This window comes from Canis aureus, unplaced genomic scaffold, assembly GCF_053574225.1.
Source record: "Canis aureus isolate CA01 unplaced genomic scaffold, VMU_Caureus_v.1.0 ptg000244l_RagTag, whole genome shotgun sequence".
Taxonomy (NCBI): domain Eukaryota; kingdom Metazoa; phylum Chordata; class Mammalia; order Carnivora; family Canidae; genus Canis; species Canis aureus.
In genome coordinates, this window is record NW_027554505.1 from 132928 (window position 1) to 183762 (window position 50835).

The 50835-nt window shown below is 40.3% G+C and overlaps 1 long non-coding RNA gene and 1 pseudogene across 2 annotated transcripts; one reads left to right on the plus strand and one right to left on the minus strand.

Moving 5' to 3' along the window:
* Positions 1-20983: 20983 nt before the first annotated feature.
* Positions 20984-26078, minus strand: LOC144309902 (DNA (cytosine-5)-methyltransferase 3A pseudogene; annotated as a pseudogene).
* Positions 26079-29641: 3563 nt separating this feature from the next.
* LOC144309903 (uncharacterized) lies at positions 29642-43464 on the plus strand. 2 transcript variants are annotated; one of them, XR_013375769.1, is made up of 4 exons: positions 29642-29783; positions 38046-38159; positions 38722-38834; positions 43137-43464. It is a non-coding gene; the product is annotated as an uncharacterized LOC144309903 (long non-coding RNA). The 2 variants fall into 2 exon arrangements; XR_013375770.1 differs by lacking the exon at positions 38046-38159 and having other exon boundaries at positions 29765-29783.
* Positions 43465-50835: the final 7371 nt, after the last annotated feature.

Here is a 50835-nt window from a genome sequence, read left to right on the forward strand (position 1 = left end):
ACATCAGCACCTTTTCTGAGAAGAATATCTACACATGCCTCTTCTTGGCATTGTACAGCCTGTCAGCATTATAACGAGAAACAGAATGTAAATTCTGGGAACTGAAAGGAAACATGCCACAAGTTTCACCAATGAGTTATGTTTAATTGCAACAAATGTTCATTCCAAGGACTTCAATCCAATCCACCTCAGGCAGACATAGGTGTGACCACCCACCTTCACGAGAGCTGTCCTGTTTTCTCCATCACGGAGGTTTAGCTGGCATTGAGAAAGTACCAGGATCTTCACCATATCTACACTCCCAATGGCACACGCCAAGTGGAGAGCCGTCCTGTGAGCATGAAAGGACTTGTCAGGAAATTACAGTGTACCTTTCCAAAACATTCAAATTAATTCACAGAATTGTAAATGTTAAATACTGTATTATTCTCATGACTCCAAAACAAAGATTTAGTTTTCTTTGGAAGAAAGTACAATATTTATTAGTGATTCTTCACCGCTCTATTAAAAGAGCAGCCTATCTGTTTAGGAAGAGCATGACCTCAGGAGGCAGCTCAACCTGGGTTTGATTCCCACTTTAACTCTGTCGCTTCACAGTGACCATTTAGCCTTATCGCAATTTCCTCATCCACAAAATGGGCATAAAAATAGTTGTCTCAGGTCGCCTGTCTGGCTCACTCTGAAGAGCATGTCACTCGATCTCGGGAGCCAGGGGTTCGAGACCCCTGTTGGTTATAGAGGTTACAAAACAATAGTAATAATAAATAAAATAAAAGGTACTTATCTCACAAGACCTCTTGTCGTGATCCTTAAATGAGGATCCATGCAAAGTTTTAGAATACTAGTTCCTAGCACAAATATTATTATAGCTATTACTACAACTTACAAAGACCCACTACAATTAGGGAAAACAATCCAATTATGCCCACTTTGCAGCTACGTTTAAGGATGAGCAAGAATACTCTATTTCAATGATTCCAAGATGCTCATTTTGTCACCTTTTAATATCTCTGACATCGGAATCCAATTTCTAATTCAAAATGTCTTAAAACTATAACTGGCATGATTTCTAAAAATTTCTTCTTGGTACATAAATAGTGGGGCATCATACAATCTACGGTGTGTCTTAAGTGAAATAATAGTGACATATACAACAGGTCTGTTGCACTTCTAGTCCTATGCTTGGAATTACATTGTTCAAGAGCTAAAATAATTTTCAGTAGTTGAAAGCATTATGAGAAGAGAGGACTAAAAGAACAAAAGAATGTTTTTAAAGCAACCCTTACTTTAAGTTTCAAGGGATTTTAAGTCAAAAGAAACTCAGGATTCAAATAAACGGGGAGAGTTCTTTTATTTTTGGGGGGGTGGTGGGAAGCTCATTTTACTAAGCATTTTAATTAATAGAAAATGTTTAGATTCATAGAAATCAAGTATTTTCAATTACCAATATTAGTATTTAGTATTATTGCAATGTCAAAAGGGCAGGTAAAGGTAATCTTTTACAATTTCTGATTCAGAAATGTTTTCCTTTGACAGGAAGTTCCAAGGAAAAGCTTCACGTGAGATTAAGTCCTAATACTTCCATTTAAAATTTCTCACCTAGGGGCACCCGGGTGGCTCAGTTGACTGAGTGTCCAACTTTTGGTTTTAGCTCCGGATGATCTCACGGTCATGAAGACAGACGCCCACATTAGGCTCCATGCTCAGGGTGGATTTTGCTTGAGATCCACGCTTTCCTTCTATTCCTCCCCTCCCATGACCTTCTCTTTTTCTTTTTACAATAAATACATCTTTTATCATTTACAAAATAAAATAAAATCTCTCATCTTAGGAGTGCCTGGCTTGCTCAGTCTGTAGAGCATGTGTCCTTAAATGTCCAGCCCCATGATGGGTAGAGAGATTACTTAAAAATGAAAGCCTTAAAACCTAAATACATAAAATTTCTCATCTTGCTCATACTGGGCAACATGGAGTCTTCTTTTTTAAGATTTTATTTATTCATGAGAGACACAGACAGAAAGCACAGACATAGGGAGAAGCAGGTGCCTCACGGGGAGACCAATGTGGGACTCGATCCCAGAACTCTGGGATCACTCTCTGAGCCAAAGACAGATGCTCAACCACTGAGTCACCCAGGAGTCCCTGAAGTCTTGTTAAAATTGAAAAGATCCTGAGTAGACTATGTCTGCTACATAACTTGTGTTCAGGTTTGTCTGAGAAATAAATGGACTGAAAGAATACATAAATTTATTTGGAGAATATAAATAATAGTGAAAGGGAATAGAAGGGAAGGGGAAAAAATGGGTAGGAAATATCAGAAAGGGAGACAGAACATGAAGACTCCTACCGCTGGGAAACAAACTAGGGGTGGTGGAAGGGGAGGAGGGTGGGGGTGAATGGGTGACGGGCACTGAGGGGGGCACTTGACGGGATGAGCACTGGGTGTTATTCTGTATGTTGGCAAATTGAACACCAATAAAAAATAAATTTATTATTAAAAAATTCATTTGGAGAGCTCTGTAGTTTTTAAAGATTTATCTATTTCTTGGAAAAAGAGAGAATGCAGGAGTGCGGTGAAGGGCAGAGGGGCAGAGAGATAGGGAGACAATCTCAAGCAGCCTCCCCATTGAACATGGAGCCCAACAGGGTGCTCAACCCCACAATCCTAACATCATGACCAGAGCCAAAATCAAGAGTCTGATGCTCAACAAACAGCCACCAAGGCACCAAGAAAGTTCAATATTTTTAAAGAAAACTTTTGTGAAGTAAACTAATATTTTTGAAATAGCAATAAAATGTGTATTTGCTATTTTTTAATTTTTTTTCAGAAGAGGGATACAACAAAAATTCTATAAGGTTTTGCAATACCATTTGTATTTTTTATTTTTTATTTTTATAAGGATTTAACCAAAATAAAATCATTAACCGTTCACTTATTAGATGTTATAAAGCTGCACATAATAAAAACATATGTATAGGTCATCCCCCGTGGCGCAGCGGTTGAGCACCGCCTGCAGCCTGGGGTGTGATCCTGGAGACCCAGGATCGAGTCCCACGTCGGGTTCCCTGTAATGGAGCCTGCTTCTCCCTCTGCCTGTGTCTCTGCCTCTCTCTCTGTGTGTGTCTCTCGTGAATAAATAAATAAAATCCTTAAAAAAATAAATAAAAATAAATAAAACCGTATGTATATATTTAATGTATGCGTAATACAACCTACAATACAGATAAAAATATTCCCCTTAGTTCTGAAGAGGCTAAAGGTTGTTAGAAAATACCAATCCTCTCCCATCAATTTTTTTTGAATAGGAAGAGGGGCGCTTAGGTGACTCAGTTAGGCATCTGCCTTTGGCTCAAGTGTAGGGGTCCTGGGATCGAGCCCTACATCATCAGGCTCCCTGCTCCATGGGTTTCTGCTTGTTGTCCCCCTGCCCCTCCCTGCTGCTTGTTTGCCTGGTCTCTCTCTCAAATGAATCGATAAAATCTCTTTAAAGTAAATAAGTAGAAACTATTTTTTGTCTACACAAGATTCATATTCTTGTTCTCCTGGATTAGTTCATTGATAATAAACCTTTCTTAGAATTTTTATGTATCTTTCCTATAGAAATCACAGATTTTAAGAAAATGAAAAATCCACTTAGAATCCAAATGTTTGAAGATAACTAATTTTATATTTGCACATCTTTTTGGCTAACTCAAAACCATTGTCTGCTTATATGTATGTATCATCAAAACAATTTTTCACTCATTTAATGATCCAAAGTACAGCTTTGCATGTTAATGTGTATCAATTATCTCTGCCACATTCAGTGGTCACATAGTAGTCCAGCCTCTGGATACACTGCCATTTACAAATACAGGCCATTAAGTGACTCCTTAATACACTGCTATTGTAAATAGTGCTGAGAATAGCATATTGTATATTATTTATTTCTAATTATTTCCTAAAGATATTTTACATCAATAAGCTTCATGGCTCAAGGAAATACTTATTTTTCAATGTGGTACATAACCACCAAACTATCTGAAAAGTCCAAAACAACTTAAATTTTAAGTAGTATAAGTAACATCATTCCTTATCTTCACAAAGCTTGAGATGGAAAATGGGATTTTATGCCTCTTTTTAAAATATTTTATTTATTTGAAATTAAGAACACCAGCAGAGGGGAGGGGGAAAGAGAAAAGCAGACTCTCCACTGAGCAGGGAGCCTCACCAGGGGCTAAGCTCCAGGACCCAGAGATCATGACCCTGAGAGGAGGTCAGAAGAGGCCAACTGACTCAGCCATCCAGGGGCCCCTATCTCATTCCTGTAATAACTTCCCTGTAAAACGAAGATGTTCTTTTTCTCCAAAACATATGTTGTAAATATTTTGCAAGTACATTCTCTTTTATTTTGCTAATATTACTTTCTGATTCAGAGGCGTTTTTTTTTGTGTCTGTGGCTGAATCAAACTCCAGAATTTTTGCTTTTAATGTCATGAGCCCCTCTACTGCTCGCCCCGACTCCTCCCGCCCGCCTCAAAAGCCCTGTTACCTGTTCTTCCTGTCCCTTTTATTTAAGTCATGTAAACCAAAAACCAGCAACTGCTGTATCTCCTGCATTTTTTCTGTATCGCCCTCAATCACAGCTCTGTGGATTCCCCGGAGATCTTGATATCTGATGTGGTATCCGGGACCGGGGCTGTGGAAGCTGTCAACAGTCATAGTCATAGGCGGCGACCTGACCCTCAGAGGCCTGAGGTTGAAGCCGAAGCGCAGCAGGCCCCACCCATTCCGCGCTGTAGATCTCTTTTTCATAATGAAGCCGACAGGCTTCAGTGACACAGGTTTCACCGCCTCTAGTGCGATACACTCCCGCGCCAGCAATAAGGCAAGTGGGCCTCGCCTCAATGTCTCAGGGACTAAGCCCAACGACTTAGAATCTTCCTACGCAGAACCAGTGTAACCTAGCAACGCTGCTAAATGCGAATGCGCCTGCGCACCTCAGAAGCTGGCATCCCTGCGCATGCGCACAGAGGGCAGTGGCCAAGGGTGCCCAAAGCATATATGCGAGGAGGCCCAAGCCTCTCAAATCTCTGAGATCCCCTGTGAGCTGGCTGGCTTCCCTTTAGAAGTTGGTGGGATGACTGAGAATTTGGGGACATTTGCAAAATCCTCTGGGGTGTGGAAATGTAGTCTTCTGGGCCTGTGAGTGGCTCAGTGGTTGAGCATCTGCCTTTGGCTTCGGTCATGATCCGGGGTTCCTGGGATCAAGTCTTGCATCGCACACCCCACAGGGAGCCTGCTTCTCCCTCTGCCTATGTCTTGCCTCTCTCTCTCTCTCTCTCTCTCTCTCTCTCTCTGTGACTATCATAAATAATAAAAATTTTTAAAATTTAAAATAAAAAAAATAACATCACTCATTGAGCCCTGCACCACGCAGGGGGCTGATCAGCTCCCCCAAGTGCCCACACCTGAAAGTCAGCACAAAGGCCCCTCCACCAGAAGAATTGATATCAATCAATTAATAACCAAATTAATAACCAAATTTAAGACATACTTAGATAATAATACACTTATACTTGGTGACTTCAATCTAGCGCTTTCTACATTTGATAGGTCTTCTAAACACAACACCTCCAAAGAAACGAGAGCTTTAAATGATACACTGGACCAGATGGATTTCACAGATATCTACAGAACTTTACATCCAAACTCAACTGAAAACACATTCTTCTCAAGTGCACATGGAACTTTCTCCAGAATAGACCACATACTGGGTCACAAAACAGGTCTGAACCGATACCAAAAGATTGGGATCGTCCCCTGCGTATTCTCAGACCATAATGCCTTAAAATTAGAACTAAATCACAACAAGAAATTTGGAAGGACGTCAAACACGTGCAGGTTAAGAACCCTCTTGCTAAAAGATGAAAGGGGAAACCAGGAAATTAAGGAAGAATTAAAAAGATTCATGGAAACTAATGAGAATGAACATACAACAGTTCAAAATCTTTGGGATGCAGCAAAACCAGTCCTGAGGGGGAAATACATCGCAATACAAGCAGCCATTCAAAAACTGGAAAGAACTCAAATACAAAAGCTAACCTTACACCTAAAGGAGCTAGAGAAAAAACAGAAAATAGATCCTACACCCAGGAGAAGAAGAGAGTTACTAAAGATTCGGGCAGAACTCAATGAAATCGAGACCAGAAGAACTGTGGAACAGATCAACAAAACCAGGAGTTGGTCCTTTGAAAGAATTAATAAGATAAACCATTAGCCAGCCTTATTAAAAAGAAGAGAAAGAAGACTAAAATTAAAATCATGAATGAGAAAGGAGAGATCACTACCAACAGCAAGGAAATACAAAGGATTGTAAAAACATATTATGAAAAAAAAAACATATTATGAATAGCTATACGCCAAATGGACACATTTCTAGAAAGCCACAAACTACCAAAACTAGAACAGTAAGAGATAGAAAACCTGAACAGGCCAATAACAAGGAAGGAAATTGAAGCGGTCATCAAAACCCTCCCAAGACACAAAAATCCAGGGACATGTGGCTTTCCCTGGGGAATTCTATCAAAAGTTTAAAAGAAGAAATCAGGGGATCCCTGGGTGGCGCAGCGGTTTGGCGCCTGCCTTTGGCCCAGGGCGCGGTCCTGGAGACCCGGGATCGAATCCCACGTCGGGCTCCCGGTGCATGGAGCCTGCTTCTCCCTCTGCCTGTGTCTCTGCCTCTCTCTCTCTCTCTCACTGTGTGCCTATCATAAATAAATAAAAGTTTAAAAAAATTTTTTTTAAAGAAGAAATCATACTTATTCTACTAAAGCTGTTTGGAAAGATAGAAAGAGAAGGAGTACTTCCAAATTCATTCTATGAGGCATCACCTTAATTCCAAAACCAGACAAAGACCCCACCAAAAAGGAGAATTATAGACCAATATCCCTGATGAACATGGATGCAAAAATTCTCAACAAGATACTAGCCAATAGGATACAACAATACATTAAGAAAATTATTCACCATGACCAAGTAGGATTTATTCCCTGGACACAAGGCTGGTTCAACACTCGTAAAACAATCAATGTGATTCATCATATCAGCAAGAGAAAAACCAAAACCATATGATCCTCTCAATAGATGCAGAGAAAGCATTTGATAAAATACAGCATCCATTCCTGATCAAAACTCTTCAGAGTGAAGGGATAGCGGGAACCTATCCAGAAAAGACCATATACTGGGTCACAAATCAGGTCTGAACCGATACGGAAAGATTGGGATCGTCCCTGGCATATTCTCAGACCATAATGCCTTAAAATTAGAACTAAATCACAACAAGAAGTTTGGAATGCACTTTGCAATATAATTCAAATTAGAAACCAAAGATGCATATCAATTTCGTTAACTAGTGACACTCAAATTTTTGTCTTCTGTAGAATTTGTAACATACCAATTTAAATGAAATTTATAACTAAAATTTATTCTTTTCCCTCATTTTTTAAAATAAATTTATTTTTTATTGGTGTTCAATTTGCCAACATACAGAATAACACCCAGTGCCCATCCCGTCAAGTGCCCCCTCAGTGCCCATCACCCATTCACCCCCCCCACCTCCCCTTCCACCACCCATAGTTCGTTTCCCAGAGTTTGGATTCTTTATGTTCTGTCTCCCTTTCTGATATTTCCCACACATTTCTTCTCCCTTCCCTTCTATCCCCTTTCACTATTATTTATATTCCGCAAATGAATAAGAACATATAATGTCTGTCCTTCTCCGATTGACTTATTTCACTCAGCATAATACCCTTCAGTTCCACCCACGTTGAAGCAAATGGTGGGTATGTGTCATTTCTTTTTTTTAAAATAAATTTATTTTTTATTGGTGTTCAATTTCCGAACATACAGAATAACACCCAGTGCTCATCCCGTCAAGTGCCCCCCTCAGTACCTATCACCAATTCACCCCCCCGCCCACCTCCCCTTCCACCACCCCTAGTTCGTTTCCCAGAGTTAGCAGTCTTTATGTTCTGTCTCCCTTTCTGATACGTCCCACACATTTCTTCTCCCTTCCTTTATATTCCCTTTCACTATTATTTATATTCCCCAAATGAATGAGAACATATAATGTTTGTTCTTCTCCGACTGACTTACTTCACTCCGCATAATACCCTCCAGTTCCATCCACTTGAAGCAAACGGTGGGTATTTGTCATTTCTAATGGCTGAGTAATATTCCATTGTATACATAGACCACATCTTCTTTATCCATTCATCTTTCGATGGACACTGAGGCTCCTTCCAGAGCTTGGCTATTGTGGACATTGCTGCTAGAAACATTGGGGTGCAGGTGTCCCGGCATTTCATCGCATCTGTATCCTTGGGGTAAATCCCCAACAGTGCAATTGCTGGGTCGTAGGGCAGGTCTATTTTTAACTCTTTGAGGAACCTCCACACAGTTTTCCAGTGTGGCTGCACCAGTTCACATTCCCACCAACAGTGTAAGAGGGTTCCCTTTTCTCCACATCCTCTCCAACATTTGTGGTTTCCTGCCTTGTTAATTTTCCCCATTCTCATTGTGGTTTTGATTTGTATTTCCCTGATGACAATTGATGCAGAGTATTTTCTCATGTGCGTGTTGGCCATGTCTATGTCTTCCTCTGTGAGATTTCTGTTCATGTCTTTTGCCCATTTCATGATTGGATTGTTTGTTTCTTTGCTGTTGAGTTGAATAAGTTCTTTATAGATCTTGGAAACTAGCCCTTTATCTGATATGTCATTTGCAAATATCTTCTCCCATTCTGTAGGTTGTCTTTGAGTTTTGTTGACTGTATCCTTTGCTGTGCAAAAGCTTCTTATCTTGATGAAGTCCCAATAGTTCATTTTTGCTTTTGTTTCTTTTGCCTTCGTGGATGTATCTTGCAAGAAGTTACTGTGGCTGAGTTCAAAAAGGGTGTTACCTGTGTTCTCCTCTAGGATTTTGATGGACTCTTGTCTCACATTTAGATCTTTCATCCATTTTGAGTTTATCTTTGTGTCTGGTGCAAGAGAGTGGTCTAGTTTCATTCTTCTGCATGTGGATGTCCAATTTTCCAGCACCATTTACTGAAGAGACTGTCTTTCTTCCAATGGATAGTCTTTCCTCCTTTGTCGAATATTACTTGACCATAAAGTTGAGGGTCCACTTCTGGATTCTCTACTCTGTTCCATTGATCTATGTGTCTGTTTTTGTGCCAGTACCACCCTGTCTTGATGACCACAGCTTTGTAGTACAACCTGAAATCTGGCATTGTGATGCCCCCAGCTATGGTTTTCTTTTTTAAAATTCCCCTGGGTATTAGAGGTCTTTTCTGATTCCACACAAATCTTAAAATAATTTACTCTAACTCTCTGAAGAAAGTCCATGGTATTTTCATAGGGATTGCATTAAACATGTAAATTGCCCTGGGTAACATTGACATCTTCACAATATTAATTCTGCCAATCCATGAGCATGGAATATTTCTCCATCTCTTTGTGTCTTCCTCAATTTCATTAAGAAGTGTTCTATAGTTTTTAGCCCACAGCAAATATAATTCTCAATGGGGAAGCACTGGGAGGCTTTCCCCTAAGATCAGAAACAAGACAGGGATGTCCACTCTCACCACTGCTATTCAACATAATACTGGAAGTCCTAGCCTCAGCAATCAGACAACAAAAAGACATTAAAGGCATTAAAATTGGTAAAATTTATTCTTAAGGCTGACCGTGAAGACCATTTAATTTATTAGCATTTGGCTGAACTAAACACAGAAAGGACAAGGAGAAAAAAAGAGTTGTGGCTGCAATACTACAAAAGAAAAGAAATCCTGCAATCTGCAAAGGAAACAAGTTACAATTAAAATGCTAATTGCAAAAAAAGTGAAATGCTAATTGCATATGTAATACACTGTTTGATACATGATAGGTCACTTCTTTTGGCTAAAAAGGATATAAATCAGACGATATGGCGGGGGTGTGTGTGAGTTACATGTTATACTTTGATACTGAAAACCCTTGCTTGTTAAGTCAAAATAAGCTCATGAAATTCATTAAGAAAACAAAGGAATCTGAAAGTAACATAGAGATACTGGCCCTCTGTCTTATTAGTGCTGAGAGAGAACACGAAATGGACAAGGTCTGACCCAAGATGGCACACTATCCTGCTATTATATTACTCCAGAATAATCACATCAAAAAGTGAGATCTGGGGATCCCTGGGTGGCTCAAGGATTTGGCGCCTGCCTTTGGCCCAGGGCGTGATCTTGGGAGTCCTGGGTGATATCAAGTCCCACATCTGGCTCCCTGCGTGGAGCCTGCTTCTCCCTCTGCCTGTGTTTCTGCCTCTCTCTGTATCTCTCTCTCTCATTCATAAATAAATAAATAAATAAATAAATAAATAAATAAATAAATAAAATCTTTAAAAAAACCATTAAAAACCAGTGAGATCTTTTAGTTCATGCCAGCCTTTCTCAGGCCTCACCCCAGCAGTTAGAAGGGGAGTACGTGTCTATCAAGAAAGACCTAATAAAAGATACATAGTTTTTTACAAGAACATAAACCTTAACTTTTTACAGTGCAACTCCCAGACCAAGAGCAGCCACTTAAAAAGAACTACATGGAAAGTTAATTACATCTGCTTTACCCTCTACATCACTAAGCTATACTGTCAGAAAAACAGATTTAAAATATAACATGGTGAAGGCACTCATCAGAATTAAATAGGGGAACAATGGTCATAAACAACTCGCAAATGTTAGTGGCACGTGACACTGGAGATTGATTACCTCACTCCTACTCTGTGGACACATGTCCTCTGGGAACTCTGCTCCCCATTTCCACACTCCTGGGCCCCCGTGCGAGAGCTTCTACCATTTGGAACAGCACCTGTGACCAACGGGGAGTGCACGGGTGGAGAAATGTAGCAGACAGTGCGCTGGCCCTCAAAGACTTCTGCCTTGCAGTGACACACTTTACTTCTTTTCACATTTCATTGACTAAAAAGTCACATGACCATAAGTAACATAACCTTATATGTGTCTGTGAACAGCAAATATCAGACAGTATACAGCAGGATGGATAGATGCTTACAACAATATACAAAATTCTTTTTCATTCCAAGTGAATCGTCTGAAAGAAATTTTAGGTCATACACACAAAAGCCTATGATTTCACTTCTGGCATGCAAGGTAGGTACCACTATTATCATCATTCACATATAAGGAACAGAGGTGCCACGAGGTCAGACAATGAGGTATTATCATCACACTGTTGGCATGATATTCTTGGCACAGCCAGAATCCAAGTCCAAGCAATGTAGCTCCACAGCCCCGGCCCTGAACTACCACCACAGATGTGTGTGCACCAGAATGGAGAGCCCGGGGATCTGCACACACGGAATACTCCTTACTACACCCAATTGACCATATAGCTAAGGCACTCCAAGAGAGGTGACTAGACAAACATAATGACAATGAAATGACCTCAAGGATGAAAGACAAAGGAACAAAAGAAAAAAGAAAAGAGGCAGCGAAAGGTCCACACTTGACCTGGATGAATAATGAAAGGTGTCCTGGAGGTTGCAGGATCCCTCCCTCTAGAAATTACCTTTAGTGCCTTGAGCCTCACACCAGACTCTCACTCATTCAATGAGTGGTAGCTGAGTGCCTAAGGGACCAAACTAAACTTCAAGGAGTACTACTCAGTCCCTCCTCCACCGAAATCAAATGGAGCTGGTGACAAAAGTTCACTTGTAATTCTATGCTAGATTCTGGGACACATATTCCTGTGATACTGTGAATATGGTGGTGATGTCTCCAAGTCAGCCCATAAAAGCAGGTTTCAATCCATCCTATGAGGGGTGTCTGGGGGGCTCAGGCAGTTAAGCATCTGCCTTCAGCTCAGGTCATGATCTCAGAGCCTCAGGGAGGAGCCCCACATCAGGTGCTCAGCGGGCAGTCGGTCACCTTCTTTCTCTCCCTCTGCCACTTCTTACCTGCTCATTCATTCTCTCTCTCTCTCTCTCTCTCTCTCTCGTAAATGAATAAACTGTTTTAAGAAAAAAAATCTACCCTGTGAGATTCTACCTCAACCTTGACTTTTCTTCCAACAGAACTTGTGTTTCTATAGCCCTTTTCACACAACTCAGAGAAGCGTGGACCTAGCCTCTGTACAATCGCCACATCCCGTTCCATCTCGGCCCTGAGGAACAGGCCACTCCCTTTTACCATCTGGGTCCACAATGAATTGTGGTCAATGTACTCTGAGAACCAATGCAGAATGTCAGGCCCACGCTCATGACCAAACACCTTCCCGGCAACAGGACATGAACTACCACCTACCCTGGCAATAAAACAAGGGTTCTGAAAACCACACAGTCCAGAGACTGAGGAGATAACGAGAGATGAAGCGGGGTACTGCTAACGCCAACACAAGGCTCGGCAAGCCAGTCACCTCCGGTCACGTACAATCACCTGTAGGATGATTTGGCAAAGCTGAATACAGTGGGAGACACATGTTCATGCCCCAACAAATCCACTGTTAGGTAGAATAGCTCAGGAGCTTGTAACTTCCCTACTAGAATTCCTGGTCTCTGGAGATGGAGAAAAACAGGAATCACCTCCACAAGGGAAGTGAGAACTGCCTTCCTGCCTCCACTCATTCCAGGCAATCAACTACCTGCTCTTATGTGATGCTCAGGAGGAAACATCCCACGTGCATTTTTGTAGAGCAAATAAACTCCTGTTATTAAATTAGGAATCGATCCAAAAGTAAGGTGACTGTTCTGCAACGAAGCATGGTTGAATAAACACTTAAATCTCACACTAACTTTCAGAAGGCAGCTGATGTGTTACGCTGAACACAGACTACCTCGGTAGGAGACAGCCCCATCAAGCAACCATTTCGGGACATCTGTAAGAAGAGAAACTGAGCATTTCCAATGACAACCTGGCTCCTAATCACTCAGCCCCAGTCCCACACAGATCTCTAAGAAGGGCTACATATGGTCTCTGTCTTGAGAGTGTGAATTACAAAGGCAACTGTTTACTCAGGGTCTCAGGAATTCCTATCTTTGGCAGACTTTACCTGTTTCTGTGCCAGAAAAAAATGTCAACTATAACGTAAGAAATAAGGTTGTCTGCTTCCTCCAACACAGCTGGCTGAACAATTACCTTGGACTGCCCAAGGAGCATTACCAGCTTCTGATGCCCAGGTCTCCACTCTGTCAGACCAGGTGGCCATGGATCATTTGCAACATCTGGCTATCTTTTCCCTTTCCTCCCACCAAGGCAAATAGGACTGCAGAGGCAAGTAACATAACCACCCCAACCGGGTTACTCTGAACCTAACACCACCTCTCCCCTTTCGAACAGTACAATTTGTTTCTAACAAGCCCTGTACCCCCCCAAGTATCTTATAAAATATTCTTTTGAATCTCACTTACTACTATGTAAATCTCACCTTCCCTCCCCCACTACTTTGCTTCTCGTTGCTTCTAGACTCAAATAAAAGAGGAAACCAAAGGCCTGCACAGAAAATAAGTTTATAAAACCACTGCTCAAAACATGATCTCTCTGTCTTTCTCTCTCTCTCTTTCTCTCTTTAATAGCTTGGCTGTATCAATTATCTTGGAAATAACTTTTTTCCAAGCAACACTCATGGTGCTAATTAGTAAGAAAATTGGAATTACTGAAGGATGAAGATCACACATAAACTTCAAATTGGTCTTTCATTTTCTAATGTTTCCTACTTGGAAATATAAATATAAATAAATTCTTGTTAATAGGTTACCTTCTGAGCATCTGTTCAAGACTTACTTGTAGACTCAGACAAAGAAGACTTCCACTTTTAAAATTCTACCTAAATCGCAAGTATTAAAATCTTCACAAATTCACATGAATATCGAGATTTAAAATAAACTAATTATCCATCATATCTTCCTCCCTCTGGTCAACTACCCTGTCCACAACTTTGTGTGTTTCATTAAAAACAACATTCCAGGCTATCTTTTCCAAAGGAGAAACTGAATATTTCCAATTACAAATATAATTTGGCAGGGAGTTGGTATTCAAAATACACAACGAATTCTTTACAAACCAGCAATAAAAATAAGAACCAAATGATAAAACTAGGTAAAGCGAGACTTTTGGTTTCAGCTCAGATCATTAGGGAGAATGAAAGTCACAGAGCAAACTGCCTCTCGGAAATCAGAAAAAAACAGAGGAATAGAGAGATTCATGGCCAAGATCAGCTTAGCAAAGCAGAAGCTGGTGGAGCCAGAAGCTTGTAGGAAAACAAAAATGGTAACTCTGATGAATTGATGGTGACTGGATGCGGAAGTCTGAGAGTCAAAAACCTCCTGAGCCCCAGTCCTAGGGGAGGAGGCCCCTGCACGTTCCTTGCACCAAATTCTCATAGTGAAGACTGGAGAAAAATCCCCTTGGGTTTGCAATAGAAGAATAGAGAAACAATCATTTTGAAATACGTTAAGTCAAGAGCTTTTTCCGTAACCGAGGCCTGCCCTCTGAGAAAAGCAGCTTTAAATAGAGCCCTATTGGACCTGGGGAAAGAGCTGTAAGGTGAACTCCAGCCCCTGCTAGCCTTCCTGACCCAACTAAGGAAGGAGGGGAAAAAAGGAGGCTAAGAAATGCTTATAGGAGTCAGCAGAGCCCAGGACTCAGGCCCACTAAATAACGGACACTTAACCATCAAGATCACAAGAACAACTCCCCACCAACGGGGTGCCAGTGAAACCACAGTGGTCATAGCTGAGAGATGCACATCAAAGACCTCAAGAGAGTTCCTTAAAGAGCCAGAGGAGGAGGCAGGGAACGGGAGAGACACGAAGGTTTCCGAAGCCTCTGACACTGACAGCTATAGCAAACATTCAACACAACCTAACCTCTAGCTGGCTTAACATAAAAGCTCACACTAAAAGCTGGATTATATCAGTTCCTATTACCCAATAACTATGTCCAATTTTCAACAAAAATAATTACAAGACATGATAAGAGAGAAACACAGTTTGAAGAGATAAAGCAATCATAAGAATCAGACTCAGATATGACACAGATTTATGGAAGCAGGAGAAATACGGAGATTAAAATAAGTATGATGAATATGCTAATGCCTTAGCGGATTAATATGCTAATGTGAGATGGAAACTCAGAGAGAATTAAAGTGAAATGCGAGAAACCAAGAACAGTGTAACAGCAATGAAGGCTGCCTTTGGACGTGGCCAAGGGAAAAATCAGTAAGGTCGAAAATATGTTCATGGAAATTCCCAAAAGTGAAATGCAAAAAGAAACAAAATATCCAATAACTGTGGAACAATGCAAAAAGGATAGCAAACACATGATGGAAAACACCAGAAGGAGAACAAAGAGAGGAAGGAGAAGAAATATTCAAAGTAATAATAGCTGAAAATTCTCCAATATTAATGATAAAACACCAGACCACATACCCAGGAAGCTCAGAGAACACCAAACAGAATAAATGCCAAAAAGATCTACATCTTGCACTAATACTCAAACAGCAAAAACCAAAGATAAAGATACTGAAAAGAGCCAGAGGGGAGAAAAAAGCACCTTATCTACAGAGGACGAGGATAAGAAATACATCAGACACCTCATCAGAGATCATGCAAGCAAGAACAGAGAGGGTGCAGGTAAAAAAAGGTTAAAAAGAAAAACCCACCACCTAAGAATTCTGTAGCTGGTGAAATTGTACTTCAAAAGTGAAAAGAGGACCCCTGGGTGGCTCAGCAGTTGAGCGCCTGCCTTCAGCCCAGGGCGTGATCCTGGGAACCCGGGATCGAGTCCCATGTCCGGCTCCCTACATGGAGCCTGCTTCGCCATCTGCCCGTGTCTCTGCCTCTCTCTCTATCTCTCTCTGTCTCTCATGAATAAATAAATAAAATCTTAAAAAAATAAAAATAAAAAACAAAAAAGTGAAAAGAAATAAAAACAAAACACTCAAATAAACCCAAGGAATTTACTGCTCAGCAGACTTGTCTTGCAAAAAGTATTAAAACCAGCGTGCTGAGTTCTTAAGGAATATGACAAAGTGAAGTCAATTAAAGCAATGTTATAAAGGATGGGGAAAAAAGGAATTGAATATATTCTCCTATAAGGCAACTGCACTACCTGTGAAAAGGTGTAATGTTATTTCAGAGTGGACCTGGATTAGTTAGAAATGAATATAACAAACTGTAGGGCAAGCACAAAAAATTCTTTTAAAGAAGTATATGGGGATCCCTGGGTGGCGTAGCGGTTTGGCGCCTGCCTTTGGCCCAGGGCGCGATCCTGGAGACCCGGGATCGAATCCCACGTCGGGCTCCCGGTGCATGGAGCCTGCTTCTCCCTCTGCCTATGTCTCTGCCTCTCTCTCTCTGTGTGACTATCATAAATAAATAAAAATTAAAAAAAATATTTAAAAAAAAAAAAAAAGAAGTATATGGACAGGGTTGTCTGGGGGCTCGGTTGGTTCAAGCGTCTACCTTCAGCTCACGTCATGACCCCAAAGTCCTGCAATAGAGCCCTGCATTGGGCTCAGTGGGGAGTCTGATTATCCTTCTCTCCTGCAACTTCCTCCCCCTGCTCCTTCTCTCTCTCTCTCTCAAAACTAAAATCTTTAAAAAGAAAAAGTATATGAATATGCTAAGAAAGAATGGAATCCCATAAAATGTTAAACTAAAAGCAGAGACGGAAGAGAAAGAGAGGGTGATAAAAATATAAAAAAGAACAACTGTAATGAGTGAAAATCAGTTGCAAACATGGTGAATATTAACCCAACTACAGCAACAATTACCTAAAATGTGGATGGTCTAAATATGCCAATTAAAACAAGAGACTGGAGGTGCCTGGATGGCTCAGTGATTGAACATCTGTCTTCCGCTCAGGTCGTTAATACTGGGGTCCTGGGATCCAGTCCCACATAAGGCCCCCTGCTCAGTGGGGAGCCTGGTTCCCCTCTGCCTAGGTCTCTGCCTCTCCTTCTATGTCTTTGGTGACTAAATAAATTAAATCAAGCAAGCAAGCAATCAAACCAGAGACTGCAAGAGCAGATAAAAAGATCCAACTATATGCCGTCTACAAGATACCTACTTTAAATAGAAGTACAGGGATCCCTGTGTGGCGCTGCGGTTTAGCGCCTGCCTTTGGCCCAGGGCGCGATCCTGGAGACCCGGGATCGAATCCCACGTCGGGCTCCCGGTGCATGGAGCCTGCTTCTCCCTCTGCCTGTGTCTCTGCCTCTCTCTCTCTCTCTCTCTGTGACTATCATAAATAAATAAAAAATTTTAAATAGAAGTACACAGGTAGAAGAGAAGTAAAGGAAGGGGGAAAGAAACCAGGCCTACACCACCCAAAAGAAAGCTGAAGAACTCATATCAATTTCAGACAAGGCAGATGGCAGAATGAGGAAAATTCTCAGGGATAAAAGAAGGTATTACACAGTGAAAAAGGGATCAATTCTCTGAGAACACAGAACACTCCTTACTGTGTATGTATGTGCCTAACAAGAGAGGGTCAAAATACATGAGGCAGAACTGATAACATCCAAGGAGTCATGGATAAACACACTAGCACCTTTAGAAACTTCTATAGCCTTCTACACAATAATTGACAGACCCACTAGGCAGAACATCAGTGCGGATACAGTTGAACACAACAGCACCAACTAGTCTAACACTTCATCTAACACAGCACTACACAGTCTTCACAAACTCACGCAGAACCAGACAGACCACATCCTGGCCATAAAACACACTGTAACTATCTAAAAGAATGGAAATCACACACCATTAGCTTAGACCACATGGAGTTAAGTAAGAGAAATACAGCAGAAGAATCTCCATACATTTGGAAATTAAATGAGTTAAAGTTGAAGCACTGAAATTTTTAACTATTCTGAACTAAATGGAAATACAACTTATGCAAATTTGTGGAAGGCTGCAAAGGAGTGGTTAGAGGAAGATTTCAGCATTGAAGGCATATGTTAGAGAGAGAGAGAGAGAGAAGAGAACACTAAAATCAGTAACTTAAGCTTCTACCTTAGGAAACAAGAACAAGAAGAGCCAGGAGAAGAAAAGGAAGAATAAAATAGAAATCTGTGGAATTGAAACAGGCAAACATGGCTAGGTGGCTCAATCGGATAAGCATCTGAATCTTGGATTTGGCTCAGGTCATAATCTCAGGGTCATAAGACTGAGCCCTGAGTCAGGCTCTATACTCAGCAGGTGAGTCTGCTTGAGATTCTCTCTCTCTCTCTTCCTCTCCTTCTCCTCTGCTCATTCTCTCTCTCTTTCTCAGAGGAAAGGAAAGGAAAAAGGAAAAAGGAAAGGAAAGGAAAGGAAGGAAGACGCCCAGTTGGCTCAGCGGTTGGGTGCATGATCCTGGATTCCTGGGATCCAGTCCCACATCCAGCTCCCTGCATGGAGCCTGCTTCTCTCTCTGCCTATGTCTCTGCCTCTCACTCTCTCTGTGTCTCTCATGAATAAATACATAAAATCAAGAGGGAAGGAAGGAAAGGAAGGAAAGGGAAGGAAGGGAAGGAAGGGAGGGAGGGGAGAGAGAGAGGAAAACAATTGGGGAAAAAAACAACAAAGTCAAAAGCTGGTTCTTTAAGATGATTCATAAAATTGGTAAACCTACAGCCAGGCTAGCCAAGAAAAAATGAGAAAAGAGACAAATTACTAATACCAGAAATGAAAGAAGAGTCGTCGCTATGGATCCCACGGAGATTAAAAATTAAAGGTAACGATAATCCTATGCCCTCAAATTTGAGGATTTACATGACACGCACCAATTCCGTAAAAGACACAAGTAACAAAAACTCCTACACAAAGAGAAATAGGTGATCTCAATAGGCCTATACCTAAAGAGAAATTAAATCAATAATTAGTAACCTTCCTCAACAGCAAGCACTGAGCCCTGACGGCTTCACTGGCAAAAATAAGAAGATGACATTATACCAATTCTCAAACTCTTTCAGAGAAAATAAAAGAGAGGCTGTACTTCCAACTCATTCTATAAGGCCAGCCTTATCCTACTATCAAAACCAGATAAAGACAGCAGAAGAAGGAAAACTATAGTAGTCTATACTTTTCTATAGAGATATAGACTACTATATAGTCTATAGACATATAGACTACTATATCTCTTATGAACAGAGATGAAAAACTCTTCAAAAAAATTTGAAAAATTTCAAATCAAATTCAACAACATATAATATGGATGCTATACCAAAACCAATGTTTTTTTTTTTCCAGGAATGCACAGGCTGTATAATATGCAGAAGTATTAGTGTAAGCCATCACTCCAACAAGATAAAAAATATCTATTTGATCATATCAACAGATGCCAAACAATTATTAAGAAAAATCCAACACGTATTCATGATAAAAGTTACCACCAAACTGGGAATAGAGGGGACTTCCTCAACTTGATAAACATGTATAAAATACCTAGAGCAAACCTACTTAATGGTGAAAAACTAGATTTCCCTCTAAGATCAGTAACAAGGCAAGGATATTCCCCTCTTACCACTAGTAAAGATTCAGTACTTAAGAAGAAGTCCTAGCTAATCCTCTAGGAAGGGAAAAGAAAAGAAAAGATTTACATATGGGGAAGGAAAAGGTAAAACTGCCTTTGTTCAGAGACAACATGACTATGTATGTAGAAAATCCTAAAGAAACACGAAAAAAACTCTGGGAACTAGTAAGTGATTATAGCAATGATTCAGGATGCAAACTTCATGTACAAATATCAATTACTTTCCTATATACCTGTGTTCTATGAAAGAGAGAAGAAAAAGGCTGACAAGTCCACCTTGATGAGAAATGGCTTCTTAAGGGGACTTATGGACAGAAGTGTGTCTTGGGAGGCTGAAAAATTAGTAGATCTCCACAACCCCACCTCCAGTGAGACCTGTTTTGGGGCCCAAGAAGCTGGCGGGTAACTGCTGGAAGCCCACCCAGGAGGAAATGCTTGAAAATCATAATCCTATCTCTAGAGCAGATGAAGGACATTCATGGGTGTACTTAAGGGTGTGACCAGACAAAAAGAAAGAATATGAGAGGGACCTGTGCTCCAGAAGGCTTCAGGCCACAGAGAGCCATCAGCATGGTGGGTCTGCCCAAGATAGCATTGTTCACACTGCCAATGAACAATGGGAATTTGAAATTAAAAACAAAATACCATTTACATTAGTGCCCAATCTAACAAAAAGTGTACAGAATCTCAATTCGTATAAAACTCAGCTGATGAGGAGCCCGGGTGGCTCAGCGGTTTAGCGCCGCCTTCAGCCCAGGATCTGATCCTCGAGACCCAGGATCAAGTCCCACGTCGGGCTCCCTGCTTCTCTCTCTGCCTGTGTCTCTGCCACTCTCTCTCTCTCTCTCTCTGTGCTCTCTGTGTCTCTCATGAATAAATAAATATTTTTAAAAACTCAGTTGAAAGAAATCAAAGATGATCTCCATAAGTAAATTCCATGTTTACGGACAAGAATATATAATATGATCAAGATGTCAATTCTTCCCAACTTGGTTTATATATACAACACAACCCCAACCCAAATCCTAGCAAGTTATCACATATATATGACAAACTCATTCTCAATTTTACATGAATAGGCAAAAAAAAAAAAAAACAGAACAGCTGACACAATATTGAGAAATACAAAGTCAAAGGACTGACACCAACCAATTTCAAGATTTCCTATAAAGCTTCAGTAATAAAGACACAGCAGTATTGGTCAAAGAACAGAAAAACAGGGATCCCTGGGTGGTGCAGCAGTTTAGCGCCTGCCTTTGGCCCAGGGCGCGATCCTGGAGACCCGGGATCAAATCCCACGTCGGGCTCCCGGTGCATGGAGCCTGCTTCTCCCTCTGCCTGTGTCTCTGCCTCTCTCTCTCTGCGTGTGTGTGACTATCATAAATAAATAAAAATTTACAAAAAAAAAAAAGAACAGAAAAACAGATCTGTAGAACATAACAGAGCTCAGAATAAAACCCACACGAATACAATCAACTGGTCTTTGGCAGAGGAGCAAAGACGATTCAGTGAAGAAAGGCCAGTCTTTTCAAATACTGATGCTAGACAACTGGATATTCACATGCAGAAAATCTTTGAATCTAGGCATAGAACTTATCCCTGTTCACAAAAATGAACTCAAATTAGATCACAGAACTAAATATAAAGACAAATCTGCACAATTCCTGGGTGACTTTGAGCATGGCAAGGAGTTTTTCCATGCAACTCCAAAAGCCCAACGTATGAAAGAGAAATTGCAAGGTTGGACATTATTAAAATTAAGAACTTCTGTTCTGTGAAAGAAACCGTTCAGAGAATGAAGAAACAAGCCACAGACTGGAAAAAAAATATTTGCAGAACACGTATCTAATAAACGACACGTATCCACAAAAGACAACTGTTAAAACTCAATGATAAGGGAAAAACACAACTCCCTTAAAAATAGGCAAAAAATGGAAAAGACACTTCTGTAAATCTAAGACTGTTCTAAAAAGAAGTCTACTATTTCAAAGGTATCTAATGAGAAAACTGTCCAAAGAATCCAAAAAGACGTTTCTGCAAAGATGATACAAAAATAGCCAATAAACACACAAAAAGATAATGAACTTCATCAGTCATCAAGGAAACGTAAACCACAGCAACAAGGAGGTATCATGTCCCACCTTCTTCTAGAAAGGTGAGAACAAAAAAGTCAAACAAAAGCAAGTGTTAGCTAAAACAAGTGTTGGTGGGGCACTTCAGCGGCTCAGTTGGTTACACAGCCGACTCTTGATTTTGACTCAAGTCATGATACCAGGGTCGTGTGAGATTGAGCCCCAAATCAGGGTCTGTGTTCACAAGGAGTCAGCTTGAGATTTCCTCTCTGCCCCTCTCCCTCACCACTGCCCACCTCCCTGCTCGCTCTCTTGCTCTCTCTCTCAAATAAATAAAATCTTTTTTTAAAAAATAGGGTTAAAAAAAAATAATAATAAAAAATAAAAAAAAATAAATAAAAAAAATAAAAAATAGGGTTGACAAGCATACAGAAATCAGAAGCCTCACACACTGCTGGTGAGAATACAAAACAGTGGAGCCACCTTGGGAAACTGCTGGTTCTTCTAAGTGTTAAACACAGACTTAGCACTTAACCCAGCAATTCCGCTCCTACATACATGGCCCCCAGAAATGAAAATATGTCCACATAAATACCTGTATGTGAAGGTTCCTTTTTTTTTTTTTTTCATTTTGTATTTTTTTTTTTCTCCAGGTGGGGTTTTTAACGGTCACTTTCCCACACTCTGGATAATTTCTGATCCCACCACAAGGAGCCCTTGAATTGGCTAATGTGAGAAACTGGGAATGAAGACCCCTTTTAACTGCCATCTTGCCGAGGGAGTCTCCTTTTTTTTGGAAAAAAAAATCGAAAGGTTATTGCGTGAGCCTGGATGAATCCCACTCTCAACCCTCCACGGTCCGACCCACCCCATCTCACCTCATACCCGTTTTTGGCAGGGAGAAGCAGGAGTACGTGGTCCCGAATTCTCCTCCTTCACCTTGTTAAACACTAGAGGGAAAGCCCGCCATGAATGGCAACGATTCACCTTCAAGCTGCCTCCCTTCATCCAACGTTAAAACCCTTTGCACATAAGGCAACGTGGAAGCTGATGTTTTTACTCACCTCGCTGTTTTAAAGCACCATTATGAAGTCAGGTTGTACAGTAATTAACAGTACCTTTTATATATATCTCATATCTGTCATTTATATATATATACACACACACACACACAAACTGGAAGAGGTAACAGCAGCTTATAGAAATGGATCTTCTTCAAGGTTTCCTGTGTGGTAAGCACCTGAAATACTGCATAAAAGGGTCTTGTGTGATGTGTCTCCCTGCTGCTCATTGGGCTCTGTTCTGCATGACCAGGAATGGTGCTGGCAAGAGAGCTCAGCGGCTGGAAGGAAAGTCTGCTGCTGAGCGTCACTATTTTCCACCCCCTGCTTGTGCTCCTATCTGATCAGGCTAGAGAAGACAACAAAACATACATAGTTAGAAAAAACTCCAATATATAGATTTCTGTAGAATTTCCTTTTTTTTCCCTCCTGTCCTTCCTCTGCAAGGTATTGTTGCTATGTCCTGTTACTGGTTTTTGCTGCAATAAACCCTCTTTGTTTCAATCACAGCAAGAAACAAAAATCCAAACAGAAACCCCTCTGAAAAGAGTAGAAAACAAAAGGTTTTACCTACAAAAAGGGGAGGGGGAGACAGGAGGGACCTTGGTTTTGTTTTTAAAAAGGACTGAAGATTAACATTGAAAAATCAGGAGATGATGTGCAACCCTTTGTGCAAGGCAAAGCCCTCTGGTACTTCCGCCTCTGGTTTTGTTTTAAATTTCCTTTTTCTCTTCTGCGTGCGGATACTTCTCTCCATCTTCATGTTGTCAGTGTTTTGCTGTGTTTTGTGTTTTCTTGTTTAACTTTGTGTCACTACCTCAGTCTGCCCTCATGTCCCTTACACACAAACAAAACATTCCTTCAGCAGAGCGAAGAGGTGGCGGATGACCGGCACGCTCCACGACCGGCCCAGCAGTCTCTGCGTCGCCAAGTGGCTCATGTTGGAGACATCAGTATAGTGGACAGGGAAGCCAAACACCCTTTCCATTTTAGTGCACCGTAAGATGTCCTCTTTCTCATTCATGAAGACGGGGACATGCTGGTCTTTGCCCTGCTTTATGGAGTTCGACCTAGTAGTAATGGTCCTCACTTTGCTGAACTTGGCTATCCAGCCGTGCTCCAGACACTCCTGCAGCTCCAGCTTATCATTCACAGTGGATGCCAATGGCCTCCTGTTCATACCAGGAAGGTTCCCCCAGAAGTAGTGGGCCCTGTGTGCAGCTGACACTTCTTTGGCATTAATCATCATAGGGTTGGACTCGAGAATTCGCGAGATGTCCCTCTTGTCACTAATGCCCATGGCCACCACATTCTCAAAGAGCCGGAAGAAGGGGCGGTCATCTCCCTCCTTGGGCCGCGCATCATGCAGCAGGTGGTAGAACTCAAAGAAGAGCCGGCCAGTGCCCTCGTAGAGTCCTTTATGGGCAGGATTGATGATGGAGAGACCATTGCAAGGACTGCCCCCAATCACCAGATCCAATGGGCCCCACTCCTGGATATGCTTCTGCGTGACGCTGCAGACGTCCCCAACATACATGATCTTCCCCACCGTGATGGAGTCCTTGCACACCTCGGAGGCGATGTAGCAGTCCACCTGAATCCCCAAATCCTTCAGCACCAGAAGCCCTGTAGCAATTCCATCAAATAGAGACAGCACCCGGATGGGCTTCCTCTTCTCAGCTGGGACAGGCAGGTAAACCTTCATAGGGTCAAATTCCTGGTCGTGGCTGTTGGTGAAGAACATCTGGAGCCATGAGGGCCAGTCGTCCCGCTGCCGCAGTAGCCCGTAAGTGCCCTTGTGCCCACACATGTAGCAGTTCCGGGGGTCCTCCTTGATGGCTGCCAGGTGGCCCCCAGCCCCAATAAGAGATCCACACCCTCCACACAAAAACACCTGCAGCAGTTATTGTTCCCACACATGAGCACCTTGCCCCCCACCCCCCACAGCAAATGGTGTGGTAGGACTGGTAGCTGTCATCATCATGGTGATACGTATGCACACTCCAGGAAGCAGTTCTTACAGTTTTGGCACATTTCTCCAACAAAGAGAGGGTGTTCCAGGGTAACGTTGAGGCTCCCACAAGAGATGCAAATGTCCTCGATGTTCTGGCACTTCTGCCGCACTTTGTACACCAGCTGCTCTCTTGTGCGTTCATCAATGATCTTAGGCTTCTCAGTCGTACTCTTTCGGGGCTTTTTGGCTGGGGGGGGTGGTGCATAGGCAGCTGCCTCAGGTTCGACCCACATGTCTGTGTAAACTTCTTTGTAGGGGTTCTTCTCTTCTTTGGGTGGCTTCAGGCCCTTGGGGCCAGAAGGCTGGAACCCTCCGAGAGACCACTCGATCATCTGTTTGTTCTGCACCTCCACGGACTTGGCAGTGTCGCTCTCATCGCTGTCGTGGCACGCTGGGAACAACTTCCCCGCATGGCTACAGGCCACCTGCAGGACTTCATAGATGGCTTTGCGGTACATGGGCTGCTTGTTGTATGTGGCCTGGTGGAAAGCACTGCAGAAGGAGCTCAGCGGCATCAACTTCTCAACACACACCATCAAGAACTTGCCATCTCCAAACCACATGACCCAGCGGGTGCCTTCAGCTCCTCAGCTCCGGCCTGTCATCCACCAAGACACAATGCGGCCTGGCCACCAGGAGAAGCCCCGACGTTTCCCCCACACCAGCTCCCCAGTGCCAAAGCCCCGGCCGTCCTCGTAGGCCAGCTCATCATTGGCTGCTTTGGTGGTGTTCTTGTCCCCAGCATCTGCCCCCACGGGCTCAGGTGTGGTGGCCACAGTGGGGGATGCAGGGTTGGTGGGCTGCTGCATTGCAGGAGGACTGGCCTCCTCCACCTTCTGAGACTAGCCAGACCCCTGGTTTTCTTCCACAGCATTCATTACTGCGATCACCTTGGCTTTTCTTCTCAGCCCATAAGGCCACGTGCAGCCCCTCTATGTAAAGATTCTTAGCAGCATTATTCATCATAGGCAATAGGTAGAAATGACCCAAATGTCCAAAGCTGGATAAAGAGGTTAACAAAGCTGGTATATCCATAAATACTACTGGGCCATAGAAAGGTATGAAGTATTGCTACATATTATCATGTGGATTAAGCTAAGTGACAGGAGCCGATGGCAAACAAATCTACCCACCATATGATTCCATTTACATGAATTGTCCAAAACAGGTAAATAGAAACAGAAAGTAGATTAGTGGTTGCATAGGGCTGGAGTGAGGAAGGGTCAGAGGATGAAGGATTAGCGGTAGACAGCTACATGAGACAGGGGTTTGTTGGGAGGAGATGAAATTATTCTAGAATCGTGGAGGTGGCTGCATCACTTTGTGCGTACACTTCACATCCTTGCACATATACTTGAGATGGGTAAACTGTCTGATATATGTCTCAATAAAGTGGTTACAAAGAGTTACTATCTAAATGTTGATGACACCCCAATCAGAGTTGCGAGATTTCACAAAAGGAAATATAAAAAGACAGCACAGTTCATACGTCCACTAAAAAAATAAATAAATAAATTACTGTTTCTCTTAAGTTCAAATTAAACTGGATGCCTTGTATTTTATCTGGCAACCCGACTCCCAAGTCTATTACCTACAACCTAGAACTTACTAATTATCCTCAAGATCCACGTATCCAACTACACAGTAGGAAGTTCTACTTGGTTAACTGCCAAATAGCAAATGAACATAAAACTAAAATCACCTTTCTTATGAGAAGATATTCAATTATGTCAGAAGTGGTAGGTCAGGGCTTGTGCAGGTCTCTGGAGCCCTCTCTCAACCCCCGATGGCCTGGCATCAACAATCTGGTGGTTGGATTAGTGGATGTGGTGTCTAGGAGCTGAGGTTTAACCAACACGGGGGAGGAGTTTCAATATGTTGAGAAACATCACCCTGATGGTGAGGGCAGGCTGAGCATCCAACTCCCTTTCTCAAAACAAAAATCACTTTCCTTCCCTCACCCATGGGTTCATTGCCATTGTCTTGACCTGGAAATCTCCAGGCCCATCCCATCTCTGTAGCAACTAAATTTTACTTCTGAAAAAAAAAAACCAGTCTGATATCATCATTCTGCTGCTTTAACCCTTTCAATATACTGGCTCCTACCATGGTCAAATAAAGTCAAAGCCAATTAAGAAGAGGTCTCTACCTGGGCCCCTGGGTGGCTCAGTTGGTTACACCCCGACTCCTGGTTTGGGCTCAGGTCCTGATCTCAGGGTCGGGACCCCGGATCCTTCACAGGGCTCCACACTCTGTGGGGAGTCTGCTAAAATTTCTCTCTCCATCTCCCTCTGCACATTCTAGCACTTGTGCGCATTCTCGCATACGTGCACATGTGGCTCGCTTTCTCTCTCTTGCTTGTTGACATACTTGAAAGTGAACAGAATGGGTCAAAAGACACACGTGAAGTTTGCGTGTGATAGAGGCTGGGAGTGGGGGGCAGCTAGTAAGAAACATAGAATGGACTAGAGGGGCACAGTAAACATTAAAAGCACATTTTACAGCAATTACAGGAAGATCCTTGTAATAGTACACATGCTACTGTGCCACTTAAATGCTAGCAACATCAATTTGTTTACTCATTGCTTTTCTAAAACCAGGATATCAGTGACTATGCTTCCTCGCCACTTACTAGTCACATTTACTTTGAAAAACCACCAAGCTTAAAACTCAAGAGCTAGTGTAACTAAGACTTTGAAAAAAAATTAGTGTCCTTTTCTTAGTAGAAATAACAACCACCTATCACTACTTTTTGGTCTTTCACGTGCTATAATTTAATACTAAATGCCTGCTTGTATTTGCCTAACCTATGTAACTATCAAAGAAAGAAGATCTTCACTATTGTATTTGAAACTCACAAACCACCTTGTTAACATTATAACATTATAATTTCCATTTTATAGGAAGGAAACAGTGGCCACATTACAACTAAATAGAGACACACATGCATGCATTGTTTTGGGCATGTCTGTTTAATGGTTAAGGGGTGCTGATGAACACAACGATACACAAAGGTACCGTGGCAATTCCATAAAAACTAAATCAAGCACTCTAGTCTTTACATGTATTGTTAGGAAAAATGCCACATCTCAACTTTTTCATTTCTTGAGAGTTGCTACTGCTTGAGGCAGGCAAATTTCAGCCAATTTGATGGAAAAAAATGGACTAAGATTTCTTCTAGCCTGTGAAGCAAAAGCACATTGCAAGTGGCTGATTTTCAAATACTATACATCAGTAACATCCTTCTCTCGTGACAGACAACCATAGCAAATTCACCTGAGTTTGGTTTTGGTGCAGATAGAGCTAAGGCACCACAGGTATCAATTTCCTACAGACTCAGGTAAGACTCACATCTTTTTTTTCAGCATCCGGAGGACAGACCCGGCACTTGCTGCCTCGGGCGACGTGGACGGAGGCTCTCGAGCTGTCCAGGGACCGTCTGTCCGCCGCTCGCGCTGCCCTAAACACGAGCCGCTTCCGCCTGGGCCCCTGGGCCCTCGCCGCTGCCCCGCGGGAGCCGGACGCCGCCCCCTCCTCAGGCCCCGCAGCTCCTCCAGCCAGCCCGTCTGCCCGGAACAGTCCGCGCGGCACCCACGCTCCGGGAGTGCCGGGTCCGGGAAGCACCGCCGGCGAGGCACCAGGCCGCAGCGCGCAGCCCACGACCGGTCACTCCTGCAGCTCGGGGTCCCTGCCTGCGCCCCGCCCGCGGCCCGTACCTTCCTCAGCGCAGACATCCTCGGGCGCTCGGAGTTCAGCAGGCGCAGGGCGACAGGGCACACAGCCCGTCCATCCGCAGGGCTGGCCGTCAGTCCGGGGGACCGCGCTCGAGCGCAGTGCACGCTGGGAGCCCCCCGCCGGCGCCTGCGCACTGGTCGACCGGGAGGCCCCGCACGCTGGGGGCCGGCCTGAGTGCGGAGGCACCTGGGGAGGGGCCACACCCGCACCGGGGAGCCCAGGCAGCACCGCGCCCTGCCGTCCGGGGGTCCTTCCGCCCCACCGCTCCCCCGCCGCCGCCGCCGCCGCCACGCGCCCCACCGCGCTCCAGCCCGGCACACGCTCGGAGCCCGCCGCCGGCGCCTGCGCACTGGGCGCCCAGGAGGCCTGGCGCGCTGGGGGCCGGCCGGCGCGCGGAGGCACCTGGGGAAGGGCCAGGCGAGCGCGGGGAGCCCAGGCAGCGCCGAGCATGGCGTCCGGGGTTCCTTCCGCCCCACCGCTCCCCCGCCCCTGCCGGCGCGCAGGCCCCGCCCCGGATGCCACCTGTGGCGCGGGTCCCCTGGCGCTGGAGGCGGCGGTAGCCTGCAGCACGTGCAGCTCGCCCGCAGCCCCACGGTCCCAGCGCCGCCTGTGCGGCTGGTGCCAGGGCGACACGAAGGTAGCGCGCGTCCCCCCAGGGGCGGTGCCCCGCATCCGGAGGACAGACCCGGCATTAGCTGCCTCGTGCGACGTGGACGGAGGCTCTCGAGCTGTCCAGGGACCGTCTGTCCGCCGCTGGCGCTGCCCTAAACACGAGCCGCTTCCGCCTGGGCCCCTGGGCCCTCGCCGCTGCCCCGCGGGAGCCGGACGCCGCCCCCTCCTCAGGCCCCGCAGCTCCTCCAGCCCGCCCGTCTCCGGCACAGCCCGCGCGGCACCCACGTCCCGGGAGTGCAGGGTCCGGGAAGCACCGCCGGCGAGGCACCCAGGCGCCGCGAGGGACGAGGCCGCCGCGCAGCCCGCGACCGGTCGCCCCGGCAGCTCGGCCCCCGCGGCTCGCACCTTCCTCAGCGCTGACATCCTCGGGCGCTCGCGGTTCAGCAGGCGCAGGGCGACATGCTTTGTGGCCCGTCTGTCCGCAGGGTCGGCTGGCCGTCAGTCCGGGGGACCGCGCTCGAGCCCAGTGCACGCTGGGAGCCCCTCGCTGGCGCCTGCGCACTGGGGCCTCACGGGGTAAACAACCCCCACTGAGCCCTGCACCAGGCAGGGGGTTGAGCAGCTCCCCCAAGTGCTAACAACTGAAAATCAGCACAATAGACTCTCCCCCAGAAGACCAGCGAGAAGGACAGGGGAAAAACAAGTTATTGACCAAGCAGCACTGGAAAGTTCCAGGGTAAGACAAGGGACTTGCAGGATACAGAATCAGACGATATTCCCCCTTGTTTTGTTGTTGTTGTTGTTGTTGTTGTTATTTTTTATTTCTGTTTGCTTCCCCCACCCCTTTTTTCCTTTCTTTTTTTTCTTTTTCTTCTCTTTTTCTTCCTTTTTTCTTCCTTTTTTCTTTCTTCTTTTTTCTTTTCTTTCCGTCTTTCTCTCCTCTCTTTTTCTCCTTTTCCCAATACAACATGTTTTTGGGCACTCTGCACTGAGCAAAATGACTAGAAGGAAAACCTCACCTCAAAAGAACGAATCAGAAACATCCTCTCTCCCATAGAGTTACAAAATCTGGATTACAATTCAATGTCAGAAAGCCAATTCAGAAGCATTATTATAAAGCTACTGGTGGCTCTAGAAAAAAGCAAAAAGGACTCAAGAGACTTCATGACTGCAGAATTTAGAGCTAATCAGGCAGAAATTAAAAATCAATTGAATGAGACACAATCCAAACTAGAAGTTCTAATGATGAGGGTTAACAAGGTAGAAGAACGAGTGAGTGACATAGAAGACAAGTTGATGGCAAAGAGGGAAATGAGGAAAAAAGAGACAAACAAGTAAAGGACCATGAGGATAGATTAAGGGAAATAAATGACAGCCTGAGGAAGAAAAACCTACGTTTCATTGGGGTTCCAGAGGGCGCCAAATGTGACAGAGGCCCAGAATATGTATTTGAACAAATCATATCTGAAAACTTTGCTAATCAGGGAAGGGAAACAGGCATTCATATCCAGGAAATAGAGAGATTCCACCCCCTGAAATGAATAAAAACTGTTCAACACCTCGACATTTAATGGTGAAGCTTGCAAATTCCAAAGATAAAGAGAAGATCCTTAAAGCAGCAAGAGACAAGAAATCCCTGACTTTTATGGGGAGGAGTATTAGAGTAACTGCAGACCTCTCCACAGAGACCTGGCAAGCCAGAAAGGGCTGGCAGGATATAGTCAGGGTCCTAAATGAGAAACACATGCAACCGAGAATACTTTATCCAGCAAGGATCTCAATCAGAATGGAAGGAGAAAGAAAGAGCTTACAAGACAGGCAGGAACTGAAAGAATATGTGACCTCCAAACCAGCTCTGCAAGAAATTTTAAGGGGGACTCTCAAAATTCCCCTTTAAGAAGAAGTCCACTGGAACAATCCACAAAAACAGGGACTGAATAAGTATCATGATGACACTAAACTCATATCTTTCAATAGTAACTCTGAACGTGAACGGGCTTAATGACCCCATCAAAAGGCGCAGGGTTTCAGACTGGATAAAAAAGCAGGACCCGTCTATTTGCTGTCTACAAGAGACTCATTTTAGACAGAAGGACACCTACAGCCTGAAAATAAAAGGTTGGAGAACCATTTACCATTCGAATGGTCCTCAAAAGAAAGCAGGGGTAGCCATCCTTATATCCGATAAACTAAAACGTACCCCGAAGACCGCAGTGAGAGATGAAGAGGGACACTATATCATAATTAAAGGATCTATCCAACAAGAGGACTTAACAATCCTCAATATATATGCCGCGAATGTGGAGGCTGCCAAATATATCAATCAATTAATAACCAAAGTGAAGACGTACTTAGATAATAATACACTTATACTTTGTGACTTCAATCTAGCGCTTTCTACACTTGATAGTTTCCTAAACACAACATCTCCAAAGAAACGAGAGCTTTAAATGATACACTGGACCAGATGGATTTCACAGATATCTACAGAACTTTACATCCAAACTCAACTGAAAATACATTCTTCTCAAGTGCACATGGAACTTTCTCCAGAATAGACCACATACTGGGTCACAAATTGGATCTGAGCCGATACCCAAAGATTGGGATCGTCCCCTGCATATTCTCAGACCATGATGCCTTGAAATTAGAACTAAATCACAACAAGAAGTTTGGAAAGACTTCAAACACGTGGAGGTTAAGGACCATCCTGCTAAAAGATGAAAGGGTCAACCAGGAAATTAAGGAGAAATTAAAAAGATTCATGGAAACTAATGAGAATGAATATACTACCATTTAAAACCTTTGGGATACACCAAAAGCAGTCCTGAGGGGGAAATACATCACAATACTAGCAGCCATCCAAAAGCTGGAAAGAACTCAAATACAAAAGCTAACCTTACACCTAAAGGACCTAGAGAAAAAAAAAAAAAAAAACAGCAAATAGATCCTACACCCAGCAGAAGAGAGTTAATAAAGATTCGAGCAGAACTCAATGAAATCGAGACCAGAAGAACTGTGGAACAGATCAAACAAAACCAGGAGTTGGTTCTTTGAAAGAATTAATAACATTAATTAATTAGAGGTATTGAATAATATAAATGGTGAAGTAACCTCGTACTTGGAATTTAAAAAATTCTATCAGATGGTAGCGTGGAAAATACAGAAAGGAAAGAACAACTAGAAGGCTATAAAAGTGTAGGTTGAATCCAACAGATTTTGCCTTGGATATTTGGGTGATCATCCTACCTTAATCAGATTTGAAAGGTCTTTGAGACTGATTATTTCTTACCCCTTCTTGAAACATTGTGGGTAGTACATTTCCAAAGAAATTCAAAACATAAATGATAGATAGCATTTTCATGAAGATAAATTTAGAATAATTTTAAATACTGTAACAGAGTCTAGGTAGGAAAACAAAACATGTTAGTTATTTTAGCACAGAAAATTTGACAACACAGAAAATTTTACATGCAGGATTGGTTAAGCACATACTGCCTGTTATTGAGGAGTGGAGAAACCAAAAAGGAACACTGAGGTAACACACATACAGTATATATATATTTACCCTGAGAGCTGAAGTATGGTAGGAAGAGGATGTAGTTATTAGAACCTAATGGCTTAAAGGAGGGGCCCTGCAGAACTGGTGATATAGTACCTGCAAGCGGTGTGATGAAGCTGGTTCTGGCTTGGGTCAGATAACAGAGAACTGGAAACTGGAGCTGTGGCTGCTAGGTGTCTCCTTGTCCTGCCTCTCAGTGTGAATTCCAGTGCCTCCTATGGGCAGAATCTAACAGGAAGCTAGCTGACTAAACAGCATTATTTGCAGTATCCCAGTCCTAGTAGCATCACAGTAGAGAAGGGGGTGGTGTTGAGGCTGAGACAGCAGCTTAGTAAACCTTAATAGTTGTTGTCATCAAACTACTTGTAATGAGTTATTTCCAATAAAGTATATATTCAGGATTTTAGAATGAATCTAATTTCGTGGAAAGTGGCCTTGTTAATTTGCAAAGTAACAAACTCTAAAGTGCCATTTATCATTACAATTTCAATTTGGTAGTTCTTTGCTGATAGTTACAGTGGCAGGCCACTTGGACATTGTTTTGGCTTTTTAAAAAATCATAATTCAGAGAAAACTAATTCTGCTTGTTTTGATTTCTAAGACATGGGCTAAATGTAGTGAAATCAGAAAGAATAAATAATGGGCATGTAAGCTTGATGGACCCAAATCATAAACGGTGTCAGGGGATTTCATTTTATGGGTGGAAGCTGAAGACTGTTACCTGAATGGATTAAGTGTTACGTGTTTTCAGAATCAGGATTTCCCTTTCTATAAATTTCAAGTATAGGTATATAATCTCCGAGTAATGGTCTTTTTCATTATAATGCACCCAGTGCTGTGAGCATAACACCTAAATTATTTATAAATTACAAATTTAATCTTATCTGAGATGTTAGCTTTTGAATCTTTCTGCAGGTTACTGTAAACTCACTTTGTCTTTAAATCACTTTTAATGGAAGTTTTTGAGTAAAAATTTTAAAACATAAAATTAGTTTTTATCTAATATTTTCATAATGAAAGAATAAAATAACAGATGAATAACGTAGGTCAAGACATTATTTTAACCTAGGTTTAAGAAGTTATGGAATAACTTTTTTTTAAAAATAGTTCTTTTTTCTCTTTGAAGTTTTCAGACTTTAAATCTAACTTTGAAAATCAGTAACAATATTATCTAGTTATCTACATAGACATTTGGTTGTATGAATGATTTATATGTATCAAACGTTGATGATGGTCTAGTAGAAGTTAACCTTATTTTTTCAGTATTAGATTAAGATACTCACATGTAGTTCCCTAAGTCCTGTGATGAACATTTATTGTGATTTAACATAGAACCTAGCCTATGATAAACTATTTAGGAAAAACTTTTTTGAATGTCTCTTCCTTCCTAATATAAATCATAATAAGACTTACAGATCACATGTAGCTTGTTATAGATTAGTTATGCATATTTGTGATTTTTAAGACGCCTCCGAATTGCTTCATTTAGAAAAAAAAATTATTCACATTTAAAGAGTTAATTGATATCTTCCCTTCTACATATCTACCAATTTTGATTTGCTGGGAAGTTCTTTAAATTCAATCACAGATGACTTTGCATTTATATTCCAGCACCACTTGTTATCCCTTAAATATCTTCTGCATTTTTTGGAGCTTTTCAAATTGAGGCTCTCAAGATCTACTTTCTGTAACCAGTCTTTGCCTGAAGATATTCTACTTAATTTTTTAAAATATATAAATTTATCAGAAAACTCTTAGGCCCCATGAATTTCTTTGTTATAGTAAATGCCTTTCCTTGATGTTGTAGATGTTATTCAGTGAACCATTCCTTATTAACAATTCATCAGTTAATTTCTAGGATTAACTATTTTTTTTTCCATCTTTTCACTTGGGGAAGAAGTAGTAGGATTCTGTATTTTAAGGGAGAGTGCAGAAAGGGATATACACTTTTTTAAGAGGAGAAAAACATGGTTAAAAGACATTTTGAATTGAAGGAGAGCAGATGGGTGCCTCTTTATTTGTTGAGTACATTCTTTCAGAGCAGTCCTTTTCATCCCTTTTGGTCTCAAGACCTCTGTCTCTACAGTCATGAAAACTGAGAGCTGTTGTTTATCTTCTACCAATATTTACCATATTAAAAATTAAAGCTTGATAAATGAGTCACTTGGGTGACTCAATCAAACATCTGCCGTAGGCTCAGGTCAGGATCCTAGGGTCCTGGCATAGAGCTCAATGTCATACTATTCAGTGGGGAGCCTGCTTCTCCCGCCGCTCCTCACCCTTGCCTAAGAGTGCCTGCCATGTCCCCCAACTCAAAATCTTTATTTAAAAAACTTGATAACTATGAAAAATAATTCTAAAATCAGTTGATTGTAAACCCTTTAATGTTAGCTTATGTAATGTTTTTATGAAAAATAATTATAAAATTAAAAAAATAGATCTTGAGTATCTCTTTAATGCCTCTCTTAAGAGGAAACTTCAGATGTGCTCTGCATTCAATCTTCCATGATAACATACTTTTCTACAGCATCTGGGAAAACTCCACTGTTTTTGTGGTAGAATGAGGAAGAAAAAGACCATCATATTAGTGTTATTATGAAAATAGTTTTGATCTTTTGAAATGATTTTGGGGTCCCTCAAGGGTTCCTGGACAACACAAGGAAAACTCCTGCCTTAGTATATCAAGCCTAAGCCAGCAAATTTGAAGTGTTTGCAGACCTTTTTGAAGTTTAGTTCTTCGCTTGTTGGTTTTTTTTTTAATTTTTTAATTTTATTTATTTATTCATGAGACACACGGGGGGGAGGGGCAAAGACACAGGCAGAGGGAGAAGTAAGATCACGCCCTGGACCGAAGGCAGGTGTTAAACCGCTGAGCCACCCAGGGGATCCCTAGTTCTTGGTTTTAGATACTCTTTTTTTTTTTTAATCAAATTTAACAACTTTAAGATCTAATGTTTAATATGGTGATGGTAACTGGTAACACTATATTGTGTAATTGAAATTTGCTGAGATGAAGACTTAAATGTTTTCATAAAATCTGTTAGGTGATGATGTGTTAATGAACCAGATGGGTGGAATCCTTTCACAGTGTCAAATCATCACAGCATACACTAAATATCTTCCAGTTTTGTCAATCATACTTCAATAAGGTTGAAAATACACAATGAAGAAAAGCATTGTAACACCTATTGCACAACAGTATTTAAATATTTCCCATTACTAAAAGGTTTCCCCCCCACAACCTTTTTTTTTTTTTTTGAGTATGGAAGTGGGGTGGAGAAGATAAACTAGAGTTATTAGTATGTTGTTGTAATGCTGTACGCTGAAACACATTTTGTTAAGTAAGACATTAAGTTATACTGAGCTAAGATTTGGTGGGCAGAATCCACACAGTGTCATAGACTCCTATTCTTCAAGGTTCTGGCCTGTAAACTTTTAACTGTCCTGGAGTTAACCTGGGTGTAAATTAACTGTCATTAAATAATATACCATTTACTTGAGCTGGAAAAAAAAATACCCTTTTTTCTTAAAGTGAGACTTTGACAAGGAAAAAAGTATGTTGATATAATTTTTTTTTTTTGATGCATGCTCCTTATCCCCTGCAGAACAGGTAACAATTCACAAAGCCATCGCTTTGAAGAGCAGTGGTGTAGATCACTCTGCCCTGCTCTGATGTCCTCTCATCCACCTGTCTCAAATCTTATCTACCTCTCCAACCAGACTAGTTATCATAATCAATCTCATGTAACCACCTTCCAAGCAACCCAAATCTTCCAGATACATGCATAGAAGTATTCAGTTTGGGGCAGCCCAGGTGGCTCAGCGGTTTAGCGCCACTTTCAGTCCAGGGCCTGATCCTGGAGACCCGGGATCGAGTTCCACGTTGGCTCCCTGCATGGAGCCTGCTTCTCCTTCTGCCTATGTCTCTGCCTCTCTCTCTCTCTCTCTCTCTCATAAGTAAATAAAATCTTTAAAAAAAGTATTCAGTTTGTATAATAATTTAGGTACAGGGAGTAGTAAGTGGTGAAAAAGCTTTTAGAACTTGGCCTTCTGTGATTGGGTTTCTGCAACTTGGTTGTAGCCTACCTTTGGAAACTAGAAGGATTGAGAATTAACTTTCTGTATGAGAGGTTTGGAGGCACAGGGCTGATTGCCAATAGCTTCATTATTTTGAGGCATAATCCCAAGAGCATAAGTGTGACAGAATCTGCAATATTTTTTCATCTCTTAAAATTATTGCAGCATTTTGAGAATTGGTATTGATTTGGTGGCAATAATGGGCATCCTGAAACTTAAGTTTTTATCCTTTTTTCTGTCACCAATTAGTTTTATGGCGTATGGATAACTCTTACGACTATCTCTAGGCTTGTTGCCTACTTGGCAAAATTAAAGCTGAGTCAGCAGGGCATGAAGGTTCATTCTTTTCCTCAAGCTTTAAGATTGTGTCACTGTCCACTGGTGAACCAGAATTGTAGACTACCAACGTATAACATTTCATTAATCTCAAAGCTCCTTTGAGGAAATAGTCCAGAAATTCATCTAGAAGTAACTTGGGATTCTTCCAGATTCCTGGGGCCAGTGCACTTCTTTAAATTTTACACTTTTTAGATCAGTAGCATGGAAATTGGCCCTCCTTTCAGATTTCTCTAATTTCTTTATAATTTTACTATACCTATAAAATACCTAAAGAGAATGTATCTGAGAGTTTTTGAAAGGCTAGTTTTTGTTACAGGGATATGAGTGATGCTGCTGACCTCATATATTATGTGAGACAAGGTTTAGCTTGCCCAATCTCATGGATTTTGAAGGTGAAGCAAATATATGGCTTTTAATTAGCTCTGTGTTTATAGTTTTATTTTTAAATTCTGTGGGTTTTTTTTTTCTTCACTAAGTAACAGTGAATACAGACCAATTGTTCTTGGTTACTAATATATATGAGTATTATTGTGCATGAGTTTAAAATTGATACGCCATCATGTCATGAAATCAGTTAAGTATGGGTTTTCTAATCTCCACCCCCCCCCATGTGACAGGATTTCAGCAATTAAAATTATGTAATGGGGAACTTTGGTAATGCTTTTCCAAAGTCAAGATGTTAATTTTGCATTTCTCATTCTGTGCTTAATAAACTAATGTATATGAATCTGTTTTAATTTCGTATTTTACCGGATTTTCCATTGTTATTTTTGAAGGTTTTCATAGACTAAAGTCTCCTAAGAGATATAGATAGATATCTACACACACACACACATAGATAGATAGATATCTACACACACACACACACACACACACACACAATTACATTTTATATCAGGGTACATTTTTTTTATGGTCTTTTCCCTTATATGTGCTTTGAAAACCATTGACTGTTGAAGTTTCATAATAAGTGGTTAAATAGTATTAATATTTTCTAATTTTTAAAAATGTATTTTTAAGCCTTATGATTCTGCAGATGACTGGTCTGAGCATATTAGCTCTTCTGGGAAAAAATACTACTACAATTGTCGAACCGAAGTTTCACAATGGTTTCCCAAAAGAGTGGCTTGAAAGGTATTTGCTCTTACTCATTAAAAAATACTTATTATTCTTGACTACAGCTTAACATCTTAGAACTTTCTCAGCTTAGGTTTCTTAGTGAAACTCCTCATTCCCCCCTTCAATTGCAATAGTTGGCCCATTATGTTTTCTATAATTTCTCTTTGCTTAAAAAAAAAAAAGAAAGAAAGAAAAAACTTGGATAAGTCACTGTCCACAAGGACCTTGTAAACCATCAGTATATTTAAGATTTTATATCAACCTATATTATCATTTATAATGAACATTTTCATAATTTAAAGTATATTAATGTTTCCTTCATATGTGTAGAATTAATATTGGGGAGTTTTGGTTGTAGGGTTTAATGGTGTTATAAACAATTGCTATAATGCTATCACTGAGAAACATTAATGTTCTGTTAGCTATGTTTCATCTCCCATACCAGTTGATATTATGGCTATGTTCAGTTCTTTTATTTTCCATATAACATTCTGTTGAGCATTTGGTCAGAAGTGTCATATGTAAACTCATTGTACCTGATGTAATTTTTATGAGTTTATCTATGTTTTATTTTTAGAGAACAGAGACAAAAAGAAGCAAACAAGATGGCAGTTAACAGCTTCCCAAAAGATAGGGATTACAGAAGGGAGGTGATGCAAGCAACAGCCACTAGTGGGTTTGCCAGTGGAAGTAAGTATTAATTTTTTTTTTCTTTGAAACAACATGATGTTTAATTCACTCCTATAGTTTGTATGTTTATATCCATATGCATAGCTGTTTACATATGTAAACTAAAATAATGTAAATGTATAGTTTCTTTTATGTTAGATCTGTCTTCCTAACCTCCACCATTTTGTTTCCTGAAAAGGAAAAGAGTTCATGGAGGATTAGTACACGTATGTTATTCTTCACTACTCATACTGGCTATGATGCAGTTGAATTGGTGGAAAACAAAATCTCATATTGTGGATTGACTCTTAAAACAGGAGTTGTTTGGGTTTTTTTTCCCCCCTTTGCTGAATTGTGTCCTGTTAAACTGGACAGTGAAACTTCTTCCAAAACTCATTGAATGTTTGAATCTAACAATTGAATTGTAGCCACACACAGATGGTAACATTAAAGTGTCTCTTGGTGTTTTGTGTTTATCAGTGAGAAACTTTTTTACCTTTTATCTGGGAACTGATTACATCATCATAGATGTGAATAGCATCTCTATACTGTGAGCATACCTTAAAGGTTTTTGAGGTCACATTTTGTCTAAGTGGGACAATATGAGTAATATGCATTTATTTCTTAATTCAAATTAAATTTGAATTTGAAGCTTTTAGTAAAGGTCCTCTATTCCCAGTGGCTTCCTTTTGCCCAGAATAGAATTTAAATGCCACCATAGACTTCTTAGGCTTTTTATTAGATTTTGAAATTTGGAAGAATTTTTAAGATGTGTTCAGGGAATTCTTGGACATCTTCTTCCTGTAACTTACATAGAAGGTTGTATTTGGTCTTAGCAAGACAGTACTGCTTTTTTGATGGGAAAAGTTTTAAGATGAAGCAGATAGTAAAGTAACATAATTCTTCACTGAATTTTTAAGATATGTTCCTTTGAACATTTAATTTTTTTGTACTAGTGAAATTGTATTTAATTCTTACAAAACAATGATTTAGTGTACTGAAGTAAGGAAATTAAAACTATTTTTGAGACAGAAGACTTGGGTCCTGGTTCCATTTTACTTAATATCTTGAATAACTGTTACTTCTTGCAAACAATCAGAAATAAGGTAAAGGTTTTCCTCTCCAGGTTTAAAAAAAAAAAAAAAAAAAACCGCACCCAGCTTGTAGTAGTTCTGTCTGAACAAACTGCAGAAGGATATTGAGAAGATATGGTGGAGGAGTGGCAAATGGTTGTAAAAAAAATAGTCACTTTTTTTTTTTTTTTTTTTTAAGATTTTGGGCCAGGCCTCTCACTTAGTGGGTGATAGTTCCCAGAGAGGGAAAAAAAATAGCCTAGTGCGTCAGCTTTATTCTTTCCAAAATACCCTATCATTTTAAGTCTCTTCTCCTCTCTTGAAGTAAATGGAAGTAAATAAAGATCTGATGGAAGTATTGATGAAAGTGAAAGTAGTGTTTTTTTGTCTTTCTAATAAACCATCTTTAAGGAAATAAAATCAGAATTGTGTTTTTAAATTGTGTGCATCTTTTTCTTTCACAAATGAAGGAGTTCCTTCTCTTTTTTCTTTGTAATTTCAAAAGTGAAGCATGTTTGTTACTAAAAAATAAAAAGGGGATTTTTTTAATTTCATGAGCCAAGAACATTTGGGGACATACACTTTTTTCTGCGTGTATATAAATGTGTATTAAAACTACATATGTGTGTGTTTTACATAATGGCATTATATGTTACTATTTTTAACCTTTTTTTGTTCATTAATATTTTGAGGAAATATTTCTGTGTCAGTTTAGAAATCCCTGTGTGTTAAAATTACATGGTTTTCCTTTTTTTTTTTTTTTTTTTTTTGATGTGCCCTCATTTATAGGTAATCATCTGTGGATACTTGGGTGGTTTTTATCCTTTTCCTACTGTCAGCAGTGCTGTGATGTCTATCTTTGCCCATTACTTCCTTAGTCACATTCCTAAAAGTGCAAATGAGGAGTCAGTAGGTCTCTGTGTGTGTTGAAGTACAGTCATGTGTCTCACTTTTTCAGTTTTAAGTGATAATTAGAAAAAAAAAAACCTTAGCTATATTTCTTTTTATTTTTCCTTAATTGGTCAACTGAGTTATACCTAAGTGTGGTAGTAATGAAGTCATTGAGTCATTTAAGTGCTTAACTTTTTCTGTCCAAAAAGTATTGGCAGAATTTTCCCATGTGTCCAGCACATTGGTGTTCATGTTGGGTAAGACCTAAAGCTTTGCAGTTTGAACTGCTAATACAAGGTATGCGTGTTGGTGGGGGTGGGCAGATTGAAAGATTTTATATGAAAGGAGAAAAAGGTAGAAAATCAATTTATTTTATGCACTACAGCAAATAATGTTATCTAGAACTTGACCTTGAAAACTTTATGGATAAAATTTTTAATTTGGTTTTACTGCTACTAGATTATTTTCATTGTCTTTAATCTGTGCCTTACAGAATTATTGCTCTATACTTAGAGAAACCTTAACTTGGTGTTTCTCAACTGTAGCACCAATGACATTTTGGGTTAGGTGATTCTTTGTTGTGGGTTGCTGTCCTGTGTCTTAGGACATAGAGTACTGTACCTGGCCTCTACATGCTAGATGCCAGTAGCACACCTCCTCTCTTCCAAGTTGTGATAACCAAGAATGTCTCCTTACATTTGCCAAATGTCTTTGTTGTGGAGGCGGTGTGCAAGTAAAGTCACCATGTTAACTGTTTCGTCTAGAGTTGTGAATCATAGAAAGCTGTTGTAGCTACAGCTTCCTTAGTTCCTATAATGCTGCTGCCACTGTAAAGCTTACAAGTGTCTGAAGAAGTATCAACTTTAATTTTCATCTGAATACATTTGCTTGATACTCTTTGACTCTAGTCTTACAGAAGTGAGATTTTTTTCTTGGTGTCCAGGAAATAAAAGTTATTGGTAATCAAGTGACAGGATTGGTGGGAATTGGGTATGGTATTATTTCTGTTTTATTCCTAAACGTTTCTGTTGTAGCAGTATTCTTTTCAGGAAGAAATTGTAGAATAAAATTTAAGTTCCTTGTGCATGCAAATGGATAGTTTACTGATGAGTTAATATCATGCAACAGATGTTTGTATTTTGCTGTGATTAGCTCAATCTGTTCACCTTTTTCTGTTAAGGTTAATATATGTGTAACTTACAACACTGAATTTCATTTATTAAGTCAAAGACTTTGTGTTTTGATATAACTAAAGCTTTTTGGCAGTAGCCAGTACATTCTGTTTAGTATAACATGTAGGAGTTGTACGCTGAAGGTTTGGAAACTGACTTGTAGTTTAAGCATACTTCCTTCTTTGTGCTGTCTTGGTTTCTAGATTCAGAGGAACCATGAATTGGGAAAAAAAAACCTAAAATACTCAATGGGGAGGGCATCTTTTGGTAATATTATTATTACATATGTGCTTGAATCTTAAGATATTTCTCTACTTGAAAGTTGTTTTAAGTTTCAGTTATTGATTAGACTTATAATTTTGGTTAGAGATTTTTTGATAAATTTTATCAAGATTGGAATTTTCCTTATTTTTTTGTGGAAGCAGAAGTATTTCTGAGGTTTAAATGTTTTGTGACCAAATTGGAAGAGGATGTTTTTAATATAACTGGTAATAGCAAGTAGATTTTTCTGACTATGCTGCTGGATGTAGGCCTTCTCTGTTTTCAGATAGCATTATCTATAACTTGAGCTTATTACTAACTTGTATTGTTAGCATTTTCAAAAATATGAACTGATTTAATTACTGATTGCACAGTTCATCATAAATTCAGCCGTCCCATTTAAAGCCCTAGCACAAACTACTTTAGAGACCACTAATTAGCTACTTCAGTATTCAGAAAAATCAGGCTAATAAAGCTAATATTCCTTTGCAGTTGAACCACTGTGGATAATTCAATTATTAGAACCCATGGCCCATATTTTCAAAGAATGGACCATTTGCTTTTTATATTTTTAAAATACTTTAAAATTTTTCATTTGAGTGAAACGTTAAAACTCCATATATGGACTGTTTGTTTGTTTGTTTTTTTCCAGTGTTTTGTTTGAATTGTGGTGTGGTTCTAAAGAATCCCCAAAAGCTCATAGCTCATTTGAAATCTGAGTATAGATTACTTAGAGTTGAGGCTAAATATCCTCTTTCAGTATTTGCTGGTGGTAAAACTGCAGATACTAACTGGGCTTGCAGTTTTATAACAAGATATAAGTATGTTGCTAAATTAGCTGATGTTATAGACAGGATTCTAACGTAATCTTTTTTCTTCCCCCTTCTGTCATTCCAACATCTCTTTTTTCGAACTGTGAACTAAAGTGGAAGACAAGCATTCCAGTGATGCCAGTAGTTTGCTCCCACAGAATATTTTGTCTCAAACAAGCAGACACAATGACAGAGACTACAGACTGCCAAGAGCAGAGACTCACAGTAGTTCTACGCCAGTACAGCACCCCATCAAACCAGTGGTTCATCCAACTGCTACCCCAAGCACTCTTCCTTCTAGTCCATTTACGCTACAGTCTGATCACCAGCCAAAGAAATCATTTGATGCTAATGGAGCATCTACTTTATCAAAACTGCCTACACCCACATCTTCTGTCCCTGCACAGAAAACAGAAAGAAAAGGTATGCCATTATTACTAGATGCTGCACGTTGAACTGTAGATTGAGTTTTTTTTATTATATTACAGTATCTCCATTAGCTTGAATAAGACTCTTAATTATAAATTCTTTTTAAAAGTCTTTTAAATGTTACTGCGTAGATTTAGGTCTAGAGTTAGCCATATTTAGCTTTTTCTTTTAATTTTAATTACTAAGCCTTAGCTGTTTTGCCTTTGACACTTCGAAGTCAAGTGCTTATTAATTTATAAGTTAGTAATGGTTTAAAGTCAAAGGACTGTCCCATCATATTTGTGTAAAAGTAATTTTTGTTTTTTGTGATAATTGTCATGATGGTTTAGTTGAGATATTGTCTCAATTTTCTGTTAATTAAAATTTGATATGAATAGAGACCTTTTAAAACCTGTTATTTCTGCACAACATGCAACTATTGGTTTCAGTTTGTGAATAAGAAAACTGTGTCCTGGGCCAGAGGACAAAGAGTCTTAAAGTCTGAATTAGAACTTAAATCTGAAGGGTAGAAGTTAACTTCAGAACTCCAATTGTGTTTATCCAGCTCAGTGCTGATAACCGTAGCATGTTAAAGGAGAAAAATTGTGGCTACAACTACTCAGGAGATAACATACAACAGAAGCAGAGTGATGAGATAATAAGTTTATTTGCACAGACCACTCACAATTCTAAACTTAACACATTATAATGTGTTTTAAGAAATGAAGGAAATTAAAAGACAATAGGCAAATAAATTATAGGCAGACCCATTAGCAGCCTAATTAGCAGATTAGCATGAGTAAATTCTGAGAAACTTTTAAATGTCCTGTGGGTTTAAGAGATGTTACAGGGAGCTAATGAGTCTTTAAGCTTTTAATCTATGGTTTGATTCATTATTTCACATTGATTTAATTTGCTTACAAAGGGTTCTCATAGATTTCTTTGCTGCTTGTTTTCTTTTATGCATGTTATTTGAATTTCTTCTGTAAGTACTCATTCCATATTTAAACCACGTACTTTGGGCCGCCCGGGTGGCTCAGCGGTTTAGCGCCGCCTTCGACCCAGGGTGTGATCCTGGAGACCCGGGATCGAGTCCCACGTCAGACTCCCAGCATGGAGCCTGTTTCTCCCTCTGCCTGTGTCTCTGCCTCTCTCTCTCTCTCTCTCTCTCTCTCTGTCTCTGATGAATAAATAAAATCTTTAAATAAATAAATAAATAAGCCACGTACTTTTGTCATCTGGTGCTTAATGCATCATAAACAGATCGTCCCAAATGTTGTCAGATTCCCCTAAGATAATTTGTACCAAAATCCATATGTTGAAGTCATATTTACCCTGATGCAGAATTAAATTTGTAAAGAGAATTCTTGAGGGAAATCTGAATTAATGCAGTAATTGTTAATGTGGTAGTACTTTCTAAAGGATGTTAACGGTTTTTCAATTTTTATAATTTTGATTATTTAGTCACAGAAATTCTTTTAAAAATCATTAAATCCTGTGGCCTTTTAAAAGTCTTTATCTTGGGGTGCCTGAGTGACTCAGTTAAATGCCTTTGGTTCAGGTCATGATCCCAGGGTTTTGGGATTGAGCCCTGCAACCCTCTCCCTGCTCAGCAGGGAGCCTGCATGTCCCTGTCCCTCTGCCCCTCCTCCCTACTTGTGCTCTCCCTCTGTCTCTCACACCTTTTTTTTTTTCTCTCATACCTTTTTAAAATCTCAAATAAATAGAATCTTTTTTTTAAAAAAATATCTTTATCTCATTTCTCTCTTGTTAATTTAATTCTTAGCTCTTACCTCCTTTTTGAAATTCTTTCCATCACTGGCTTCTGGAATAATGCTATTTTTCAATATTCTAGTTCTCTTCTTGCCCCCTAAATAACCAGTATTGTTCATCCTTTTACTGTTTTCTTTTTTTCTTGCTCAGTATGTTCTCTTTTGCCAGGCAGTCTTATCTACAAAAGTGACTCCCAAATCTTTATTTCTGACTCCTACCTTTTATCTGCTTTATTTCAATAAGGACTTGTTGTGTCCCAAATGCCTCCCTTTCCCCACAGCTTATTCTCAGATTCTTGGTAAGTAACTACACTGTCCTCCACTGTTTCTTGTTCTTTAGAATTTGTCCTCATCTCTGTCTACTGACCTATCAGCAGATCTTGGATTCCGCCTTCTCTATCCTTTCTCTGGTTGTCGCCACTACTATGGAAACTCCAGGCATCTCTCTTGAAAAAGCCTTCTAATAACTGTTCTGCATCCTTCCATCCACACTATTCACTGACAGTTGTTTCATTATAAAATTTAGATTGGATTGTGTTACTTCTAATACTTTTCCATTATCCACAGGATACGTCCATACTTCTTAGTGCCTGACAGTCTGCTTGCAGCCTGTTATATCCTGGGCATGTTATATCCATTCTTGTTGTGAGCTTTCGCTGAAAAAGGACATGCTCTAACATTCCATCCTGTTGAGCTCTTTAAGAGGCAGCTCCAATGCCCTTGGGTTCTCAGCGTCAGTTATGCTCTCTTAGTCTGTGTTTCCCAAACCTCTCCCTGTTATATTTATTTATTATTATAGCACCTATCATATTGTAATTTTAGTTGACTTAATTAAACTGTTTAGAGTTAGGTATTAATTACATGTTGAACTTGGTTCACCTATACTACCTTCTCCCTCCATGCTTCACCATTCCTGACAAATTTTTAAAATATCATTAAAAAATTTCTTTTAAATATTTATTTATTCATGAGAGAGCGAGAGAGGGTGGGGGGTGCACAGACACAGGCAGAGGGAGAAGCAGGCTCCATGCAGGGAGCCCGACATGGGACTCAATCCGGGGTCTCCAGGACCACGCTCTGGGCTGAATTCTGCGCTAAACCACTGAGCCACCAGGGCTGTCCAAATACCATTAAAAATTAACTGTGTACCAGGCTTGGTGCTAAGTGTTTACTACATATTTTAGTTTATTTTTTAAGACAGTATTGCAAAGATGGTGTATCTTTTAGATAAGAAGAACCTGAACATTGCCACTGTTTAAGTACATGATGTTAGAGGCAGCTTCTCCAAAATTCATGTTATTTCCATAAAACCCTAGGGTAACGAAAGACACAAATCTATATATTTTTTTTTAATTTTTATTTATTTATGATAGTCACAGAAAGAGAGAGAGAGAGAGGCAGAGACACAGTCAGAGGGAGAAGCAGGCTCCATGCACCGGGAGCCTGATGTGGGATTCGATCCCGGGTCTCCAGGATCGCGCCCTGGGCCAAAGGCAGGCGCCAAACCGCTGCGCCACCCAGGGATCCCGACACAAATCTATATTAATTTGAACCCCAGTAATTAAAAATTGGTAACAAATCCTAGATGATTCCATTTTAATACTACAAAGTATATTTGCTAATCACAAACTTTTTCTAAAACTTTTACATATGGTAATTTTAAACTTACAGGAAGAAACTTGGTTACCTTGCAGTTGACTATTGAAATAGGAAAAATTGTATAATTTTCCCAAGTATTCCTTGTGTATAAATGAAGACTACTATTTTCAAACTGTTCATTAGTTGGTCTAAATTTGTGAAGTGTCCATTAATTTGAAATATTTTTTTTCTCTCAGGCACATCCATGTTCTTTAAGTTAAGCCTTTTTATTGACTGTTATCAATATACTGATTTCCTTGTTTGAGTTTTCCTTAACAAATAATTTATATTAAAAGGCTGATGATTGGGTAATATCAGACTTTTGGACTCTTGGTTGTAAGTGCTAATAGTATGGCTAGGCTCTATCTGGGGGTGTCCATGGTAAGATGCTGTGTTAAATAATAGCAAGATCTTTGTCATTATGACCCACTGCTCTATCCCTAGTTCTGGAAAAAATAATAGACCATCAATACTTGTAGATGGATAAGTAACAGAGAATGGTAATGGTGTGTGTGTTAAGGGCTTGGAAAGCACTTGCAGTAGTTCATGGTTTAAGAAATGGATTTGGAGAAAAAGAAAAGTATTATAATTGTTGTAAACCTAAAGATTTAGATCTGTTTAATGCCAGTGTGCCTTTTGAGAAGAAGCAACTAAATTAATTAATTTAAAGGATAAATTCAAAGTCTGTGCTTGCTTGAGAGACAGAGTGTGGAAAATCTGAAGCTCTGGTTTTGTAGGAAACAATCCTGGTGTTAGGTAGGGTGAAACAAGGTCAGGCATCTTCTTTTAGATCTGTATTTGTTGTTAGGATAACATTTGAACATCTCTTGGCATATTACTTTATTGGACAACCATATAACAGAGTGATAGAGACAATGATATACTTAAACACCTAAAACTTGGTTTTTATCAGTTGGTATCCCATTAACCATTCCTCATATATATATATATGTGTATATGTATATATATATTATTTATTTATTATACAGCGCAAGAGAGAGAATATGAACTGGGGGACTAACGGGGAGAGGGAGAAAGAATCTCTAGCAGACTTCCTACAGAGCATAGTGCAGAGCCTGACAAGGAGCTTGAGCCAAAACCAGGAGTTGGAAACTGGAACCTGGATGAGAAGTCATCCAGGAGCCTCTTCAGTCCCCCATAGACTGTTCTAAATTGTATCTAACTCTACCCTTTCTTCCAGATTCATGAAATGACAAAATAGGCAGGAAACCATTGCTTTGGCCAAATAACTGCCAGAGTGAGAGGAGTTTAATGACCTTAATTAATAAGTTTCTTACTTAGTAATTTTAGAGTTATGATTTATTAGCATAAACAAACTTGAAAAGTAAGGCAAAATAACCAAAGAAGCAGACCTATTCATTGAGTAATGCTAATCTGCTGAGGGCTAGTTTGCATCTAAATCCTTAATGTGGTTACTTAATTCCGCACTCAATCTAACAGGAGGGGGGATTAGTCATTAATGTGAGGTGTGAGTCACTTGGAATAAACTTTGCTTTTGTGTCTTGATGGTATGTAGACTGAGTGAAATTTAAATGAACCTGAAGATTTCAGTATGCATTAAGGCAGTACTAGCCTTTTATAAGCTAGTGTAGTAGGTCATTAACTAACTTGAGTGGGCCATGTTCAGCCCTCGCTCCTTTGCTTTACTTTATAATAATTTTTAGGATTACTAAACTCTTCATGAAAATTAGGAAAACTGGTTACAGATGTGTTAGTGACTCAAATTTTTTTTAAGATCTTAAAAAATTTATTTGACGGAGTAAAAGAGCACAAGCAGGGGAGAAACACCCCACCAAGCAGGGAGCCTGATGCAGGGATGCAGGGCTGGATCCCAGGGCTCTGGGATCATGACCTAAGCCAAAGGCAGGCATTCAACTAACTGAGCCATGCAGGCCCCCCATGATTCAAATTTTGTTGAATAACTGAATACGTTAGTAGAAGAATTTAGTCTGTATTAGTCTGTAACTTTAAAATTATGCTAGTTAATCTAAGATGGCACTTTTAACAATGGGACGGGGGAATAGCTGTGATGAAAGAATATACTATTTATAATTTGAGGGGTGGGGAAGGGCTTTTTAAATCAAGATCCAGTATGCCTTTGCCTTTTAAAAAAAAAATGTTGATAAATTTAAACACAAGACATATCTCAAATTGGTAGAAAATACTTGCAACACGTATAGCAATATGTTAAGGATTCATTAAGAATACATCAAAATAGTAGGAAAAAAGACAATCTAATAGAAAAAATAAGCAGTAGATATGAACAAGCAGTTATAGAAGAGGAAATTAAAATTGCCAGCCTTGGCTTACAGCTATAAAAGTTAACTCAAAATGGATCAAATACCTAAAGTTAGGAGCTGAAACTCTAAAAACTCTAAGAAGGAAACGGGTGAAAATTTCTGTGACATTGGATTTGGTAGTGATTTCTTAGATGTGACACAAAAAGCACAGGCAACGAAGGAAAAAGATAAAACGGACTTCATCAGTATTAAAAGCTTTTGTGCATCAGAGGGCACTCTAGAGTCAAAAGGCAACCCATACAGTAGGAGGAAATAAATTGTAAATCCTATATCCAGTAAAGGATTAATATCTAGAATATATGAAATCCTATAACTGAGCAATTAAATGAAACAAGCTAGCTCAAAAATGGGCAAAGGACTTGAATAGACGTGTTCTCCAAGGCCAGCCAGTAAGCACACAAGGCATTCAGCATCAGGGAAAGCAATCAAAACTACAGTAAAAAAAACATTTCACACCCATAGGATGATTATTATGAAAACAAACAGCAATGAAAATAAATGTTTTTGAGGATGTGGGAAAAATTAGACCTCTTTTTTTTATTTTTATTTTTTAAGACCGCTTGTACATTGCTTCTAGGAATGCAAAATGATGCAGCTCCTGTGGAATACAGTTTAGCAGTTCCTCAAAAAATGAAACCTAGAATTACCATAGGATCAAACCATTCTGTGCTTGGATATATAACCAGAAGAATTGAAAGCCAGGGAATCAAACCGGTGGTTATACACTGATATTTGTACCATTGTTATTTAAAATAGCCAAAAGATGGAAATGGTTCAGGTGTCCATCAGCTGTTACAGGTTTTAAAAAAATATATATTAGCTAGACATACAGCCTTAAAAAGGAAGGAAATTCTGACGCATGCTGCTGTGACATAGATGAAATTGAAGACCTTATGCTGAAAGGAGGTAGTATAGTGGCTACTAAGGAGTGGGATGATGAGCCCTTGTTTAATTGGTGACAGAATTTCTGTTTGGAGAGATGAAAAGGTTTTGGAGATGGATAGTGCTATGTGATGTTTGCACAACAGTTTGTAAATACTTAATGGCCCTGAGTTGTAAACCTAGAAGTAGTTAAAGTAGTAAGTTTTATGTTATATATATTTTAGCAGGCTAAAAAATTTCAAGAGAAAGATTATCAGTGCATATTGGAAATTAAGATTAAAATAAGATTTTTCACCTTTAAGATTAGTGACAGTTAACAGCTGGATGTGGGGAAGCACAATTGGTGGGAATGTGTATGTCGGTTATTAGAGGAATCCCTTTAATAAAATCTGTTAAAAGTTTCAATACGGGGATGCTTGGGTGGCTCATGGTTGGGCACCTGCTTTGGCTCAGATCGTGACCCCGGGATCTGGGATCGAGTCCCACATCAGGCTCCCTGCGAGGAGCCTGCTTCTCCCTCTGCCTGTGTCTCTGCCTCTCTTTCTGTGTCTCTCATGAATAAATTTCAGAGTATGTTTATCCTTTACATGTATAGCATAAAGATTTCCTCAGTTGAATAAAAAAGCAAGGTGCAAAAATATATCTTAACATATTTTACATCACCATATTTCTGTACGTTTGTAAAATGCAAAGAAAAGGTTCTGGGTGGTGGATATGTGATTTAACATATTCATGAATTATCAAATTAAAAATAAGTGAAAATCACAGATTATATACCAGGTTACTGCCACC